We start from the raw sequence: 68766 nt of genomic DNA on the forward strand, positions 1-68766 counted from the left end.
CCGATCACATAATCACCACCTGTCTCCTTTTACTGTTACTGTCGATCACATAATCACCACCTGTCTCCTTTTACTGCCGATCACATAATCACCACCTGTCTCCTTTTACTGTCGATCACATAATCACCACCTGTCTCCTTTTACTGTCGATCACATAATCACCACCTGTCTCCTTTTACTGTCGATCACATAATCACCACCTGTCTCCTTTTACTGTCAATCACATAATCACCACCTGTCTCCTTTTACTGTTACTGTCGATCACATAATCACCACCTGTCTCCTTTTACTGTTACTGTCGATCTCATAATCACCACCTGTCTCCTTTTACTGTTACTGTCGATCACATGATCACCACCTGTCTCCTTTTACTGTTACTGTCGATCACATAATCACCACCTGTCTCCTTTTACTGTTACTGTCGATCACATAATCACCACCTGTCTCCTTTTACTGTCGATCACATAATCACCACCTGTCTCCTTTTACTGTTACTGTCGATCACATAATCACCACCTGTCTCCTTTTACTGTCGATCACATAATCACCACCTGTCTCCTTTTACTGTCGATCACATAATCACCACCTGTCTCCTTTTACTGTCGATCACATAATCACCACCTGTCTCCTTTTACTGTTACTGTCGATCACATAATCACCACCTGTCTCCTTTTACTGTCGATCACATAATCACCACCTGTCTCCTTTTACTGTTACTGTCGATCACATAATCACCACCTGTCTCCTTTTACTGTCGATCACATAATCACCACCTGTCTCCTTTTACTGTTACTGTCGATCACATAATCACCACCTGTCTCCTTTTACTGTCGATCACATAATCACCACCTGTCTCCTTTTACTGTCGATCACATAATCACCACCTGTCTCCTTTTACTGTCAATCACATAACCACCACCTGTCTCCTTTTACTGTCAATCACATAATCACCACCTGTCTCCTTTTACTGTCAATCACATAATCACCACCTGTCTCCTTTTACTGTTACTGCCGATCACATAATCACCACCTGTCTCCTTTTACTGTCGATCACATAATCACCACCTGTCTCCTTTTACTGTCGATCACATAATCACCACCTGTCTCCTTTTACTGTCGATCACATAATCACCACCTGTCTCCTTTTACTGTCGATCACATGATCACCACCTGTCTCCTTTTACTGTTACTGCCGATCACATAATCACCACCTGTCTCCTTTTACTGTTACTGTCGATCACATAATCACCACCTGTCTCCTTTTACTGCCGATCACATAATCACCACCTGTCTCCTTTTACTGTCGATCACATAATCACCACCTGTCTCCTTTTACTGTCGATCACATAATCACCACCTGTCTCCTTTTACTGTTACTGTCGATCACATAATCACCACCTGTCTCCTTTTACTGTCGATCACATAATCACCACCTGTCTCCTTTTACTGTCGATCACATAATCACCACCTGTCTCCTTTTACTGTCAATCACATAACCACCACCTGTCTCCTTTTACTGTTACTGTCGATCACATAATCACCACCTGTCTCCTTTTACTGTCGATCACATAATCACCACCTGTCTCCTTTTACTGTCGATCACATAATCACCACCTGTCTCCTTTTACTGTCAATCACATAATCACCACATGTCTCCTTTTACTGTCGATCACATAATCACCACCTGTCTCCTTTTACTGTCAATCACATAATCACCACCTGTCTCCTTTTACTGTCGATCACATAATCACCACCTGTCTCCTTTTACTGTCAATCACATAATCACCACCTGTCTCCTTTTACTGTCAATCACATGATCACCACCTGTCTCCTTTTACTGTCAATCACATAATCACCACCTGTCTCCTTTTACTGTCAATCACATGATCACCACCTGTCTCCTTTTACTGTCAATCACATAATCACCACCTGTCTCCTTTTACTGTCAATCACATAATCACCACCTGTCTCCTTTTACTGTCAATCACATAATCACCACCTGTCTCCTTTTACTGTCAATCACATGATCACCACCTGTCTCCTTTTACTGTTACTGTCGATCACATAATCACCACCTGTCTCCTTTTACTGTCAATCACATAATCACCACCTGTCTCCTTTTACTGTCAATCACATAATCACCACCTGTCTCCTTTTACTGTCAATCACATGATCACCACCTGTCTCCTTTTACTGTTACTGTCGATCACATAATCACCACCTGTCTCCTTTTACTGTCAATCACATGATCACCACCTGTCTCCTTTTACTGTTACTGTCGATCACATAATCACCACCTGTCTCCTTTTACTGTCGATCACATAATCACCACCTGTCTCCTTTTACTGTCGATCACATAATCACCACCTGTCTCCTTTTACTGTCGATCACATAATCACCACCTGTCTCCTTTTACTGTCGATCACATAATCACCACCTGTCCTTGTACTGTCGATCACATGATCACCACCTGTCTCCTTTTACTGTCAATCACATAATCACCACCTGTCTCCTTTTACTGTCGATCACATAATCACCACCTGTCTCCTTTTACTGTCAATCACATGATCACCACCTGTCTCCTTTTACTGTTACTGTCGATCACATAATCACCACCTGTCTCCTTTTACTGTCAATCACATAATCACCACCTGTCTCCTTTTACTGTCAATCACATGATCACCACCTGTCTCCTTTTACTGTTACTGTCGATCACATAATCACCACCTGTCTCCTTTTACTGTCAATCACATAATCACCACCTGTCTCCTTTTACTGTCAATCACATGATCACCACCTGTCTCCTTTTACTGTTACTGTCGATCACATAATCACCACCTGTCTCCTTTTACTGTCAATCACATGATCACCACCTGTCTCCTTTTACTGTTACTGTCGATCACATAATCACCACCTGTCTCCTTTTACTGTCGATCACATAATCACCACCTGTCTCCTTTTACTGTCGATCACATAATCACCACCTGTCTCCTTTTACTGTCAATCACATAATCACCACCTGTCTCCTTTTACTGTCGATCACATAATCACCACCTGTCTCCTTTTACTGTCGATCACATAATCACCACCTGTCTCCTTTTACTGTCAATCACATAACCACCACCTGTCTCCTTTTACTGTCAATCACATAACCACCACCTGTCTCATTTTACTGTTACTGTCGATCACATAATCACCACCTGTCTCCTTTTACTGTCGATCACATAACCACCACCTGTCTCATTTTACTGTTACTGTCGATCACATAATCACCACCTGTCTCCTTTTACTGTCGATCACATAATCACCACCTGTCTCCTTTTACTGTCGATCACATAATCACCACCTGTCTCCTTTTACTGTCAATCACATAACCACCACCTGTCTCATTTTACTGTTACTGTCGATCACATAATCACCACCTGTCTCCTTTTACTGTCAATCACATAACCACCACCTGTCTCCTTTTACTGTCGATCACATAATCACCACCTGTCTCATTTTACGGTAGCCGGCGAAGACCAGAGTTCTCAACAGGCCTGAAAATTAAGGCCCAGGCCCTCATCAAACCCTGTACACTCAAGACACTGCCCCCGCTGCCACCCTTATATCTCCATATATGGAGCTGACCGGTTCTGAAATTCCATATGTTGATCTGACCTCATCAAACCCTTTACACTCAAGACATGCTCTATATATGGCCAGTACAGAATTCATTCCATGTGTTGATCTGACCCCCCCCCCCCCCCCCCCATGCCAAAGCACCACCGCTCACCCAGCCTGCCGTCATGCCGGATGCGTAGGGCGAGGTCGCTTCTTGCCCTGAGGACGAGGTCGCTTCTCGCCCTGAGGGCGAGGTCGCTTCTCGCCCTGAGGGCGAGGTCGCTTCTCGCCCTCAGGGCGAGGTCGCTTCTGGCCCTCAGGGCGAGGTCGCTTCTCGTCCTCTGGGCGAGGTCGCTTCTCACCCTCAGGGCGTCTTACTATATTATGCTTCATGTTTACTGTAATATTATGTATGTATACTATGAATGGATGTAAAGGATGGATGGATTGTTTTTCATTGATCGATTTTGATTGATATTGATAGATTTTTGATTGTTTTTGGTTGATTATTTACTTTGTGTCCTGCACACAAAGTGCCCAACCCTCATGGGTTTATAAGACACCATTTCACGTTTATGTTAACAGCATGCTAAATACATTATATTCATAATCCATTGTATGGTCGCATGTATTGTATGTATGTACGCATGTATTCATGTACGCATATGCATGTATGCATGTACACAGTGTGTTCTGAGCTGTGTTGTGCTCCCCCCCCCCCCCCCCCCCCCCAACAGGGAACTAGACGTGTTCATAAACAACCACCTGGGGTTCCAGAAAGCCCCCAAAGCTACCTGAATAAGTCAGTTTTTGTCTTTTAAGCAACACCCAATAGAGGAAGTGCAGGCCAAAGTGTCATCGAGGGTCTTGACCAAGCGGCCAGTGAGGCGCTCCAACGTTGAAGCACTGGGCCCTAGTGGTAAGAGGAAGGACTGCAGGCGGACCCGTGGATTCATGACGAGGAAACCCCGTGCAGCTGGGCTTTAACATTGAGCGCTCGGTTGCACTTCCGCATTGGACCACCAAAATGTGGTGGTCCAATGCGGAAGTAGACGTTTTGAGACGGTCCTTCCGGGTGCTTCAAAACGCCACTGAGCAACTTCCACTGACATGAATAGCGGAGGGGGCGGAGCTTCGCGCCAGATCAGTCTCTATCCTTCTTTATACTCTATGGTCTTGACATCTCGCTGGACATCACGTCCTGGGGATGCCTCTGCCAAGTGTGGTGACCGATACACTCAGGAGACACGTTGAGAAGGTGCCAAAGCAGGCAGAAATATTGCAGAATTTGTAATTGTTGAGAAGGTGCCAAAGCTGGCAGAAATATTGCAGACATTTTTAATTGCACAAAGTCAACTTTTTCAGGCGAATGAGGTTCAACGTTAAGCAATATAAAGCATGGGCCAACTTAAAGTTCATTTCAGGGTAAAAGGATAACACTCTTCAGGGGAATTTACTCAGGTAGGTATGTCACTCTGTTTCCATATCCGTGTACTCAGGTAGGTATGTCACTCTGTTTCCATATCCGTGTACTCGGGTAGGTATTTCACTCTGTTTCCATATCCGTGTACTCGGGTAGGTATTTCACTCTGTTTCCATATCCGTGTACTCAGGTAGGTATTTCACTCTGTTTCCATATCCGTGGACTCTGGTAGGTATTTCACTCTGTTTCCATATCCGTGTATTCGGGTAGGTATTTCACTCTGTTTCCATATCCGTGTACTCAGGTAGGTATGTCACTCTGTTTCCATATCCGTGTACTCGGGTAGGTATTTCACTCTATTTCCATATCCGTGTACTCTGGTAGGTATTTCACTCTGTTTCCATATCCGTGTACTCTGGTAGGTATTTACTCTGTTTCCATATCCGTGTACTCGGGTAGGTATTTCACTCTGTTTCCATATCCGTGTACTCGGGTAGGTATTTCACTCTGTTTCCATATCCGTGTACTCGGGTAGGTATTTCACTCTGTTTCCATATCCGTGTACTCTGGTAGGTATTTCACTCTGTTTCCATATCCGTGTACTCTGGTAGGTATTTACTCTGTTTCCATTACCCTGTACTCGGGTAGGTATTTCACTCTGTTTCCATATCCGTGTACTCGGGTAGGTATTTCACTCTGTTTTCATATCCGTGTACTCAGGTAGGTATTTCACGCTGTTTCCATATCCGTGTACTCTGGTAGGTATTTTACTCTGTTTCCATATCCGTGTATTCGGGTAGGTATTTCACTCTGTTTCCATATCCGTGTACTCAGGTAGGTATGTCACTCTGTTTCCATATCCGTGTACTCAGGTAGGTATTTCACTCTGTTTCCATATCCGTGTACTCAGGTAGGTATTTCACTCTATTTCCATATCCATGTACTCAGGTAGGTATTTCACTCCGTTTCCATATCCGTGTACTCGTGTAGGTATTTTACTCTGTTTCCATATCCGTGTACTCTGGTAGGTATTTCACTCTGTTTCCATATCCGTGTACTCGGGTAGGTATTTCACTCTGTTTCCATATCCGTGTACTCTGGTAGGTATTTACTCTGTTTCCATATCCGTGTACTCGGGTAGGCTTTTCACTCCTTTTCCATATTCCACTTTCTTTATTTGTGGATTCATGCACATCACAGGTACGTAATTCAACTCAAATCATCACCGATTGGTTCAGGTTAACTGAACAAGATCCCACAGATAAGTACGGTTTAACTTTCTCTCTCGGGTTTCAGATAAGGCAGTTCAACTCGGATACCATAATCCAACAGTCTATGAAGGTGGATAGGATTTATCCCCGGTAAGTATTTCCACTCAGCCTGTTAGTCGAGTAGAGTATTTTTTTTACTCCTTTTCTGTAGACCGTGTACTCAGGTAGGTTTTTTCACTCAGTTTCCTTATCCCGTATATTACTCCTTTTTATACCGTTTGCCACACCTGGGCGATTCCACACAGGTGCGGCGTGATCAAGCTGATGCAGGAGATGGACAGGTGTGTATCTTCCTTCTAATGACGCGGCCCAGGCTGTTGACGCGGTCTTCTTTCTGTGTCTCATCTGCTCTCTGGGAAGACCCCATGAATTAGTAGGGTCTGTCTGGCAGGCACACAGCGCAGCAGCATGCTCGAGCAGACTGCCGATCACATAATCATCACCCTGGTCCCCTTTTTTATAGACCACCATCGGAGGGCCGGTATAGGCTACCTGAGACGAGGGCGTGGCTGCGCGGCATCGAGCTGGACATCGCATGATGATGATGATACACTAAAGAAGACGTCCAAGTCTCGCTCTCATTTTGTAATTGTGTATTTGTAATATGCGTTTCATGTTGGTTGTAATTAATATTATTATTATTATTATGCTTCATGTTGACTGTAATATTATAATGTGTTTACACCATGTGTTCTGTGCTATGTTCCCCCCCAACCCCTCCCCTCCCCCTGTTTGGGGGGGGGGGGGGGGGTCCCCACTCTCGGCCTGCACCTTGTCGTGGTGAGTGGGCTTTAAACCAAGACAGGCCATTTCTACCCATTTACTGCCGCAACGAATGAATAAATGTGGCCAAATTTGACTGAGGGACTGCCTTTGGATTTTTGTTTTTAATTTGTTTTTCATGTCGTATGAAAGCAGGGGGGGGGGGGGGGTCACTGGAACAACATATTTTCAGATGGGGGTCGGCGGCCAAATGCATATAATTCTGGGGGTCTTTGACATATAATAGTTTGCGTACATGTCAAAGTGTCCTTGGGCAAGACACTGAACCCCAATTTTCTCCCGATGTGCTGCTTGGTACCTTGCATGGCTTCCGCCACAATCGGTGTATGAGTGTGTGTGTGTGAATGGGTGAATGTAATGCACTATGTAAAGCACCTTGGATAAAGGCGCTATATAAATTGACAATTTTACCCCCACTGCCTCCCCAGTGTCTGTGGGAGGTCGGCAAGAGTATGTTTAAAAAATATTTAGCAAATTTGACAATGTTATCTTTGTGATTTATTCTTTTATATACTGTTATTATTGCCTACAATGTAAATTGTGAAATGACTTTACTGTTGAAATGTAATGAATGTGATTTATTTTGAAACCTGTAAATTACAACCAAACAAACTAAGGCACTGGTTGTGGTACTTCTGGTTTACCGGAACGGGGTTCAACTCCCTGTAGTGCCCTTATTTTTTTTTTTTTTTTTTACATTATTTATTTTGATTTTCTGCTCATCGTGTTTCCTTTTCATAGATGATAACCCCCAGGTTCTTTACTGTGTTTGTAGCCCTCTCCCTACAGTTAGTCTATTTGTTTGTTTTTTTGTTTGTTTTTAAACAATATGTTTTTTTCGTTTTTCATACATGTACACAACATGGTGATGCTGAAATATAGGAGCGGAGAGGGTCAATACAGCAGACCAAGAGACAAAGACAAAACAAAACAAAACAAAATGACAAAAACAAAACATTTAGCAGAAGTCAGTATATAAACAGATAAATGAGTATAGTATAAGATCACTACAGTATTATGAGCCATTTCCATTATCATTACGAAGCATAGTCAACACATCAATATTCGTTAAGAGTTGGGTGAAGGGTCCCCAGACTTCATCATACATTACACTTTTTTTCTTGAAAATATAAGTTATCCTTTCCATAGCACAACAGCTGCTCATTTCCCTGAGTTAGATGCAATTGTGTGCTTTGCTTGGAGTAGTGACATATCTATGAGAATGTGTTTATTCCTTGGTCTAACCAGGGTTACCGGGTACAATCCCAATAGCAGAGTTTTGGATCCAATGGTATCCTTACAGTTGGAGGCCATCGATATTGTCCTTTTCTTTTTGCTGAGTTTTGCGTGATCTGCGCAAAAGGACAGTTAACCCATTTTGGGCGGGAACCCCTTTTGGTGTTTTAAACATTATGTTATAATTTAGCTATTGAAAAATAGCAGATCTACTAAAATTGAGGTCAGGCCTAAATGGGTCAAATGATAAGGGACAATATCGGTGGCACCCAACTGTACATCTAGCATTCTATAAAGTATTTGTAAGATCTCGCTCCAAAATGCCACAATCTCTCTGCATTCACACATACAGTGAATCTCTCTGCATTCCCACATACAGTGACAAAGTGTGCCTTTTGACTGCTCACATTTTACACAGGTGTCTGGAATATTTTCATTGAACTGGTGTAATTTAGCTGGTGTTATATAAGTGCGCATCAACCAGTTATATTGTAGCAATCTTAATCTAGTATTTGCAGTTTGTCTGTGTACTTTTGCACATATGGCACCCCAGTCAACCAGGGATATATCCTCTTGTACATCTTCCTTCCAGGCCCTTAGTCTATCGTTAGAGCGTTCAGATGAATTGGAAACCAGCATGTCATATATCACAGAGATACGCCTACTTCTATAAATCCTCAAAAATTATGAAAAACGACATGCTATAGTATGCCGTCCGAGACCATGGGTTATAGTCCATTGTCTCGAGTGATTTTAGTCTTTTTTTCAAATCCTCAAAGATGATGAAAAACGGCGTGCTATAGTATGCCGTCTGAGATGGGCTATAGCCCATGGTCAAAAATGATGAAAAACGAGGATTTGAGAAAAAGACGAAAATCACCCCGAGACCATGGGCTATAGTCCATTGTCTCGAGTGATTTTCGTCTTTTTTCAAATCCTCAAAGATGATGAAAAACGGCGTGCTATAGTATGCCGTCCAAGATGGGCTATAGCCCATGGTCAAAAATGATGAAAAACGAGGATTTGAAAAAAAGACAAATCACCCCGAGACCATGGGCTATAGTCCATTGTCTCGAGTGATTTTCGTCTTTTTTCAAATCCTCAAAGATGATGAAAAACGGCGTGCTATAGTATGCCGTCCAAGATGGGCTATAGCCCATGGTCAAAAATGATGAAAAACGAGGATTTGAAAAAAAGACGAAAATCACTCCGAGACCATGGGCTATAGTCCATGGTCTCGGAGTGATTTTCGTCTTTTTTCAAATCCTCGTTTTTCATTTTTGAGGATTTGAAAGAAAGACGAAAATCACTTCATCATTTATCATCATTTATAATTTATCATCCTTTATCATCATTTATCATTTATCATTTATCATCATTTATCATTTATCATTTATATACGACAACCCTCCCCGTGTTTCTTCACTAGTCCGATCCAGAAGAACACGGCCACTGCGACAGAGCTATGATCATGAGGTTATATCTTCCCTTCTTCTCTGGAATCCTGCCTCAAAGCAGACCAGAAGTAGAAACTGTCGTTCTCTGATGTCCCCGCTATAGGGACACAAGGACCGGGAAGTCTGGCGTGACATTGTGAAATCCATGATCTCGACCGCGGTCGAAAAATGATGAAAGACCAAGGTGGTGGAATACTGGCAGAGCCACTCCTGTCTCCATCCAGAAGAAGATGGAGATGATGGACTGGACACCTTCAAGTTATGGGGAGTGCAAATTAACAACAAACTGGGCTGGACTGATAACACTGAGCATGGCCGGATTAAGACGTTTGCATGCCTCAGGGCTATGGCCAGCCATGCCTCAGGGCTATGGCCAGCCCATAGGCTGAAATAGGCCATTTCAGCACCACGGACAGTGCCTTTAGTTTACCCAGAGATTCCAGACAAATATAAAATCCGTATAGGCCTATTTCCCAATCAAATTCGTTTAAGTCAGCTACATGATTAAAATGTTGCCAATACAAGTTATAATAAAATACAATAATAATACGGTAATTATATCATTATAATACAACAATGAAAAAAGTCAAAGCACAGATCGTAGACATTTCCTAACTTGGCAATGGCAGGCTGTTCACGTGGTTAGACATTTCCAACAAACACATCACACGCACAGCACACCATCAATCAACAATAGTACTGACATTGAATTTGCTGGAGGGGGAAAAGGGTTGCACATGTTTTAATTAACCAATCTGTAGAGCCAGTGTCCCTTTCTTTGCTTTGCGGGTAACTTCAGCTGAGGCGACGCTAACAAACTATATTATCTTAGTTTCTCCCTTTCTTTACCCATATGGGCCGGCTGACAGTAGAGTACTTGTCGCAGAGCTCCAGTTACCATCTGCTTTTTGGCCTGTGTTGCGACTATGCAGCAGTGTTGAGTTATATCTTTGAAAAGAATAATGGTGGCATAGGCGTCCCTGTCAACCCCTTCTTTTGTGTCGGTGACAGGCCAGCCCAGTGAACAGGCCTGCTATACTGCTGCTGAAACCACATTTTATTTGTGCTTGTGTTTTGGCATTTAGCTGACATTCTCATCTGGAGTGATTTTCACTGTGTGAGTCAGTAACTCCTCACTGTCAAGGACACTGTTGACAGGGACACAAACAGCAGGTCAAGCTGATCCACACCTGGCCATAATTGTGAGCAAAGCTTTAACCTTTCAGCGACTCCTGCGGGTCTAGCAGTTTGGATGTTATCAGATGATTTCATCTCCGTCATCAGCCCTTATCAAGGGCTAATTGTCAGCCATTTCCCGACGTGGCATTCGTGGCATTGTCTGACTACTAACCCTATTACTATAGGGTCATACTATTATAGGGTCATACTATAGGATCATACTATTATAGGGTCATACTATTATAGGATCATACTATTATAGGGTCATACTATAGGATCATACTATTATAGGGTCATACTATTATAGGATCATACTATTATAGGGTCATACTATTATAGGATCATACTATTATAGGGTCATACTATAGGATCATACTATTATAGGGTCATACTATTATAGGGTCATACTATAGGATCATACTATTATAGGGTCATACTATTATAGGATCATACTATTATAGGGTCATACTATTATGGGTCATACTATTATAGGGTCGTCATACTATTATAGGATCATACTATTACTATTATAGGGTCATACTATTATAGGGTCATACTATTATAGGATTATACTATTATAGGGTCATGCTATTATAGGGTCGTCATACTATTATAGGATCATACTATTACTATTATAGGGTCATACTATTATAGGATCATACTATAGGATCATACTATTATAGGGTCATACTATTGGGTCATACTATTATAGGATCATACTATAGGGTCATACTATTATAGGATCATACTATTATAGGATCATACTATTATAGGGTCATACTATAGGATCATACTATTATAGGGTCATACTATTATAGGATCATACTATTATAGGGTCATACTATTATGGGTCATACTATTATAGGGTCGTCATACTATTATAGGATCATACTATTACTATTATAGGGTCATACTATTATAGGGTCATACTATTATAGGATTATACTATTATAGGGTCATGCTATTATAGGGTCGTCATACTATTATAGGATCATACTATTACTATTATAGGGTCATACTATTATAGGATCATACTATAGGATCATACTATTATAGGGTCATACTATTGGGTCATACTATTATAGGATCATACTATAGGGTCATACTATTATAGGATCATACTATTATATATAGAGTCATACTATTATAGGGTCATACTATTACTATTATAGGGTCATACTATTATAGGATCATACTATTATAGGATAGGATCATACTATTATAGGGTCATACTATAGGATCATACTATTATAGGATAGGATCATACTATTATAGGGTCATACTATAGGATCATACTATTATAGGATCATACTATTATAGGATAGGATCATACTATTATAGGGTCATACTATAGGATCATACTATTATAGGATCATACTATTATAGGGTCATACTATTATAGGATCATACTATTATAGGGTCATACTATTAGGATCATACTATTATAGAGTCATACTATTATAGAGTCATATTATAGGGTCATACTATTATAGAGTCATACTATTATAGGGTCATACTATTATAGGATCATACTATTATAGAGTCATACTATTATAGGGTCATAGTATTATAGGATCATACTATTACTACAAGTAAGACGCGCAAACGCGGGAAGCGAACGCAGCTCGTAAATTGCAATAACAACAATTAGAATAAATTACGTACTTTTTAAGGTTTTTTTTAAGTTAAGTTTTTTTAAATTAAATGTTTTTTCAAGTTTTTTTTAGTGTGTGTATGTGTGCGTGCGTGCTTTTTTAGTTTTTTTTTTAAAAAGTTTTTTGTTTAAGTTTTTTTTTAAGTTAAGTTTGTTTTTAAGTTAAGTTTTTTGTGTGTGCGTTTTTCCTTTTTAATTTTTTTTTTTAAGTTAAGTTTTTTTTTAAGTTAAGTTTTTTGTGTGTGCGTTTTTCCTTTTTAAGTTTTTTTTTTAAGTTAAGTTTTTTTTTAAGTTAAGTTTTTTTTAAGTTAAGTTTTTTGTGTGCGTTTTTCCTTTTTACGTTTTTTTTTTAAGTTAAGTTTTTTTTTAAGTTAAGTTTTTTTTAAAGTTAAGTGTTTTGTGTGTGTGTGTGTGCGTGCGTGCGTGCGTGCGTGTGTGCGTGCGTGCGTGCGTGCGTGCGTGCGTGTGTGCGTGCGTGCGTGCATGTGTGTGTGTGTGTTTTTGTGTGTGATACAGCTGCGCCCTCTGGTGGTGGGCGGGTGGTGTTACAGCGTGACACACAGACACACACACACACACACACAGACACACAGACGTGATCTGCTGGGTCTCATAGTAAATGCTCACTGCGTTCGCAATTATAGGGTCATACTATTATAGGGTAATAGTATTATAGGATCATACTATTATAGGATAGGATCATACTATTATAGGATAGGATCATACTATTATAGGGTCATACTATAGGATCATACTATTATAGGATCATACTATTATAGGATAGGATCATACTATTATAGGATAGGATCATACTATTATAGGGTCATACTATTATAGGGTCATACTATAGGATCATACTATTATAGGGTCATACTATTTTATAGGGTCATACTAGGGTCATACTATTATAGGATCATACTATTATAGGGTCATACTATTATAGGGTCATACTATAGGATCATACTATTATAGGGTCATACTATTATAGGGTCATACTATAGGGTCATACTATTATAGGGTCATACTATTATAGGGTCATACTAGGGTCATACTATTATAGGGTCATACTATTATAGGGTCATGCTATTATAGGGTCATACTATTATAGGATAGGATCATACTATTATAGGGTCATACTATTATAAGGTCATACTATAGGATCATACTATTATAGGGTCATACTATTATAGGATCATACTATTATAGGGTCATATTATAGGATCATACTATTATAGGATCATAGGGTCATAGGGTCATACTATTATAGGATCATACTATTAGGGTCATACTATTATAGGGTCATACTATTGGGTCATACTATTATAGGATCATACTATTATAGGGTCATAGGGTCATACTATTATAGGATCATACTATTAGGGTCATACTATTATAGGGTCATACTATTGGGTCATACTATTATAGGGTCATACTATTATAGGATCATACTATTATAGGGTCATACTATTATAGGGTCATACTATAGGGTCATACTATTATACGATCATACTATTATAGGATAGGATCATACTATTATAGGGTCATACTATTATAGGGTCATAGGGTCATACTATTATAGGGTCATACTATAGGATCATACTATTATAGGGTCATACTATTATAGGATCATACTATTATAGGGTCATAACCCTAACTCTAACCCTATAACCCTAACCTCAGTCTTAACCCGCCACGTAAGTAAACATAAAGCGAAGTTGTTGTATAGCGGAGTTTCGCTTCGGTGGCAGTAATTTCACTTCCGCGTTTCCTAGTCGCCTACTGGCAGTAGGCAGTATGTAGGACATTGCTCTATTGCATGGTCTGATAAGCAACACATTGCTCTATTGCATGGTCTGATAAGCAACATATTGCTCTATTGCATGGTCTGATAAGCAACATATTGCTCTATTGCATGGTCTGATAAGCAACACATTGCTCTATTGCATGGTCTGATAAGCAACATATTGCTCTATTGCATGGTCTGATAAGCAACACATTGCTCTATTGCATGGTCTGATAAGCAACATATTGCTCTATTGCATGGTCTGCTAAGCAACATATTGCTCTATTGCATGGTCTGATAAGCAACATATTGCTCTATTGCATGGTCTGATAAGCAACATATCGCTCTATTGCATGGTCTGATAAGCACCACATTGCTCTATTGCATGGTCTGATAAGCAACACATTGCTCTATTGCATGGTCTGATAAGCAACACATTGCTCTATTGCATGGTCTGATAAGCAACATATTGCTCTATTGCATGGTCTGATAAGCAACACATTGCTCTATTGCATGGTCTGATAAGCAACATATTGCTCTATTGCATGGTCTGATAAGCAACACATTGCTCTATTGCATGGTCTATTGGGTCATACTATTATAGGATCATACTATTATAGGATCATACTATTATAGAGTCATACTATTATAGGGTCATACTATTATAGGATCATACTATTATAGGATCATACTATTATAGGATAGGATCATACTATTATAGGATAGGATCATACTATTATAGGATAGGATCATACTATTATAGGGTCATACTATTATAGGGTCATACTATTGGGTCATACTATTATAGGATCATACTATTATAGGGTCATACTATTATAGGGTCATACTATTATAGGATCATACTATTATAGGATAGGATCATACTATTATAGGATAGGATCATACTATTATAGGATAGGATCATACTATTATAGGGTCATACTATTATAGGGTCATACTATTATAGGATCATACTATTATAGGATAGGATCATACTATTATAGGATAGGATCATACTATTATAGGATAGGATCATACTATTATAGGGTCATACTATTATAGGGTCATACTATTGGGTCATACTATTATAGGATCATACTATTATAGGGTCATACTATAGGTTCATACTATAGGATCATACTATTATAGGGTCATACTATTATAGGATCATACTATTATAGGATAGGATCATACTATTATAGGGTCATACTATAGGATCATACTATTATAGGGTCATACTATTATAGGGTCATACTATAGGGTCATACTATTATAGGGTCATACTATAGGGTCATACTATTATAGGGTCATACTAGGGTCATACTATTATAGGATCATACTATTACTATTATAGGGTCATACTATTATAGGATCATACTATTATAGGGTCATACTATTATAGGATCATACTATTATAGGGTCATAGGGTCATACTATTATAGGGTCATACTATTATAGGGTCATAGGGTCATACTATTATAGGGTCATACTATAGGATCATACTATTATAGGATCATACTATTATAGGGTCATAGGGTCATACTATTATAGGATCATACTATTATAGGGTCATACTATTATAGGGTCATAGGGTCATACTATTATAGGGTCATACTATAGGATCATACTATTATAGGATCATACTATTATAGGGTCATAACCCTAACTCTAACCCTATAACCCTAACCTCAGTCTTAACCCGCCACGTAAGTAAACATAAAGCGAAGTTGTTGTATAGCGGAGTTTCGCTTCGGTGGCAGTAATTTCACTTCCGCGTTTCCTAGTCGCCTACTGGCAGTAGGCAGTATGTAGGACATTGCTCTATTGCATGGTCTGATAAGCAACATATTGCTCTATTGCATGGTCTGATAAGCAACATATTGCTCTATTGCATGGTCTGATAAGCAACATATTGCTCTATTGCATGGTCTGATAAGCAACACATTGCTCTATTGCATGGTCTGATAAGCAACATATTGCTCTATTGCATGGTCTGATAAGCAACATATTGCTCTATTGCATGGTCTGATAAGCAACACATTGCTCTATTGCATGGTCTGATAAGCAACATATTGCTCTATTGCATGGTCTGATAAGCAACACAATACTCTATTGCATGGTCTGATAAGCAACATATTGCTCTATTGCATGGTCTGATAAGCAACATATTGGTGATTATCGCTTGATAACCTTCGAAGACGGGCCAGTATCTGTGACTCTTTGCTCCATTACATTACACTATTAGGACAAGACAGACATGTTCATGTTGGGTGGAATAGGTGTGATGCATCATGCATGGCGTGAGAGTGGTGGGTTCAAAATGGCAAAAGAAATAGCCAAGGAGAAAATAACGTTTTACCATGTAGCTGAGGAGAGGTTATAAATCTTGTCAAGCCTGCCTTCCTTTTTTTACTTACCTTCATTAAGTCTTCCTGCAGATACTTTCAACGTAATTAAATCAGGGATGTATTAGCAGTCACCTTGTGCCACAACTTCCCCATATTTCACGCGGAGGGCACCCTTTAACACAGCCGACGCGAATCGCGTATCAATACGTTATCAATTAATCAAACGTCGGGTGCGAATCACGTATCAATACGTTTCAATCACTTTTTTATAGCATACTTTCATTCATCTTTTTACCCACCCGGACAATGAAGAACCATCACCCTATCATTGCTGCTTAGTCCCGCTCACGTGATCAGAAAAAACAAAAAACAAAAAAAAAACCCTCCCCTCCTGAAAACAGGAGGTCGGGCCGCTTTACGTGTAGAAGCCAATGTAAAATGGATGCGCCCATGCCGATCTAGCCGGTGTGTGAAAAGAATCAAATTTCACCTAACCTCGCCTCACCAGGCTTTCCTCCACCTATTGGCTTTCACACAACACATAATACTCGATTCCCCCCTCCCCTCCTGTTTCTCCAGAAGGAGGATCTTGCGAGATGGCTCTCGGAAAAAAACATGAACGGAACGCTGCCTATTCCTAAACACATATGCACCGGATCCGATCGGCATTGCATTGCGTCTGCAACACACATGGACAGATGCATGTTTCCTTCTTCATACTGTAGCGACCAAACGATCCCCGAGCCTACAATACTACGAACTAACTACAGTATCGAGGGGCCGCCACGACAACAGACAGTCTACCGTTGGTGGATCACGTATCGCCATGCAGAGCCGTCATAATCGGAGATCACTCGGACGTGTGATTGTAACGCTTTTTTATTCATTATAATTGTAGTGATAAGACCGCAATGAACGCATCGGGGACGTAATCGACCCGGGTGTAATGTATAACGAACTTTTCCGCGTCCTAAACCGTGGTGTTGTGATCCGAAGCTTTTTTTTCTCCATCGCCCCCAACCTGCATGCCCAGGCATGTTCCTTCAGCTGATGATGACAACGCGTCTCACCGTTATACTATAGTTCTGAACCGAACGGTGGAATGGGACTTTTTATAGCCGTACGGATCAAGACCTTTGCTGCCCAATGTGCCCATGAACCCCCCCCCCCCCCCCCCCAATGTTTTGCGATCAAGACAATGAGGCAATCATCATCTAAAGAAAGCAGAGTTATGAAGGTTTATAGTCAACATTGACAGGCAGATATAACAATAAACACAATAAATATGCTATACATCCTATACACCGAATGAAAGCCCTGAATGTGTACTTTTACGAGGAAAAGAGTAAACATTGATCCCATGTACAGTTTGTCATAAATTGGTTACATTGCACATTGCGCCCACCAGATATAACTGCAGAGAAGACATGGACCCGAACTCAATATTCACAAAATAAGGCCTATAGCGACATATAAATACTATATACCGTATGAAACAGAAGACTCTCTGCTTTCATAAGAAAAAAACTTCTACTGTAGTAATAATAAAAATCACACCCATGTGAAGTGAGTGGTGCAACTCTGTCCCATATTCTGTTCTCTGCTTATTCAATACAGCTCGCTATATACGGACTGAGGCAGAAAGTCATGTAAACCTTTTATTTACAGTTTGGTCTGTAAACTTCTACTGTAATAATAAAAATCACACCCCTGTGAAGTGAGCGTTGCAACTGTTCTGTACTTATTCACTACAGCTTGCTATATACGGACTGAGACAGAAAGTCATGTAAACCTTTTATTTACGGTTTGGTCTGTAAACTTCTACTGTAATAATAAAAATCACACCCCTGTGAAGTGAGCGGTGCAACTGTAGAGAACAGTTGCACCGCTCACTTCACAGGGGTGTGATTTTTATTAGCTGTCATGGGGCAGAATATGTCTAGGAATAATACAACATTTATATACAGTAGGCTATAGACTGGGCGTGATACTCAAATTGTCTTGGGGTCACTGCTGGCATTGCTATTTCATAGGAGGGCCACTTCAAGTACTTGTTTTGTTTCATGAGTCAGTATTGTGGGTGTTGCCCCCAGTGTGTCAGGACCTCAAGCCTGAGCAGCTGCATTTATTAAAGTTCATAGTCCAGAAAGGTTTCTCGTAGATGCTTTTGAAAAAGGCACATTGCCTGACTGAACATTTTGGACAGTGTGGAATCGTAAATATAGTCCATATGGCCATAATGCTATATTCTGTCAATAACTACACTACATTTTGGTACTACAGCCATCTGTTGATCTGTATGTTAATTTTAACTCCACCTCTGAATTCAATTCTGTACTATATCATGTCAATTGTCAATGTGAAAATCATTCAGTGTTAGCTGGCTGGCCACGACGGTCAGTCTGCTGGGAGCTCCCGCGAGTCAGGGCCGCGGGACGCTCTCTCCCTTTGTCTTTGGTTTCAATAAATGGTCAACATGGATCTTCAGTTCATCTCTCTGCCTGTGTTTCTCCGATCCGATCTGATGCTTTTTGACGAGGTTTTTCACTACTCTACAAGTTTGCTTTAGCCTAGTTCATCTCTCTAGAGTTTACTACGGTTTAGTGAGTTTTAGGTGTGAAAATACACCACAACAGCTCTGGGAAGTTTAGAGGTAATTCTTTATAGAAAAAATGTCCAGCCATGTACATTATTTTCCATGTCCACCGTAAGATGAACCTAAGTAGGCTAGAATGGGGTTGCTATGTGTAAGTATGTAGGACTAGTAGCATGCCAAAGTTTGTGCTATTGCCCTAGAGAATGCATTGGGCGTTTAAGTTAAATAACTCAGGATCTACAAAACATTTCAAAGTAAAAAGTTCCAGCATGTGTCTCCACAGTAAGGTGAATAATAAAAAGTGTGAATGGAGTTTCTAGGTGAAAGTGCTTTTTTGACGTGCCAATGTCTGCCATTGAGCCCCATTGTAAATTTCTCAAATTTGAAAGCACTATATTTCTAAAACTATGAAACATTTCAAAGATTCCTTTTCAGGCAAACATGTCCACCGTAAGATGAACCTAAGTAGGCTAGTAGCATGCCAAAGTTTGTGCTATTGCCCTAGAGAATGCATTGGGCGTTTAAGTTAAATAACTCAGGAACTACAAAACATTTCAAAGTCAAAAGTTCCAGCATGTGTCTCCACAGTAAGCTGAATAATACAAAGTGTGAATGGAGTTTCTAGGTGAAAGTGATTTTTTGACGTGCCACTATCTGCCATTATACATTTCTCAAATTTGAAAGCAATATATTTCTAATACTATGAAACATTTCAAAGATTCCTTTTCAGGCAAACATGTCCACCGTAAGACGAACCTAAATAGGTTTGAATGGGGTTTCTAGGTGTAAGTATGTAGGACTAGTAGCATGCCAAAGTTATACATTTCTCATATTTGATTTCGGACGCCATTTTCGTTTTTCGTGATTTTGGAGGATTTGAAAAAAAGATGAAAATCACTAAAAAAAGGGCATACTATAGTCTATGGTTTCGGACCGCATGCCGTTTTTCATGATTTTGCAGGATTTGAGAAAAAAAAATGTACCTGTAAACTACAACAAAACAAACTAAGGCACTGGTGTGGTACTTCTGGTTTACCAGAACGGGGTTCAAGTCCCTGGAGTGCTCTGCTCAATTTGTTGTATTTACATGGTTTATTTTAATTTTCTGCTCATTGTGTTGCCTTTTCATAGATAACCCCCAGGTTCCCTACTGTGTTTGTACTCAAGTCTATTTATTACATAATGATTTCTGCCCATGGTCTCGGAGTGATTTTCGTCTTTTTTTCAAATCCTCGTTTTTCATCATTTTTGACCATGGGCTATAGCCCATATCGGACAGAATACTATAGCAGGCCATTTATCTACATTTTTTAGGATTTGAAAAAAAGACGAAAATCACTCGAGACAATGGGCTATAGCCCATGGTCACACTTTTTCGTCACACTTTTTCGTCACACTTTTCCGTCAAAGGTTTTTAAAAAAATGATGAAAATCATGAACAAACAACATACTAAAGTTCATGGTTTAGAAGACATACTATAGTATGTCGTTTTTCTTGATTTTGAAGGATTTTTTAAAAAAATGATGAAAATCATGAAAAAACAACATTTATACATGTGCTCCGAGACCATGGACTATAGCCTGTCGCTTTTCAGTGATTTTGACCTTTTTTTCAAATCCTCCGAAATTGTGAAAAATGCCAACCTATAGCATGTGCTCCGAGACCATGGACTATAGCCTGTCGCTTTTCAGTGATGTTCACCTTTTTTTCAAATCCTCCGAAACCGTGAAAAATTCCACCCTGTAGCATGTGCTCCGAGACCATGGACTATAGCCTGACGCTTTTCAGTGATTTTCACCTTTTTTTCAAATCCTCCGAAACCGTGGAAAATGCCACCCTGTAGCATGTGCTCCTAGACCATGGACTATAGCCTGTCGCTTTTCAGTGATTTTCACCTTTTTTTCAAATCCTCCGAAACCGTGGAAAATGCCACCCTGTAGCATGTGCTCCGAGACCATGGATTATAGCCTGTCGCTTTTCAGTGATTTTCACCTTTTTTTCAAATCCTCCGAAACCGTGAAAAATGCCACCCTGTAGCATGTGCTCCGAGACCATGGACTATAGCCTGTTGCTTTTCAGTGATTTTCACCTTTTATTCAAATCCTCCGAAACGGTGAAAAATGCCACCCTGTAGCATGTGCTCCGAGACCATGGACTATAGCCTGTCGCTTTTCAGTGATTTTCACCTTTTGTTCAAATCCTCCGAAACCGTGAAAAATGCCACCCTATAGCATGTGCTCCGAGACCATGGACTATATAGCCTGTTGCTTTTCAGTGATTTTCCCCTTTTTTTCAAATCCTCCGAAACCGTGAAAAATGCCACCCTGTAGCATGTGCTCCGAGACCATGGACTATAGCCTGTCGCTTTTCAGTGATTTTAACCATTTTTTCAAATCCTCCGAAACCGTGAAAAATGGCACCCTGTAGCATGTTGTCCGAGACCATGGACTATATATAGCCTGTCGCTTTTCAGTGATTTTCACCTTTTTTCAAATCCTCCGAAATTGTGAAAAATGCCACACTATAGCATGTGCTCCGAGACCATGGACTATAGCCTGTCGCTTTTCAGTGATTTTCACCTTTTTTTCAAATCCTCCGAAACCGTGAAAAATGCCACCCTGTAGCATGTGCTCCGAGACCATGGACTATAGCCTGTCGCTTTTCAGTGATTTTCACCTTTTTTTCAAATCCTCCGAAACCGTGAAAAATGGCACCCTGTAGCATGTGCTCCGAGACCATGGACTATAGCCTGTCGCTTTTCAGTGATTTTCACCTTTTTTTCAAAACCTCCGAAACCGTGAAAAATGCCACCCTGTAGCATGTGCTCCGAGACCATGGATTATAGCCTGTCGCTTTTCAGTGATTTTCACCTTTTTTTCAAATCCTCTGAAACCGTGAAAAATGCCACCCTGTAGCATGTGCTCCGAGACCATGGACTATAGCCTGTTGCTTTTCAGTGATTTTCACCTTTTTTTCAAATCCTCCGAAACCGTGAAAAATGCCACCCTGTAGCATGTGCTCCGAGACCATGGACTATAGCCTGTCGCTTTTCAGTGATTTTCACCTTTTGTTCAAATCCTCCGAAACCGTGAAAAATGCCACCCTATAGCATGTGCTCCGAGACTATGGACTATAGCCTGTCGCTTTTCACTGATTTACCTTTTTTTTTAAATCCTCCGAAACCGTGAAAAATTGCACCCTGTAGCATGTGCTCCGAGACCATGGACTATAACCTGTCGCTTTTCAGTGATTGCAGAGACAGTGATGCAGAGAGAGTGACGCAGAGACAGTGACGCAGAGAGAGTGACGCAGAGACAGTGACGCAGAGACAGTGAAGCAGAGACAGTGACGCAGAGACAGTGCATGTGCTCCGAGACCATGGACTATAGCTTGTCGCTTTTCAGTGATTTTGACCTTTTTTTTAAATCCTCCGAAACCGTGAAAAATTCCACCCTGTAGCATGTGCTCCGAGACCATGGACTATAGCCTGACGCTTTTCAGTGATTTTCACCTTTTTTTCAAATCCTCCGAAACCGTGGAAAATGCCACCCTGTAGCATGTGCTCCTAGACCATGGACTATAGCCTGTCGCTTTTCAGTGATTTTCACCTTTTTTTCAAATCCTCCGAAACCGTGGAAAATGCCACCCTGTAGCATGTGCTCCGAGACCATGGATTATAGCCTGTCGCTTTTCAGTGATTTTCACCTTTTTTTCAAATCCTCCGAAACCGTGAAAAATGCCACCCTGTAGCATGTGCTCCGAGACCATGGACTATAGCCTGTTGCTTTTCAGTGATTTTCACCTTTTATTCAAATCCTCCGAAACGGTGAAAAATGCCACCCTGTAGCATGTGCTCCGAGACCATGGACTATAGCCTGTCGCTTTTCAGTGATTTTCACCTTTTGTTCAAATCCTCCGAAACCGTGAAAAATGCCACCCTATAGCATGTGCTCCGAGACCATGGACTATATAGCCTGTTGCTTTTCAGTGATTTTCCCCTTTTTTTCAAATCCTCCGAAACCGTGAAAAATGCCACCCTGTAGCATGTGCTCCGAGACCATGGACTATAGCCTGTCGCTTTTCAGTGATTTTAACCATTTTTTCAAATCCTCCGAAACCGTGAAAAATGGCACCCTGTAGCATGTTGTCCGAGACCATGGACTATATATAGCCTGTCGCTTTTCAGTGATTTTCACCTTTTTTCAAATCCTCCGAAATTGTGAAAAATGCCACACTATAGCATGTGCTCCGAGACCATGGACTATAGCCTGTCGCTTTTCAGTGATTTTCACCTTTTTTTCAAATCCTCCGAAACCGTGAAAAATGCCACCCTGTAGCATGTGCTCCGAGACCATGGACTATAGCCTGTCGCTTTTCAGTGATTTTCACCTTTTTTTCAAATCCTCCGAAACCGTGAAAAATGGCACCCTGTAGCATGTGCTCCGAGACCATGGACTATAGCCTGTCGCTTTTCAGTGATTTTCACCTTTTTTTCAAAACCTCCGAAACCGTGAAAAATGCCACCCTGTAGCATGTGCTCCGAGACCATGGATTATAGCCTGTCGCTTTTCAGTGATTTTCACCTTTTTTTCAAATCCTCTGAAACCGTGAAAAATGCCACCCTGTAGCATGTGCTCCGAGACCATGGACTATAGCCTGTTGCTTTTCAGTGATTTTCACCTTTTTTTCAAATCCTCCGAAACCGTGAAAAATGCCACCCTGTAGCATGTGCTCCGAGACCATGGACTATAGCCTGTCGCTTTTCAGTGATTTTCACCTTTTGTTCAAATCCTCCGAAACCGTGAAAAATGCCACCCTATAGCATGTGCTCCGAGACTATGGACTATAGCCTGTCGCTTTTCAGTGATTTACCTTTTTTTTTAAATCCTCCGAAACCGTGAAAAATTGCACCCTGTAGCATGTGCTCCGAGACCATGGACTATAACCTGTCGCTTTTCAGTGATTGCAGAGACAGTGATGCAGAGAGAGTGACGCAGAGACAGTGACGCAGAGAGAGTGACGCAGAGACAGTGAAGCAGAGACAGTGACGCAGAGACAGTGCATGTGCTCCGAGACCATGGACTATAGCTTGTCGCTTTTCAGTGATTTTGACCTTTTTTTTTAATCCTCCGAAACCGTGAAAAATGCCACCCTGTAGCATGTGCTCCGAGACCATGGACTATAGCCTGTTGCTTTTCAGTGATTTTCACCTTTTTTTCAAATCCTCCGAAACCGTGAAAAATGCCACCCTGTAGCATGTGCTCCGAGACCATGGACTATAGCCTGACGCTTTTCAGTGATTTTTACCTTTTTTTCAAATCCTCCGAAACCGTGGAAAATGCCACCCTGTAGCATGTGCTCCGGGACCATGGACTATAGCCTGTCGCTTTTCAGTGATTTTGACCTTTTTTTCAAATCCTCCGAAATTGTGAAAAATGCCAACCTATAGCATGTGCTCCGAGACCATGGACTATAGCCTGTCGCTTTTCAGTGATGTTCACCTTTTTTTCAAATCCTCCGAAACGGTGAAAAATTCCACCCTGTAGCATGTGCTCCGAGACCATGGACTATAGCCTGTCGCTTTTCAGTGATTTTCACCTTTTGTTCAAATCCTCCGAAACCGTGAAAAATGCCACCCTATAGCATGTGCTCCGAGACCATGGACTATATAGCCTGTTGCTTTTCAGTGATTTTCCCCTTTTTTTCAAATCCTCCGAAACCGTGAAAAATGCCACCCTGTAGCATGTGCTCTGAGACCATGGACTATAGCCTGTCGCTTTTCAGTGATTTTAACCATTTTTTCAAATCCTCCGAAACCGTGAAAAATGGCACCCTGTAGCATGTTGTCCGAGACCATGGACTATATATAGCCTGTCGCTTTTCAGTGATTTTGACCTTTTTTCAAATCCTCCGAAATTGTGAAAAATGCCACACTATAGCATGTGCTCCGAGACCATGGACTATAGCCTGTCGCTTTTCAGTGATTTTCACCTTTTTTTCAAATCCTCCGAAACCGTGAAAAATGCCACCCTGTAGCATGTGCTCCGAGACCATGGACTATAGCCTGTCGCTTTTCAGTGATTTTCACCTTTTTTTCAAAACCTCCGAAACCGTGAAAAATGCCACCCTGTAGCATGTGCTCCGAGACCATGGATTATAGCCTGTCGCTTTTCAGTGATTTTCACCTTTTTTTCAAATCCTCTGAAACCGTGAAAAATGCCACCCTGTAGCATGTGCTCCGAGACCATGGACTATAGCCTGTTGCTTTTCAGTGATTTTCACCTTTTTTTCAAATCCTCCGAAACCGTGAAAAATGCCACCCTGTAGCATGTGCTCCGAGACCATGGACTATAGCCTGTCGCTTTTCAGTGATTTTCACCTTTTGTTCAAATCCTCCGAAACCGTGAAAAATGCCACCCTATAGCATGTGCTCCGAGACTATGGACTATAGCCTGTCGCTTTTCAGTGATTTACCTTTTTTTTTTAAATCCTCCGAAACCGTGAAAAATTGCACCCTGTAGCATGTGCTCCGAGACCATGGACTATAACCTGTCGCTTTTCAGTGATTGCAGAGACAGTGACGCAGAGAGAGTGACGCAGAGACAGTGACGCAGAGAGAGTGACGCAGAGACAGTGACGCAGAGAGAGTGACGCAGAGACAGTGACGCAGAGACAGTGAAGCAGAGACAGTGACGCAGAGACAGTGCATTTGCTCCGAGACCATGGACTATAGCTTGTCGCTTTTCAGTGATTTTGACCTTTTTTTTAAATCCTCCGAAACCGTGAAAAATGCCACCCTGTAGCATGTCCTCCGAGACCATGGACTATAGCCTGTTGCTTTTCAGTGATTTTCACCTTTTTTTCAAATCCTCCGAAACCGTGAAAAATGCCACCCTGTAGCATGTGCTCCGAGACCATGGACTATAGCCTGACGCTTTTCAGTGATTTTTACCTTTTTTTCAAATCCTCCGAAACCGTGGAAAATGCCACCCTGTAGCATGTGCTCCGAGACCATGGACTATAGCCTGTCGCTTTTCAGTGATTTTCACCTTTTGTTCAAATCCTCCGAAACCGTGAAAAATGCCACCCTATAGCATGTGCCCCGAGACCACGGACTATAGCCCATGGTCTCGGAGTGATTTTCATCTTTTTTTCAAAACCTCGTTTTTCATCCTTTTTGACCATGGGCTATAGTCCATGGTCTCGGACGGCATACTATAGCATGCCGTTTTTCATCATTTTTGAGGATTTGAAAAAAAGACGAAAATCACCCGAGACCATGGACTATAGCCCATGGTCTCGGAGTGATTTTCATCTTTTTTTCCAAATCCTTGTTTTTCATCCTTTTTGACCATGGGCTATAGCCCATGGTCTCGGACGGCATACTATAGCATGCCGTTTCAGGTTTTCATCATTTTTGAGGATTTGAAAAAAAAGACGAAAATCACCCCAAGACCATGGACTATAGCCCATGGTCTCGGATTGATTTTCATCTTTTTTTCAAATCCTCGTTTTTCATCCTTTTTGACGGCATACTATAGCATGCCGTTTCAGGTTTTCATCATTTTTGAGGATTTGAAAAAAAGACAAAAATAACTCCGAAACTACAAAACATTTCAAAGTAAAAAGTTCCAGTATGTGTCTCCACAGTAAGCTGAATTATAAAAAGTGTGAATGTAGTTTCTAGGTGAAAGTGCTTTTTTGACATGCCAACATCTGCCATTGAGCCCCATTGTAAATTTCTCAAATTTGAAAGCATTATATTTCTAAAACTATGAAACATTTCAAAGATTCCTTTTCAGGCAAACATGTCCACCGTAAGATGAACCTAAATAGGTTTGAATCGGGTTTCTAGGTGTAAGTATGTAGGACTAGTAGCATGCCAAAGTTTGTGCTATTGCCATTGAGAATGCATTGGGCGTTTAAGTTAAATAACCCAGAAACTACAAAACATTTCAAAGTAAAAAGTTCCAGCATGTGTCTCCACAGTAAGCTGAATTATAAAAAGTGTGAATAGAGTTGAGACACCTGCTCATCTCTCTCTCACCACACCCCTTCCTCTCTCTCCTTGTATTAATATTTCAGACAGATCTGGATTTTAGTTTCATGGCCACCTCATTTTATTGTCCGAAACGCCCGGGGGGCACCACCGCCCACTCCCATATCCTTACTACTGCGCAAGGATCATGGTCAACCGGTGGGATCAGGACATGTTAGTTAGTGGCATTAGGCTTGAACCTGCGAGTGGTTCGCCACACCACAATGCATAAACTTCGAGGTCCTTTTCTTTACCAACTGCACCACCACTACCTTTGCCTGACTGAGTGAGATTTCCGGGCACTTTTATCTTCTTCTTTCTTCAAAGTAAAGTTTCAGAGTAAAGACCAGAGTGGGATTTGAACTCACAACACCTGGATCATGTGGACAGCCACTTAATACACTGAGCTACCAGGCTCTCTGTGTTCTGTCATGTTCTGTCATGTTCTGTCGTGCATTGTTTCTCCTCTATCATCTGATTAACATCAACGATAACCCTTACATGCACTAAAAAACACCTTTGATGCACAGCAAACACCATTCAAATGCCCTGTACATGATCACAAGGCGTCATTTGAAAGGTGACACCAAGAGGAACAATTTAGAACCTAAAATCACAGAGAGTTCTGTGGCACCCTTGTTAAGACGACATCCATGTGAGCCAGAGGTTGTGAGTTCAAATCGTGCTGAGTTCCTCCTACTTTCACTCTGCAGCATGTTTGGGAGAATAACATCCAGAAGAACACTGGAAAGAGATGTAAAGCTGAGGAGATTGGTGGCACTCTGTGATAAGCTGCTGTCTATGTGAGCCACAGGTCGTGGGTTCAAGTTCAGCCCATAGCCCATGGCATCGCGTGCCGTTTTTCATCATTGTTGAGGATTAAAAAGAAGACGAAAATCACCCCGAGACCATGGACTATAGCCCATGGTCTCATAGTGATTTTCATATTTTTTTCAAATCCTCGTTTTTCATCCATTTTGACCATGGGCTATAGCCCATAGTCTCGGACGGCATACTATAGCATGCCGTTTCCGGTTTTCATCATTTTTGAAGATTTAAAAAAAAGACAAAAATAACTCCGAAACTACAAAACATTTCAAAGTAAAAAGTTCCAGTATGTGTCTCCACAGTAAGCTGAATTATAAAAAGTGTGAATGTAGTTTCTAGGTGAAAGTGCTTTTTTGACATGCCAACATCTGCCATTGAGCCCCATTGTACATTTCTCAAATTTGAAAGCATTATATTTCTAAAACTATGAACCATTTCAAAGATTCCTTTTCAGGCAAACATGTCCACCGTAAGATTAACCTAAATAGGTTTGAATCGGGTTTCTAGGTGTAAGTATGTAGGACTAGTAGCATGCCAAAGTTTGTGCTATTGCCATTGAGAATGCATTGGGCGTTTAAGTTAAATAACTCAGAAACTACAAAACATTTCAAAGTAAAAAGTTCCAGCATGTGTCTCCACAGTAAGCTGAATTATAAAAAGTGTGAATAGAGTTGAGACACCCGCTCATCTCTCTCTCACCACACCCCTTCCTCTCTCTCCTTGTATTCATATTTCAGACAGATCTGGATTTTAGTTTCATGGCCACCTCATTTTATTGTCCAAAACGCCCGGGGGGCACCACCGCCCACTCCCATATCCTTACTACTGCGCAAGGATCATGGTCAACCGGTGGGATCAGGACATGTTAGTTAGTGGCATTAGGCTTGAACCTGCGAGTGGTTCGCCACACCACGATGCATAAACTTTGAGGTCCTTTTCTTTACCAACTGCACCATCACTACCTTTGCCTGACTGAGTGAGATTTCCGGGCACTTTTATCTTCTTCTTTCTTCAAAGTAAAGTTTCAGAGTAAAGACCAGAGTGGGATTTGAACCCACAACACCTGGATCATGTGGACAGCCACTTAATACACTGAGCTACCAGGCTCTCTGTGTTCTGTCATGTTCTGTCATGTTCTGTCATGCATGGTTTCTCCTCTATCATCTGATTAACATCAACGATAACCCTTAAATGCACTAAAAAACACCTTTGATGCACAGCAAACACCATTCAAATGCTCTGTACATGATCCCAAGGTGTCATTTGAAAGGTGACACCAAGAGGAACAATTTAGAACCTAAAATCACAGAGAGTTCTGTGGCACCCTTGTTAAGACGACATCCATGTGAGCCAGAGGTTGTGAGTTCAAATCGTGCTGAGTTCCTCCTACTTTCACTCTGCAGTATGTTTGGGAGAATAACATCCAGAAGAACACTGGAAAGAGATGTAAAGCTGAGGAGATTGGTGGCACTCTGTGATAAGCTGCTGTCTATGTGAGCCACAGGTCGTGGGTTCAAGTTCAGCCCATAGCCCATGGCTGTTTTTCATCATTGTTGAGGATTAAAAAGAAGACGAAAATCACCCCGAGACCATGGACTATAGCCCATGGTCTCATAGTGATTTTCATATATTTTTCAAATCCTCGTTTTTCATCCTTTTTGACCATGGGCTATAGCCCATGGTCTCGGACGGCATACTATAGCATGCCGTTTTTCCACATTTTTGAGGATTTGAAAAAAGACGAAAATCACCCCGAGACCATGGACTATAGCCCATGGTCTCGGAGTGATTTTCATATTTTTTTCAAAACCTCGTTTTTCATCCTTTTTGACCATGGGCTATAGTCCATGGTCTCGGACGGCATACTATAGCATGCCGTTTTTCATCATTTTTGAGGATTTGAAAAAAGACGAAAATCACCCCGAGACCATGGACTATAGCCCATGGTCTCGGAGTCATTTTCATCTTTTTTTCAAATCCTTGTTTTTCATCCTTTTTGACCATGGGCTATAGCCCATGGTCTCGGACGGCATACTATAGCATGCCGTTTCAGGTTTTCATCATTTTTGAGGATTTGAAAAAAAGACGAAAATCACCCCAAGACCATGGACTATAGCCCATGGTCTCGGAGTGATTTTCATCTTTTTTTCAAATCCTCGTTTTTCATCCTTTTTGACCATGGGCTATAGCCCATGGTCTCGGACGGCATACTATAGCATGCCGTTTCAGGTTTTCATCATTTTTGAGGATTTGAAAAAAAGACAAAAATAACTCCGAAACTACAAAACATTTCAAAGTAAAAAGTTCCAGTATGTGTCTCCACAGTAAGCTGAATTATAAAAAGTGTAGTTTCTAGGTGAAAGTGCTTTTTTGACATGCCAACATCTGCCATTGAGCCCCATTGTAAATTTCTCCTTTTTTGGAACCTGCATTGGGAAAAAGGTGCGTTGGGGAAAAAGGTGCGTTGGGGGAAAAAGTCCCATTGGGGAAAAAGGTGCGTTGGGGAAAAAGTCCCATTGGGGAAAAAGGTGCGTTGGGGAAAAAGGTGCGTTGGGGAAAAAGGTGCGTTGGGAAAAAAGTGCGTTGGGGAAAAAGGTGCGTTGGGAAAAAGGTGCGTTGGGGAAAAAGTCCCATTGGGGAAAAGGTGCGTTGGGGAAAAAGTCCCATTGGGGAAAAAGGTGCGTTGGGGAAAAAGTCCCATTGGGGAAAAAGGTGCGTTGGGGAAAAAGGTGCGTTGGGGAAAAAGGTGCGTTGGGAAAAAAGTGCGTTGGGGAAAAAGGTGCGTTGGGAAAAAGGTGCGTTGGGGAAAAAGTCCCATTGGGGAAAAGGTGCGTTGGGGAAAAAGGTTCGTTGGGGAAAAAGGTGCGTTGGGGAAAAGGTGCTTTGGGAAAAAAGGTGCGTTGGGAAAAAGGTGCGTTGGGGAAAAAGTCCCATTGGGGAAAAAGGTGCGTTGGGGAAAAAGGTGCGTTGGGGAAAAAGGTGCGTTGGGAAAAAAGTGCGTTGGGGAAAAAGGTGCGTTGGGAAAAAGGTGCGTTGGGGAAAAAGTCCCATTGGGGAAAAGGTGCGTTGGGGAAAAAGTCCCATTGGGGAAAAAGGTGCGTTGGGGAAAAAGTCCCATTGGGGAAAAAGGTGCGTTGGGGAAAAAGGTGCGTTGGGGAAAAAGGTGCGTTGGGAAAAAAGTGCGTTGGGGAAAAAGGTGCGTTGGGAAAAAGGTGCGTTGGGGAAAAAGTCCCATTGGGGAAAAGGTGCGTTGGGGAAAAAGGTTCGTTGGGGAAAAAGGTGCGTTGGGGAAAAGGTGCTTTGGGAAAAAAGGTGCGTTGGGGAAAAAGGTGCTTTTGGGAAAAAGGTGCGTTGGGGAAAAAGGTGCGTTGGGAAAAAAGGTGCGTTGGGAAAAAGGTTCGTTGGGGAAAAAGGTGCGTTGGGGAAAAAGGTTCGTTGGGGAAAAAGGTGCGTTGGGGAAAAAGGTGCTTTGGGAAAAAAGGTGCGTTGGGGAAAAGGTGCGTTGGGAAAAAGGTGCGTTGGGAAAAAAGGTGCGTTGGGAAAAAGGTTCGTTGGGGAAAAAGGTGCGTTGGGGAAAAAGGTTCGTTGGGGAAAAAGGTGCGTTGGGGAAAAAGGTGCTTTGGGAAAAAAGGTGCGTTGGGGAAAAGGTGCGTTGGGAAAAAAGGTGCGTTGGGAAAAAGGTTCGTTGGGGAAAAAGGTGCGTTGGGGAAAAAGGTGCTTTTGGGAAAAAGGTGCGTTGGGAAAAAGGTGCGTTGGGAAAAAAGGTGCGTTGGGAAAAAGGTTCGTTGGGGAAAAAGGTGCGTTGGGGAAAAAGGTTCGTTGGGGAAAAAGGTGCGTTGGGGAAAAAGGTGCTTTGGGAAAAAAGGTGCGTTGGGGAAAAAGGTGCTTTTGGGAAAAAGGTGCGTTGGGGAAAAAGGTGCGTTGGGAAAAAAGGTGCGTTGGGAAAAAGGTGCGTTGGGGAAAAAGGTGCGTTGGGAAAAAGGTGCGTTGGGGAAAAAGGTGCGTTGGGGAAAATGTGCGTTGGGGAAAAAGGTGCGTTGGGGAAAAAGGTGCGTTGGGGAAAAAGGTGCGTTGGGGAAAAAGGTGCGTTGGGAAAAAAGGTGCGTTGGGAAAAAGGTTCGTTGGGAAAAAAGGTGCGTTGGGGAAAAAGGTTCGTTGGGGAAAAAGGTGCGTTGGGGAAAAAGGTGCTTTGGGAAAAAAGGTGCGTTGGGGAAAAAGGTGCTTTTGGGAAAAAGGTGCGTTGGGGAAAAAGGTGCGTTGGGAAAAAAGGTGCGTTGGGAAAAAGGTGCGTTGGGGAAAAAGGTGCGTTGGGAAAAAGGTGCGTTGGGGAAAAAGGTGCGTTGGGGAAAATGTGCGTCGGGGAAAAAGGTGCTTTGGGGAAAAAGGTGCGTTGGGGAAAAAGGTGCGTTGGGAAAAAGGTGCGTTGGGGAAAAAGTCCCATTGGGGAAAAAGGTGCGTTGGGGAAAAATGTGCGTTGGGAAAAAGGTGCGTTGGGAAAAAAGTCCCATTGGGGAAAAAGGTGCGTTGGGTCATAAATATGACAGTGTAAGACCATATGGGCCATAAGAAAGTCTACATTTGTCAACAGAAGTAATAAATATGACAGTGTAAGACTTTTCTCACCAATTTGGGCCATTATTACATTATGAACTTTTATTACATTATGAACTGCCATGTGGTCGTTCATAACGTAACACATTATTACATTATAGAAAAATCTGTTATTACGTTATGCGCTCATATTTTTATTACATTATGAGCTGATTATTACATTGAGTTTTTATTACATTTAAATTATTACATTATGAGCCCTTATTACATTATGAGCAGTTATTACATTATGAGTTGCTACAGGCGGCAATGACACTTACCCTTTGTTTACATCTAGCAATTGTTGGATGCTAGATGCGAAGGTCACTCACACCTTCGCATCTAGCTTGCATCAACTATACAACAATCTGTTGTGACATTGTGAGTGAAGCCTACACCAGGGCTCCACCGGGCGCGTCAGCGTCGCGTCTACTGGCATGGCTTAGGGTCGGCGACAGAGTACAGCATCTTGCAATGGGTCTGGTCCACAAGATTCGATACTCCACCAAGATACCCATGTACCTGTGTAGATACTTCCTTAATGTTAACGAAGTCCACACCCACAACACCAGAGGGAGTGCAACGAATCATGTTCAACCCAGATTCGGCACAAACAAGGGACTAAATTCTTTTCGCTCCTATGCCACCAAAATGTGGAACGCCCTACCAACAGTCATTAAGACATGCGAATCCCTTGACTCCTTCAAAACCGCTCTCAAAGGGCACCTACGGATGGCTGCAATTCGAAACTGGCCCCCGTAAAATCTGAACCCCCCCCCCCCCCCCCCACCGCCCCCCCTTTTTTCCCCTCACTGTATATGTTTCTTTTCCCTTTTTACCTCCATTATGATGAATTCCTGTACTGTTCTTTGTCTATATAGAAGTGTCTATTTGTACGTCTCTAAATGTTTTGATGAATTGAACATGGTGGACCCTGTTGTAAACAAGTGTAATGCTTAATTGGGTCGTCCACTCACAGTTAACAGCCTTTGTATTGAGTTTGTGCTTGAAATGTACCAGGGCTGCCAAGTCTCACGCTTTGAGAGTGAGAGTCACGCAATTTGACCTTTTACCACGCACCACGCCACACCTCTCATTTCTCACGCACGCACAATACGCACCCCGAGGGGGGCATAAAATGTGCCAAAAAAGCCAAGCCGGCTCGCATAATAACAATTTTCTCCGCGGCTCCGCCGCGTAATAACGCGCACCCATGTGTGTGTCCTCACAAACGGCAAAAATAGCCGATCTGCAGGAGATCATGCAGCGCTGTTATATGCAGTAGAAGGGTAACCAGGCAGTGGACCACCAAATCGTCAGCAGGGTCCCTGACTGTGAACGCATGGAAATGAGCCATGCAGAGTTTAACATCGCTTCGAAATATTTTTCATGGAAGACAATATAGCCTCCACAAGTTACAACATTAAGTGAGTAAGTCACAAGTGACTATCTCTCTTCTATACTGGTGTGTGGCGTCTCTTGTGTGATATGAGGAACGGTGCCAGTAGCCTACTCACATTATAGGGACAAAGTCGTGTGTGTGTGTGTGTGTGTGTGTGTGTGTGCGTGTGTGTGTGTGTGTGTGTGTGAAGGGGGAGGGGCCGCATAGCAACTTGTCGTTATAGTTCTGTTCAGAGAGGGAGAGAGAGAGAGAGAGACCACAGATGTGTGGGCATGGGGAAATTAAAAATAAGGCATTTTCCCAAATTCCAGTTTTCTGACTTTTTATTTCACAACATATTCCCCAATTTCCACTGAGATTATGGGGTGAATGAATGTGGCCAGACCCATCTTCTCTTTCTGTCATAGTGACATTGTCCTGCATCAGATCATGTCCAAATCAGGTTCTCCAATCCCCAGTAGCCTCTTCAGTTTTTTGAAGATTTTTTGAGTGGTGCAACCACTCCCTTACGGAGCTATGTGTGAGGCTGGCTGGGTCTGAGCACTGTGTGTGGATTGCTGGCTGGCTGGGTCTGAGCACTATGTGTGTGGCTTGCTGGCTGGCTGGCTGGGTCTGAGCACTATGTGTGTGGCTTGCTGGCTGGCTGGGTCTGAGCACGAAAACAGCGTGGTTGTTTTTCACCACCTGTGCGCAACCAAACACAAACACACATGCACATATTAACTGTATATATGATGATTCCGGGTGTGCGAGTACAGTACAGTACAGTACAGTACAGTACAGTACAGTACAGTACAGTACAGTACAGTACAGTACAGTACAGTACAGTACAGTAGTGGATCCCCCACATGGTAACTCTGTCATTTCTCTACCGTTTCGGACGCGGGACGGCTCGCAGGAACCGGCCCGGCACCCTGGGCTCTATCCTGTGGGTCTGAAACTCCCCCCCCCCCCCCCCCCCCCACACGGAGTTGCACCACTCTAGGGTGGGAGGCCAAATCGACATTAAAAAAGGCCAGTCGAACGCATTAAGACACTAAGGTCTCACTCTTGGCATTTTCTGAAACTTGGCAGCCCTGGTTTTATATTTTGATGCAAGTTAATAAATAGATTCACACACCTCTTATATTGCAACACTTCCAATTCCAGAACAAATATTATGAATAATAATAGCCTAACAATTAATAGTTAATGCAGTGCAGAGGCTAAACACTGTTAACACAATATCCTGTAAAAGTACAATTAATGTAAGTCGCTGTTCTGTTTTCTGTCATTTTATTAAAAACATAATAAGTTGGTACAAGAAATGTACAGCATGAAAATATACATTTAATGTCTTCATACAAATACTGTGGATTAAAAAAAAATATCATATCCGTTGGGAGGGAAGCATTCACACACAATATACACAGAGAGAGAGAGAGAGATAGAGAGAGAGAGAGAGATTGAGATTGAGATTGAGATTGAGATTGAGAGAGAGAGAGAGAGAGAGAGAGAGAGCAAGTAGGACGTGCGACATTGCTTTGGTCTACTCAGTGGCGATGCTTTAACATCTTGTTATACTTCACCATTTATAGATAACGAGGATTTACCACGGTTCATTCAACAGCCGTAGAGGAGGATTTACCACTGTTCATTTCAACAGCCGTAGAGGAGGATTTACCACTGTTCATTCAACAGCCGTAGGAGGGGTTTTAATGTATCTAGTGTGCATTTCTACAGGTGGCAGTGGATCTTTGTCGTTTATGATGCTCATGAATGTTTGATACACAGCCTGTTTCTAGAGAAAATGTTTCCAGTTCAGGTTTAAAAACAAAAAAGAACTTCAGCGGAATAAAAACATGGTAGGCTAGTACAGCAGCTGCAGGTAATCAAATGAATAATAGTCTGTTAGATTAAGGTGTGCCTCTAGTGCAGCGGTCCGGGGAACACATTGGTAGATCTGTTAGATTAAGGTGTGCCTCTAGTGCAGCGGTCCGGGGAACACATTGGTAGATCTGTTAGATTAAGGTGTGCCTCTAGTGCAGCGGTCCGGGGAACACATTGGTAGATCTCGGCTTACACAATGGAATACAAATAAGTGGTCTGGAACAGGTGGGTTACCACTCATCATTCATGGAGTCTCCAGAATGGGAATATTGAGCATCATCGTGTCCACATTCGAAGTCGTAACCATGATACCTCGGCAGCTTGAGAGACACACATCTGATACCGAAGCGAGCAGCCGTTGACTCTCCCGCCTTTTCCCACGTGTCCGTCTCTTCGCAGTAGCACTCGATCATTCTGGCATATCTAGACACGAACAGAGAGAGACCGACGGATGTGAAAGAAATGTCTCGTATGGACCAGAAGACACCATAGCGTAAGCTATGGTACTTTCAACTTCCTGAGCACTTGCCTGTCGACTGCTGCTGACATACAAATGACACTACTAGTCCATTTGTGGGTGACGGACCAATCTTTATGGGTCACGAGTCACGACTGGACAAAGATTCTTTTTTTGAACATGTAAAAATACTTGTATATATAAAAACATCTATGAAATTCCATGAATATAAAATAATTAAGAAATTCCATGAATATAAAATAATTAAGAAGTAGTGAAAATAGCCAATCTACAAGCACGCGTCGCAAGCTTGTAGGATCCCCTATTTTCAGAAGTTTGAGTCCTGGTGCAAACGTCTAATCTCTCTTTTAGGCTAAAACGATTGGGAACCACTGACTTAGGGCTCCATTTTCGTCACCGCTAAACCCCTTATCCCTAAAACTGCTTTGCCCTTTTTTTTCTTTTTACAATTTTGAAAAACATTGTTGAATAGTTCAACTAGCCAATCTACATTGACACGTTGTGAGCTGGTAGACTGGCCATTTTAACTATTCAAAAATGTTTTGCAAAATAGGAAAAAAAGGGGTTTAGCGGTGACGAAAATGGAGCCCTTAGTGTCCAGAAGACACTTTTTCCCCCTCCCAGACATTCATGGAGCCGCTGCAGTGTCTTACCGGAAGTGATCATCGTAATTGCCCTGTATTGCCGTCCCTCCCAGTACGTAGATCTTTCCTTTGTCCACGACGGCGCTGTGCTTGTAGCGTCCTCCAAAGGCAAAGGGGGCACACATGGTCCACCGGTCGGTCTGCGGGTTGTAGCACTCCACCGTTTCTGCTATCACCTTGCCGTACTCCTCGTGTCTACACAGACCACCTATCCACACACAGGGATTGACTGTTAGTGCCTTTCATTATGGGCCCAAACTACAGTCAAGTTTAAAGGACAAACTCCAGACTAAGGGACAGGTCGATATTTAGAAAGAAAAAAAAGTGTAAACCTGGAGGAAAATAGGGGAGGGTTATGCCTTTTTAATCTCAGTCCAAGGGAAGGTCAGCTAATTTTACTTTGAGTCCATGACGATACGCCCGTCATCGTACCAAAACCTAACGTTCTCACGGAAGACTGTTGACTGTTGACCCTTAAATAGGCTACCCGCTGATATATTATTATATATCACTTAAAGAGTTAAGTCTTAAAAAGACAGAAAGAGTGGCAGTTGCATCTGCCGAAACGTTGGTTTCTTAACTCTTTAGATGTTTCTGCCGTGAGCTGGCACCACTACTAAGACTGGTGTGAGCTGCACCACTACTAAGACTGGTGTGAGCTGGCACCACTACTAAGACTGGTGTGAGCTGGCACCACTACTAAGACCGGTGTGAGCTGGCACCACTACTAAGACCGGTGTGAGCTGGCACCACTACTAAGACCGGTGTGAGCTGGCACCACTACTAAGACTGGTGTGAGCTGGCACCACTACTAAGACCGGTGTGAGCTGGCACCACTACTAAGACTGGTGTGAGCTGGCACCACTACTAAGACCGGTGTGAGCTGGCACCACTACTAAGACCGGTGTGAGCTGGCACCACTACTAAGACCGGTGTGAGCTGGCACCACTACTAAGACCGGTGTGAGCTGGCACCACTACTAAGACCGGTGTGAGCTGGCACCACTACTAAGACCGGTGTGAGCTGGCACCACTACTAAGACCGGTGTGAGCTGGCACCACTACTAAGACCGGTGTGAGCTGGCACCACTACTAAGACCGGTGTGAGCTGGCACCACTACTAAGACCGGTGTGAGCTGGCACCACTACTAAGACTGGTGTGAGCTGCACCACTACTAAGACTGGTGTGAGCTGGCACCACTACTAAGACCGGTGTGAGCTGGCACCACTACTAAGACCGGTGTGAGCTGCACCACTACTAAGACTGGTGTGAGCTGGCACCACTACTAAGACTGGTGTGAGCTGGCACCACTACTAAGACCGGTGTGAGCTGGCACCACTACTAAGACTGGTGTGAGCTGGCACCACTACTAAGACTGGTGTGAGCTGCACCACTACTAAGACTGGTGTGAGCTGGCACCACTACTAAGACTGGTGTGAGCTGGCACCACTACTAAGACTGGTGTGAGCTGCACCACTACTAAGACTGGTGTGAGCTGGCACCACTACTAAGACCGGTGTGAGCTGGCACCACTACTAAGACCGGTGTGAGCTGCACCACTACTAAGACTGGTGTGAGCTGCACCACTACTAAGACTGGTGTGAGCTGCACCACTACTAAGACTGGTGTGAGCTGCACCACTACTAAGACTGGTGTGAGCTGCACCACTACTAAGACTGGTGTGAGCTGGCACCACTACTAAGACTGGTGTGAGCTGCACCACTACTAAGACTGGTGTGAGCTGCACCACTACTAAGACTGGTGTGAGCTGCACCACTACTAAGACTGGTGTGAGCTGCACCACTACTAAGACTGGTGTGAGCTGGCACCACTACTAAGACTGGTGTGAGCTGGCACCACTACTAAGACTGGTGTGAGCTGCACCACTACTAAGACTGGTGTGAGCTGCACCACTACTAAGACTGGTGTGAGCTGGCACCACTACTAAGACTGGTGTGCGTTTAGCATCCTCCTGCACAATATTATTATATCACAACATAATGTTATATCGTTGACCTAAATGGCGTTATATCGACAATGATAGTATGATTTAAAAAAAATACTAGGCTTATGTCTTTTTCAGAAATGACTTTGAACATGTGGAAAAGTTTAGTGACTAAAGCACAACCAAAGGCTCCGTGATTAACCACGGTCGGGGCGATCGACCGTAGTGGGCATAAACATGTGACTACTTAAAGGTAAGGAAATAAGGTAAGATACCTGTAACGTAGATCTTTCCATTCAGAACACAAGCGGCTGAGTCTGTACGTGGAATCTGTATAGGAGCGAGTTGTGTCCACACGGAGGTTTTAGGGTTGTACTTGGCCACCTGGCCACCTGGCTTGTCAGGATAAACACCACCTAGTCCAGGATACACACACACACACACACACACACACACACACACACACGTCAAAACGTTATTCACCGTCAACAGGTGAAGCATGAATACGTAATAAAATAATACCAAAGTATATTTGTACGTTTTCAGTAGGGCTGTCCCCGACTAAGGATTTGTATAGTCGAAATTAATATGAATAAATTTGCTGTTAGTCGACTGATAGTCGACTGAACGAATACGAGACATCTCACCCCGGTGAGTTGTCTTCACTTTTTGACATGTCGGGGTGAGTTGTCCGGACAGCTCACATCTCACCCCGGTGAGATGTCTTTACTTTCCGGGGTGAGCTGTCTTCACTTTCTGACATTGCGGGGTGAGTTGTCTGTACTTTCCGTGGCACCCATTACAGTAGGCATAATTCAATTTCGGATCTAACTATCGGTTCCTACAGACGTGCGCAGTCACGGCTAATTATTTATTTATTTAACAGTAAAATCCGGTGAAACACTTGTAAGGAGTAGAGCGTCTCTCTCTCTCTCTCTATGCAGCATTGAGGGGGGGGGGGGGGGGTCGTTTGTGGATAATGTTTGCGCTTCAAAGGCAGAGTCTGACGGCTGTACAAAGTTGCTAATTAGGTCACATTCTCACCTAATACTTCGGTAGACTCAAATGCGTATGGGCGGAGAATTTGGATTCTTGCATATTTAATTTGATGCGGTTTGCCTTCACACTGGCTGTGTCAGGCGCAGCAAGGAAACGTAGCAGGGAATTTTATCAATGTGTTCAGAAGCCGATGTTAAAAAATAGACTTTTCACGTAAAGTGAGAGTAACGGATGCAGTGTGTCGTCGGAGACTTACTGTGTGTGTGTGTGTGTGTGTGTGTGTGTGTGTGTGTGTGTGTGTGTGTGTGTGTGTGTGTGTGTGTGTGTGTGTGTGTGTGTGTGTGTGTGTGTGCGCGCGCCACTGTTCTTTTTTTTGGGCACATGAACGAGGCACAGCGGAGACGGGAGCGCAAAATGATCCGAAGTTTACAATAGTATAGATAGCCTACTCCCAGAGTCCCATTGATGATCCGATCACAATTATTATGCATATTCCATGTTAGCTATACAGTTTATAGATCATGCTGAGCTAAACATGTGTTTTAATTTTGAAGTATTTATATTTAAACAAGATGAAGAAAGTATCCACTCGGATCCCACAGTGACAGACAGACACGCACGACAGACAGACAGAATATTCTGTACACTGCAGTGTTTTTTATGCGTTTCCTTAAGCAATAGATTAATGTGCTCGTCCTCATATTTCGATGAGGGCTTAATTCGGTCTCCTTATTTGACCACGTCACATGATAACGGGACATCTTTGCACTGCGTAAAATGAATATCCCTTCTCCGTCTCCAACTGTGTTTAGCTCCTTATCCGCCACATGATAGTTTGCTTCATTTCCTTTATTTGCTACGGATTGCATTCCCACCTGCACCGAATCGAAATCAAGTGCGCTTGGAAGCGAAGTGAAACCCCCGTTTTTGGGAGTAGAATGCGGTTCTTTGCTGCGCATTAGGATTCGAATGAGCCTTCACACCTGCCAAACGAAGCGAACTTTCGGACAATGCGCAGCTACTGCTAGTTACATTAGCATGTGAGAAAAGTGACAGCCATCTGGAGTAACCAAATTGAGAGGGGTTCAGTTCACATTTCTTCAGAAGTTTGCGCGCACACACACACACACACACACACACACACACACACACACACACACACACACACACACACACACACACACACACACACACACACACACACACACACACACACACACACACACACACACACACACACACACGCCTTGAATTCATGGTGATCTTTTGTTTAAAGACATTTTCAACAATTTAAGATCTCCATTTTGGCAGGAATATGCTTGGAAGATGGAAACAATGTTGCACATTCATCTAATCATATGGGTAGGCTACTGGGTAGCCTACATACAAACAATAATGTTTGTATTTGTAAGGTTTATTATGCATTTGACCTTGACATACTTAAAGGCGAATTCGACATTTTACTGTGTCATAAATATATTTACATCTGTAGCCTGTAGTTTCTATATTTAAATAAACTACATTACATTTGACTCTTGTGTTATATTCTTGTGAAATATTCAGTAAAGTATAGCTCAATCAAAGGCTACATATTCAGTCAGACTTTTGGTGAGTTGTCCTGACAACTCACCCCTAAACGTGAAGACATCTCACCCCGAAAGTGAAGACATCTCACCCCTAAAAAAGCAGGGGTGAGATGTCTTCACGTTTAGGGGTGAGTTGTCTGGACAACTCACCAAAAGTGGCTTTAGGGGTGAGTTGTCTTGCACCCCCCCAAAAAAAAAACAACACATTTGCATTAAGGTTGGGCGATATGCCAATTGTTTTCAATCGCCCATCGTCTGTTTTTGCAGCGCCGTTCGCTACGCGTTGAGAGCTTGTAGATCCGTCTATTTTTGCAGCGCAGCTGCGCAGCCAGGGTAACAAAATAAAAAATAAGTTACAGGTGGAGATGAAGTGAAGTTGGAACGGACAAGCAGCTGCAAGCCACGCTAACATCACAACCACTGGCTGGTGACAGTGTTGTTAGCCGCAGCAACATGTAGCCTGCCCTGGTAACTTCTCCTCCTCCCCGGAGAACTCTTGCCTCCCCGCACCGTCGGGGAGGCTGATCCACAAGCTCTCAAGGCATCGCGTCCTGCCTGTTTTTGCAGCGCCGTTCGCTACGCGTTGAGAGCTTGTAGATCTGTCTATTTTTGCAGCGCTGGTGTCGGGGTTCGTTCACGTTGTCAATAAAAAAATAACCTAGATTACAGGCGGAGATGAAGTTCAATCAGTGGGTTGAATCAGTAGCTACGCGCTAAGCTAACGATCCCCGACCCTACACTAACACTAGCAGCCTGTTTTTTATTTTCCCCCCGACTTCACGGGTGGCGCATTGGGATTGTGATGAGACACGAGACAGCAGTGTGCATTCTGTTGTGACTGTATATTATTAAACTGCATGGGTCTGGACTCCGGAGCATAAACAACATGTAGGCTACAGTACAGTAGCCTCCCTCGGCTCGGTCCCTCCCAGCCTTTACTCTGGCTGCCAGAGTGTTCCCCGATGCTGCGGTGCGGGGACTGGGAGCATACATTATAACGGAGGAGGGGTTTTCCACCCGGCCCAAAAGAAAAAAATCGTCCCGACTGTTTTTTTTTTTTTTTTTTGGTGAACATCGACTGAGAGGTTGTCAGTCGACTGAGACCCGTTCCGATCGATTAGTCGACTATTCGACTAATGGAGGTCAGCCCTAGTTTTCAGTGAACCATTATGCTTGACATACACTAACGCTATGTCAAAGTGTCCTTGGGCAAGACACTGAACCCTACATTGCCTTCAATGGGTCGGTCGGTGTGAGCTCGCCACCATTGGTGTGTGAATGTGGGAAGTGAGGACGCTGGCTTCGACTGTTCGCCGCTTCACCTCCCAATGTATGAATGAATGAACCATTGTAAAGCGCTTTGAGTAGGCACGTAGTTCATAGAAAAGCACTATAAAAATGCAATTCATTATTATTATTACTACATGAAAAACACAACCTCATGAAACCCAGCAGGCTGAACCTGCAGGTCCATGAATCTGTTCCGTACCAATAAAATAGAGATGTCCGTCCAGTGCGACCACGTCACAGCTGCTAACGTCGTAATGCGCTCCCGCTCCGGTATCCTTCGTCGCCCCCCAGGTCTCAGTGGCGCTCGGGTCACAGCTGTCAACACCGTAATGCGCTCCCACTGTGTCCTTCCCCATCACCTCCCAGGTGTCCGTGCTAGGGTCGTACCGTTCTATTGGGCAGTCACCCCCCATCCCCGACCCCCCCACTGCAAACATATATCCATCCAGCATCACCAGGCCTGTGGAAAAAAAGATACAACATAATCGTTAGAAGACCACATGTTCGTGTTGGACATGCATGGTCGTCGAGGCTAGGGTCCATTTATTTCAATGGATAATCCTGCCAGGGGCGTAAATTACGTCCAGTCAGTGTTTCCACTAGAGGGAGGTAATCTATGATCAACCCAGAAACACATGTGACAGCCATGTGCTCGTAAAACTCCTTCTTATTTCCTGGTGGGGACAATGTTCTCTGCCTTGTTTGTGTGTCCTTTCCCCCTGAGAGACCATTCAATCTTGAATGGGCTCCAACTATGGATTACATAGGACGGATTTTCAAACCGTTAAATATTCTTGGCAGGGAAAGGGGGCTAAATTAGAATAGTTTGACAGCTTACTGAAGTGAGCACGTTCCTCCTTCATGGAAGCCATCTTCATCCATTTTTCCTTCTGAGCATCGAAGCGCCACATGTCACTACAGTCACCACCACCCGTCCTGTCCCATCCTCCAGCCAGATACAGAGTAGAGCCTATATGGTGGGAGAGGAGCAGAATTAAAACTATGACGTAAGCTTTCATTGTTAAAAAGAAATGCATCGTTTAATAATATGCATACACAACTTGAAATGTCTTCATATATCGCTGAAGAAATTCACAGAATTTCAACAAAATAGTTCCAGTGTGTGGTGATATAATAGAAGCTGCTGGGCGCTTATATTAAGCCATTTTAGCCGACGAGATCGAAAATCTTAAAACGTTAATAACTCTTGATCTAAATCATTCCGTCCAATTCTAAGAAAAGAAAAAATGATGTGTTACGGCCCACCGCGGTCCCGTAGCTAGTCGCGTTAGAATTAATCATACCTCCCGTTGTTGTCGATCTTCTCGAGTGTGTTTTGGTATATTTGGCTGCTATAAATCGCTTGGCGCTATGATTTAATGTAATTGATTTAATGTAATTGCGGATTAAATAATCCCGGGCGTTCGAGGTGTTAAATACCTGTGGATTGACCCAGTTTTCTATTTATAGCAGCATCACTTTATTTTGAATACTGTACATACTGTACAGAACCCCAAAAAGGGTTCCCACCCAGAATGGGTTAAGTTGTGTACTATTTGTATTTTACATCCATTTAATTACTTTTTCTTTTATGTCTATTTGTTTGTACTGTGTGTATGGACCCGAGTCCGCTAATTTTAATTGAATTTCTCACCTGAGGCGACCATGGCAGGACTGTCCAGTTTCATGGGCAAGTCTTCAACTGTCCTCCACTCTTCTGTCAGGGGATCAAAGCTGTCAAATGCGTTGACGCCTTTCCTTTTGCGCGTTTCTCCCACCACCACGATCACTGCATCCAGGGGGGGAGCAGGAGCAGGTCAGACAGAGTACATTCAAGAGTTTCAGAAAAAAAGAAACTAAGAAGCGCTACGTGGGTCCTTTATATGTAGAGAGAACTGTTGACAGGTGCTCTTTGGAGAGGGTTTCATAGAGCAAAGCACAAGAGTTCTTAAAAAGTTCTATACCTTGAGTCAATGTCACTGTGGAAGGAGATATAAGGTGGCGAACTTAAAAGAGGGTCCAAGGCAGCTCTGTCCAGTAGAAGTAGAAAAATCCTTTATTTCATTGATTAGTTAAATATTAAAAACAAGGGTTTAAAAACACGACCAACGCGTTTCGGCCTTCATCAGGGTCAACATTCAAGAGTTTATTTCATGAAAAGAGACCATATCTCACAGACAGGCATGCTGGCCTTTGGATAGATGTCGACTTTCAGCTCGTCACCTTTTAAAACACCAAGATATTTATTTTTTCCAAAAATAGCACGGCCGCATGCATGCATGTGTTCAACAGGGTACCTACCGGTGGTGCTGCGTGGGCGTGCTGTGTTAGAGTATGGCTGCTCCCCCTTGGCTTCAGAGATGAACCTCTGACAGCCCTGCTGTTCTTTCACCACATCCAGACTCTCAACCACAGTGTGGAGGTAGGAGGGACTGATGAGAGGCAGACGGATGTGCTCCAACACCTTCAAGAACACAGAACAATATTATATACAGCATAATGTGTTTCACCCAATATCCAGTTGGACTAGTAAATAATAAAAAACATGCAGAATACCAGCAAGTTACTTATAACACATTATAGACGTCAAGCAAGCAGTGGGCTCTGTTCTAGAAACTACCTTACATTTAGAAGACCCCTGACGTATCGACAGACAGAGACCTCTGATTGTCTTACAAGGTGAGAGAATAAGAAATGACTGACCTGTCCAAAGCTCTGCTTGCGGGTAGGACTCTTGTCTAACCACAGCATGGCAGCATCAAACACCATGTCCTCCTCTGGAACATTCAGATGGTCACTGGAGAGAACCTCTGTCAGCCTTTCCACGGAGAGAGAGAGAAACTCCTCCTATTGGTAGAAGAGACTACGGTAGATTAGCTGATAGATGAAGACCCTGTTCTCATACTTGGGGCGGCGGTGGCTCAGGGGGTAGAGTGGCCACTAGGGGGCGGCGGTGGCTCAGGGGTAGAGTGGCCACTAGGGGGCGGCGGTGGCTCAGGGGTAGAGTGGTCACTAGGGGGCGGCGGTGGCTCAGGGGTAGGGTGGTCACTAGGGGGCGGCGGTGGCTCAGGGGGTAGAGTGGCTGGATGGTAACCGTAAGGTTGCCAGTTCAAACCCCCGGGCTCCTCCCAGAGTTAGTGTCGATGTGTCCTTGAGCAAGACTTTGAACCCCTGATTGCTCCTGATGTGCTGGTCGGTGCCTTGCATGGTTTCCGCCGCCATCGGTGTATGAATGTGTGTGTGAATGGGGGGATGTAATGCACAATCTCTGTAAAGCGATTTGGATAAAGGCGCTATATAATTGCACCATTTACCATTTTATACTTGAAGTCACATTGTCTCGTATGGAAGGTGTTCACTGGTGATAGATGATTTGTTTAGTGAAATGGACATGTGACTGTCGCTGAAATACATCTAATGTCTGTGACCTACTCAGGTTATAGCGGAAACCAAAAAAAACGTAGTAAGCCTCAAATAACTGACCTGCTGGTATACGACACTGAAGTGTTCCTCCATGTAATGCATGCTTTTTGTCTGCAACCCTTTACAGGAATGGGCCTCGGCGAAGCAGTACAGCTCCACACAGTTATTAATGTCCACAACATGTTGCACCATGTAGTCACAGCACTCCTTTCGAACAACCGCAACGTCAAACATCACTGAGGCTGCTAGCAGGGCCTGGAACAAATTAACAACATGTCTTTGTTAAGCACCGATATGGTAGCCTGGGTTCCAACCTGATTCGCTGCGTTCCGCAGATCTGAAAATGTCACTGCGCTACTCAGTCTGGACAGTCTCCTATTCTCCACACAGGTAGGCGGAACTGTTGGGACATATGAGGGTTGAAATGGAACCGTGGCTTCTGATTGGTCTGTGGTGCGGGTTGAGGAGAAACACCAGTTTGACATTCTATCAATGTGCACTGCGCAGCTACTGCTGTTGTCCTGCAACGTCCCCTTATCGTTCACTAAACTCACCCCACACAGCTACTGCTGTTGTCCTGCAACGTCCCCTTATCGTTCACTAAACTCACCCCACACAGCTACTGCTGTTGTCCTGCGACGTCCCCTTATCATTCACTAAACTCACCCCACACAGCTACTGCTGTTGTCCTGCGACGTCCCCTTATCATTCACTAAACTCACCCCACACAGCTACTGCTGTTGTCCGGCGACGTCCCTTTATCATTCACTAAACTCACCCCACACAGCTACTGCTGTTGTCCTGCGACGTCCCCTTATCATTCACTAAACTCACCCCACACAGCTGCTGCTGTTGTCCTGCGACATCCCCTTATCATTCACTAAACTCACCCCACACAGCTACTGCTGTTGTCCTGCAACGTCCCCTTTATCATTCACTAAACTCACCCCACACAGCTACTGCTGTTGTCCTGCAACGTCCCCTTTATTTTTTTTGTGTTAAGAACCGATAACAATAATGTTGAAAATTAGGTTTATTATGCATTGTACATTACCTGCATATGTGCCTTTGTGGTGCACACCACACCAGTGTAGGCGTAGTTCACCAATACTCCAATGGTGTGAGGTTCTACTCCACTGATGGTCACTCTGTCCTGTGTGGACTCCCTCATACCAGACGTAAACATGGCCTGTGCACGTTGAAAAGAATAAAATAAATAGTCACACTTTGATATCCGCTACATTAATTAAGGTTTCGATGATTGACATGAAAGACGGCCTGCCTGGTACATTTTGACGTGTATTCAGCAATGGGATTATATTTTTGGGGGTTGGTAGGTCTTGTTGAGCTGGTCGTGTTAAAAGTAGTTCAAGTCAAAAATGTCTGGGCATCCCTTATGTCGCGATTACACATTTAAGTTTACAATTAATTGTTACGATTATTTGTATTGCATTGAACATTGGAACGTTACAATTTGTATTTCTGTTTGCCTTTTTTGCTATTATAAAAAAAATGTAATTTTTCAACATGGAAACGATTGACGATCATACAAAAAAAACATCATTGTGATTATCTCCAATAACTGATTAGGTGATTAATATGTAATCACTGTGACATGCCTACCCTGATGTACATTGTGTAAACAATTCATTGACATAATCAGTTCAGATCAGTTCATATAAAAGGCAAGTTAAGAACACTACAGCAGGTCAATAAACGTAAATATATTTACCTCAAAGTAAGGACTGAAGGAGGCCAGGACAGCGCGATGGCAGGGGACCTCCTGTCCCTCACAGCACAGAATCACATCACACAAGAACCTGTTGAGACGCAGCCTGTTGAGACCATCTAACAGCTTGTTGGGATGGTGGGGGTCCCAATAATTCCCAATCTCCGATGGAGGACGCATGAACATGGTACCTAGAGCCGGATGCTCGGGGTCCACATACACGAGACCGGTGGCCTCTCGGCTCTCCTGAAGTGCAAAAAGAAAGCAAGAAAATAAATGTATCTGTAGAGCACCTTTCGCAGACAATCACAAAGTGCCTTAACAACAATAAAAGTAACAAAAATAAGGCAACATTTTTATACAAAATAAAACAATCAACATTTAACCAAGCCGGTGAAATTGAACAAAGGAAAACAGGATTGTGTTACAACACAGCATATTGTAGTCAACTAGGGCTATAAAAGGCAAGTCTGAAAAGGCGAGTTTTTAGCATAGAGTATATAAAGGATAGAGACCGAACTGGAGCGGAGCGTTGGAGCGTTAGGGCCCCCGGAAGACTTCCGGAAGTATAATTATAACTCAATGGCTCGAGCGAGTGGAAGTTTAGCCTAGCCTAGCCTAGCCTAGCCCCGGACCTCAATTTTGAGGTACTTTTCACGTGACGTCATGAACGTCCGTCCACTTCCATTAAGTGCTGCAATACCACATTTCGCCAGTAGGTAGTGGCATCTTCAACGTTGGATAGCCTTACTGGGGGCTTGGTTTTTAGGAGTCCTTTAATAAAAGTGTCCACAGAGACCTCAGTTCTTAGGTGGAAGGGGAGCTCATTCCATAGCCTAACCACAACATCCAGAGGGAGATGCATAATTAGGGGTGCTCCGATCAGGTTTTTGGGGGACCGATCCCGATCACCGATTTTCTTTTCTCACAATCGGCCAATACAGATAACCGATTTTGAGCATAAGGGGCAAATTTGAATATTTCCAAGTATGAATTAGGATGTTCTGTGCTTAACCCATTCTGAGCGGGAACCCCTTTTGGTGTTTTAACTAAGCATTATGTTATACTTTAGCTATTGAAAAATAGCAGATCTACAAGCTCATAGCGCGCCACTCGGTGCATTGCGTCATTTATCAAGTGTCATTTATTATATCTCTGCTGTCAGGAGGAAACCTCATAACTCCAAAATGTTCGTTTTTCAGGAAATTAATAAAACCATTTAAACCATTTTTTAAACGATGCAATACTGCCCCATCAAAGTTGGTGTTGTGTCTTTAGATATTGTCAATTACTTGCCTGAGAAGGAGAGCGGTGGTGGAGTTAGTTGTTTTAGCAGACAGTTTGAGGGTCCAATGGAGTTAAGAGGTGTTGTTTTTTACTACTTTCCATTGGTTCAATATTTTCGAAACAACACACAGACATGAAGGGTGTTCAATAGCACTGATTTATGGAATAAAATCAAAAACCTCAAAAATGGAGTTATGAGGGGTGCGGTACTTAGTTTAGACAGTTTTTGGTTTAGACTAGTCATTAGTCCTACAACTACAACCTATCTTAAACCCTCACCCTCAACCTAACCTCCCACGGGGCAGCACACCTAAACCTATCCTCTGAACAGCAATGCCATCCATCTTCGCCTCCCAAAAAGCACCAATACGCCCCAAACCCTCTCAATATGAAAAGCAACAAATCCCTACCCAACGTTTGATGTCCTTCATGTAGTCACAGCAGGCCTTTCGAACAGCCGCGATTTCCAACAAGTCTGACGCCGCCAGCAGGGCCTATAGAACAAATGAAGAAAACAATGAATGTAAGCACTGATGCTATGTAGGACAAACATGGAGACAATGACTGAGGTTTATGATGACGGTAACTAGGCATGTAATGATATATCGTATATCGATATATATTGATATTAATCCCGACGATATATATGATCGATTTAATAAATATAAAAATAGATTAAAAAATAATAATTATTAGGGGGGCTGCTTTTGGAGAGAAATGAGACTCCATGCAGTCACTATGGGTGCGTTCGGAAATGCGCCCTGAACGCACTGGTGTGCTCTCGTCGTTCGTTTATTCAGTGCACTCGGTGCGTTGTCGTTCGAAAATCCAGTGCGCTGCGCACCGGGTGTGCCGAGTGCCCGCACTGAGCGACCCTACCCTGAAGCTGGGGTTGTCCGGTGTGATTGCGTCACAGCTGTGGTCGTTCGTAAATAAGGCACACTGTGACGTCACCGCCCACCACACTCAACAAACTGACCACATTCCCGGTGCGCATTTCCGAACGCACCCATTCAGTTGTAGAAGCTTGCAGAGGGGAGCTGTGTGTCTGACTGTGCCCAGGTGATGGTCATTGATGCTCTTTAATACATCAAGGAAGGCAATTATGTTTCTGCACTGTCAAATAGGTCTACATCTATTCTCAGCATGGCTGAGGGAAGTAGGGGTGCTGGGGGGGCTGTAGCACCCCCTCCCCCCAGGCACAGCCCCCCCTCGAACAGGAGAGAAAGGGAAAAAAAAGAGATTTAAATATGCTGTATCACAGTATTGGCACCTTATCCTGGTTAATTGCCTGTGTCAGTTCGTTCATATATAACTTGCGTGTGGAGAGGGAAAGTAAAGGCCACGTTTGCGCGTGAAAATGCGCGTGCATGATGCGCGTGCACGCGCATTTTTGCGGCGCGCGCTATGCGCGCGCACCCCCAGGTACACGTTCAGCCCCTGCTAGTGTAAAGTACTTCCCGCGGGCCTGTCTCAGATGTCATCAAAGAAAGCTTTTTCTTTTACATGTTAACTCGAGCTACTGTAGGTTCTAAACAAGAAAGCATGTTTACAGTTGTTGCACAGAAATTAAGTAATTTTACATGAAAAGTAATAATGCTACTTTAGCAATGTAGTTAAATACAAACTGGGGAGGGGGGGGGGGTCAATAATAAAAAGGATTTTTCGGTCATTTGTCTGGAATTTTTTGTGTTTAAAATATCGTGAAAAATCATATCGTGAACCTCATATCGTGATACGTATCGTATCGTGAGTTGAGTGTATCGTATGCTTAATGGCAACACATTACCTGTGCATTATCAGCGCAGAAGGACACCTCATATGTGTAGGCGTAGTTCACCAGCAATGCAATCATCTGGGGTTCCTCTCTGATGGTCACTCTGTCCTGTGTGGACTCCTCCGTGCCAGATGTAAACATGGCCTGTTGGAAAGCAGAACGTTTGGCTTCAAATGTCCACAGTTTAGGTCTTACTTAATGTATGCCCCAGACCAGACGGCCCGATTACTTGAATTGAACTTGGATTAATTTACCTCAAAGTAAGGGCTGAAGGAGGCCAGAACAGCACGGTGGCAGGGTAACTCCTGTCCCTCACAGCACAGAATCACATCACACAAAGTACGCTCGAGACGCAGCCTGTTGAGAGCATCAAAGATCTTGTCCCGTTCGCCGCCCCAAGGAGTCATACGCACACTGCGGTCCTCCTCCTGGAGTGCAACGTCAGCACCACCCAGAGGGCAGGGGGGTGAACTGCAGGCATCCTGTGCTGCTGGACCAGCCTGTATGACAGTGAGAGTCGACTCATGACGAGACCAGCATCAGAAAATATTCTTCTTAATTAAGTTAATGTGTGATTAACAGTTATACAATTATAGTTTACTCAATTATAAATAGTAGCAGGAAACATTTTGTAAATCTTCTCAAGGAATGTCTTGAATTAAAAAAGTGTATGAGGACGTTCAGGTAAACCTGTTGTCATGCAAATGATCTGGGGGTACTTGGCACGTCGCGAATGAAGGGGGAGGGGCGTGGCGTTCCGCTCACCGCCAGTAAACCTGTTTACTGGATTTTGGTGCTTGGTGCCTCTTGCTGCATATTCTAGGGCAGGGGTTCTCAACCTATGGGGGGGGGGGACCCCATGTGGGGGACCCCCCCACATGGTTTTGGGGGGTCCCCAGAAGTGATAATTGAAGTGATAATTTAAGGCTAATTTAAGGCTTTTAAAAGTCCAGTTTTGGGTGAAGAGGTGACCACCGAAAACACCGCTCACACAAAACACACCTCTCTGTTTTTACTAACCACCGTTTTGGTGGTCACCTATTCACCGAAAACTGGACTATGAATAGGACTTAAGACCATTATGCATGTTGCGGTCTTGCATAGTAACGCCATTGATTTAGCACAGCTGTGAGACAGACAGACTTGGGGGTAGGGGAGTGTGAACGACTTCTCTACATCATTGTTAAAGGAGGCTAGTGAAGTCTGTCTTGTCTGGACATGTCCTTATTAGTTTACAAAGGAGTGATCAATGCTACATAGCTGTGGGTTTGAGAGGCAGGGGGTGCTATTGTGCTATGGGAAACGGGAATGAAGCAAAATAAAATCTCAACACTGAAGATCTGAAAATGTAACATGTTTTAGGTATGTGGACATTCTAAACCTACTGTTGATGCCCTTCTAACAGCCGACCGGCTGCCGAAATCACAGATTTGAGGCGTTATAAGCTCGTTATAAGCTCTGATACCAATCATGTTCCTGGAAGATGCTTCTAAACTTGTATTCTATTACTAGTTTGATCACTTAGTTCAAATACGTTTTCATAAAATAAATAATGACCGAAAATAGCCAATCTAAAATGGTAAATGGTGCATTTATATAGCACACACTCACATGGTCAGTGTCCACTCTCACATGGTCAGTGTCCAGTCTCACATGGTCAGTGTCCAGTCTCATCCTCTTGGCAACATTTGGTGATTCTCTCTGGCAGGCAGCATCCAGGTCCAGGATGTTGTCAGCCATGGCTGAGGTGCAGCGTGGTGGAGAGAGGATATACGTATATGTTCTCATGTCGAGAAAGCCTTTTGAATTTAATTGAGAGAACACACAACATTACTATTTACATGTGGTTTAACCATTTAACTCATGGCTGAGGTGAGGTGGAGAGAGAACACACTACATTACTGTTACATGTGGTTTAACTCATGGCTGAGGTGAGGTGGAGAGAGAACACACTACATTACTGTTACATGTGGTTTAACTCATGGCTGAGGTGAGGTGGAGAGAGAACACACTACATTACTGTTACATGTGGTTTAACTCATGGCTGAGGTGAGGTGGAGAGAGAACACACTACATTACTGTTACATGTGGTTTAACTCATGGCTGAGGTGAGGTGGAGAGAGAACACACTACATTACTGTTACATGTGGTTTAACTCATGGCTGAGGTGAGGTGGAGAGAGAACACACTACATTACTGTTACATGTGGTTTAACTCATGGCTGAGGTGAGGTGGAGAGACAACACACTACATTACTATTTACATGTGGTTTAACTCAGGGGTTCTCAACAGTTTGGGCTGGGGGGACCTCCGGAAATTGAAATGCTTTGGCCATGTCTCGCGATAATGAATGAGAGGGAAATGGATTCAAGGCTCGAATCCTTGAAATTAGTTCAAACAAGACGTTCAGTCTTAGGTTTAATTTAGGTTTGTCTCTGTTCCACCAGTTCCTGGTTATTTTTTACACTCACTGCTTATTCATTTACTAAGTTTACTCAAGTATTGTACTTACTGTACCCGATTGAGATATTATTATTTTTTACTTTACGGGAGTATTTCCTGTCCAGTTTCAGTACTTGTATTACTTCTACTCCACTAGGAGGCAGATACTTTTACTCCGCTACAATTAATTGAAGATTATAGTCATTATAACAAAAACGTACATTAACCACTTCAGCCCTAGCTCTGGTCCAAAGCTCTAATGCGTTGCAGTGCTATGGACCAGAGCTACTTCAGCCCTATTATATATTACATATATAATATTATATATACAATGAGACACATTGGGAGCTTGTAGATTTGTAGCCATGGTTCACATGACGCTCGTACTTCAGTCATGTTTCAGGGCAAGTAGATTTTTAATGATTTGCTATTTTCAAAAGATTCTCTTTTTAATACATTGATTGTATTATAGGCTACATTTGAAAACGTGCGTGTTTGTGAGTACTTCAAGGCAGCGGTGGCCGAACGGATAGCGGCGCGGTCTAGATACCGGAAGGTTCCCAGTTCGAACCAGCCGTCCGACACGTTAAAATTACCACCGCTGAAATGCCCTTGAACAAGGCATCAACCACTACGATGAAATGTGTTCTATGAGCAGGGCCTGGCTGGAAACAAGTTCTTGAGCTTAGCCCAGATACCCTGGGTAAATATAGATTTCATTTCATTTCATTTCAGATACTTTTACTAACAACACACATGATAGAAACGGGAACAAACGTAAACTAAAATTAAAACACGTAAAACAATCCTCGTTCTGCTTACAAATCTACAGGATGAATGAGTTCCAAGTCCAACCGAGTGTCCTCAACACACACACAGCAAGGGGATGAAATAAACAATGTAATATACTCACTTTTAGAAGGTTTTAGAGTCAAGCACTGTTCTTTTGGCAAATCTAAGTGAGCAAATATAAGACTTCCGGGGGACGATCTCTTCAAAATAAGAGTACCCTCTAGAGTATTGAAAAAAAGATTAATTTGCACATTAAAACTATAAATTAAGCATTTAAACGATGCTATAGGACACACATTATGTTTCTGTGTAAAAATAAGTAATAAGTAATGTTTCTGTGTAAAGATAAGTAATTAAAAAGTTATCTAAATGGATAAATGCTATTCACTGGAGAGCATGGACTTTATAAAGTGGACGCTGGACAAAAATCCCTGCTATGTTTCGACTAGTGTGACATATTCACGCGTCCGGGGAGACCTCCTCTACAACACCACACTGTCCGCTAAGCAGCAGAGGTGTAAAACAAAAATTGGCACCAGGTCAGATGTAAAAAATCTTAAAAAAACTTCCCATTTCCAGACTACAGTGGACTAAAGTGGACGCTGGACAAAAATCCCTGCTATGTTTCGACTAGTGTGACATATGCACGCGTCCGGGGAGACCTCCTCTACAACACCACACTGTCCGCTAAGCAGCAGAGGTGTAAAACAAAAATTGGCACCAGGTCACAGGTCAAAAAACATAAAAAAAACTTCCCATTTCCAGACTACAGTGGACTAAAGTGGACGCTGGACAAAAATCCCTGCTATGTTTCGACTAGTGTGACATGCACGCGTCCGGGGAGACCTCCTCTACAACACCACACTGTCCGCTAAGCAGCAGAGGTGTAAAACAAAAATTGGCACCAGGTCAGATGTAAAAAAACTTAAAAAAACGTCCCATTTCCAGACTACAGTGGATTAAAGTGGACGCTGCACAAAAATCCCTGCTATGTTTCGACTAGTGTGACATATGCACGCGTCCGGGGAGACCTCCTCTACAACACCACACTGTCCGCTAAGCAGCAGAGGTGTAAAACAAAAATTGGCACCAGGTCACAGGTAAAAAAACATAAAAAAACTTCACATGTCCAGACTACAGTGGACTAAAGTGGACACTGGACAAAAATCCCTGCTATGTTTCGACTAGTGTGACATATGCACGCGTCCGGGGAGACCTCCTCTACAACACCACACTGTCCGCTAAGCAGCAGAGGTGTAAAACAAAAATTGGCACCAGGTCACAGGTAAAAAAACATAAAAAAACTTCCCATGTCCAGACTACAGTGGACTAAAGTGGACACTGGACAAAAATCCCTGCTATGTTTCGACTAGTGTGACATATGCACGCGTCCGGGGAGACCTCCTCTACAACACCACACTGTCCGCTAAGCAGCAGAGGTGTAAAACAAAAATTGGCACCAGGTCACAGGTCAAAAAATATAAAAAACTTCCCATTTCCAGACTACAGTGGACTAAAGTGGACGCTGGACAAAAATCCCTGCTATGTTTCGACTAGTGTGACATATGCACGCGTCCGGGGAGACCTCCTCTACAACACCACACTGTCCGCTAAGCAGCAGAGGTGTAAAACAAAAATTGGCACCAGGTCAGATGTAAAAAAACTTAAAAAAACGTCCCATTTCCAGACTACAGTGGATTAAAGTGGACGCTGGACAAAAATCCCTGCTATGTTTCGACTAGTGTGACATATGCACGCGTCCGGGGAGACCTCCTCTACAACACCACACTGTCCGCTAAGCAGCAGAGGTGTAAAACAAAAATTGGCACCAGGTCACAGGTCAAAAAATATAAAAAAAACTTCCCATTTCCAGACTACAGTGGACTAAAGTGGACGCTGGACAAAAATCCCTGCTATGTTTCGACTAGTGTGACATGCACGCGTCCGGGGAGACCTCCTCTACAACACCACACTGTCCGCTAAGCAGCAGAGGTGTAAAACAAAAATTGGCACCAGGTCACAGGTAAAAAAACATAAAAAAACTTCCCATGTCCAGACTACAGTGGACTAAAGTGGACACTGGACAAAAATCCCTGCTATGTTTCGACTAGTGTGACATATGCACGCGTCCGGGGAGACCTCCTCTACAACACCACACTGTCCGCTAAGCAGCAGAGGTGTAAAACAAAAATTGGCACCAGGTCACAGGTAAAAAAACATAAAAAAACTTCCCATGTCCAGACTACAGTGGACTAAAGTGGACACTGGACAAAAATCCCTGCTATGTTTCGACTAGTGTGACATATGCACGCGTCCGGGGAGACCTCCTCTACAACACCACACTGTCCGCTAAGCAGCAGAGGTGTAAAACAAAAATTGGCACCAGGTCACAGGTCAAAAAATATAAAAAAACTTCCCATTTCCAGACTACAGTGGACTAAAGTGGACGCTGGACAAAAATCCCTGCTATGTTTCGACTAGTGTGACATATGCACGCGTCCGGGGAGACCTCCTCTACAACACCACACTGTCCGCTAAGCAGCAGAGGTGTAAAACAAAAATTGGCACCAGGTCAGATGTAAAAAAACTTAAAAAAACGTCCCATTTCCAGACTACAGTGGATTAAAGTGGACGCTGGACAAGAATCCCTGCTATGTTTCGACTAGTGTGACATATGCACGCGTCCGGGGAGACCTCCTCTACAACACCACACTGTCCGCTAAGCAGCAGAGGTGTAAAACAAAAATTGGCACCAGGTCACAGGTAAAAAAACATAAAAAAAACTTCCCATGTCCAGACTACAGTGGACTAAAGTGGACACTGGACAAAAATCCCTGCTATGTTTCGACTAGTGTGACATATGCACGCGTCCGGGGAGACCTCCTCTACAACACCACACTGTCCGCTAAGCAGCAGAGGTGTAAAACAAAAATTGGCACCAGGTCACAGGTCAAAAAACTTAAAAAAACTTCCCATTTCCAGACTACAGTGGACTAAAGTGGACGCTGGACAAAAATCCCTGCTATGTTTCGACTAGTGTGACATATGCACGCGTCCGGGGAGACCTCTTCTACAACACCACACTGTCCGCTAAGCAGCAGAGGTGTAAAACAAAAATTGGCACCAGGTCAGATGTAAAAAAACGTCCCATTTCCAGACTACAGTGGATTAAAGTGGACGCTGGACAAAAATCCCTGCTATGTTTCGACTAGTGTGACATATGCACGCGTCCGGGGAGACCTCCTCTACAACACCACACTGTCCGCTAAGCAGCAGAGGTGTAAAACAAAAATTGGCACCAGGTCACAGGTAAAAAAACATAAAAAAAACTTCCCATGTCCAGACTACAGTGGACTAAAGTGGACACTGGACAAAAATCCCTGCTATGTTTCGACTAGTGTGACATATGCACGCGTCCGGGGAGACCTCCTCTACAACACCACACTGTCCGCTAAGCAGCAGAGGTGTAAAACAAAAATTGGCACCAGGTCACAGGTCAAAAAACATAAAAAAACTTCCCATTTCCAGACTACAGTGGACTACAGTGGACTAAAGTGGACGCTGGACAAAAATCCCTGCTATGTTTCGACTAGTGTGACATATGCACGCGTCCGGGGAGACCTCTTCTACAACACCACACTGTCCGCTAAGCAGCAGAGGTGTAAAACAAAAATTGGCACCAGGTCACAGGTAAAAAAACATAAAAAAACGTCCCATGTCCAGACTACAGTGGACTAAAGTGGACACTGGACAAAAATCCCTGCTATGTTTCGACTAGTGTGACATATGCACGCGTCCGGGGAGACCTCCTCTACAACACCACACTGTCCGCTAAGCAGCATAGGTGTAAAACAAAAATTGGCACCAGGTCACAGGTCAAAAAATATAAAAAAACTTCCCATTTCCAGACTACAGTGGACTAAAGTGGACGCTGGACAAAAATCCCTGCTATGTTTCGACTAGTGTGACATATGCACGCGTCCGGGGAGACCTCCTCTACAACACCACACTGTCCGCTAAGCAGCAGAGGTGTAAAACAAAAATTGGCACCAGGTCAGATGTAAAAAAACTTAAAAAAACGTCCCATTTCCAGACTACAGTGGATTAAAGTGGACGCTGGACAAAAATCCCTGCTATGTTTCGACTAGTGTGACATATGCACGCGTCCGGGGAGACCTCCTCTACAACACCACACTGTCCGCTAAGCAGCAGAGGTGTAAAACAAAAATTGGCACCAGGTCCAGTGTCCACTTTAGTCCACTGTAGTCTGGAAATGGGAAGTTTTTTTAAGTTTTTTTACATCTGACCTGGTGCCAATTTTTGTTTTACACCTCTGCTGCTTAGCGGACAGTGTGGTGTTGTAGAGGAGGTCTCCCCGGACGCCTGCATATGTCACACTAGTCGAAACATAGCAGGGATTTTTGTCCAGCGTCCACTTTAGTCCACTGTAGTCTGGAAATGGGAAGTTTTTTTATGTTTTTTTACCTGTGACCTGGTGCCAATTTTTGTTTTACACCTCTGCTGCTTAGCGGACAGTGTGGTGTTGTAGAGGAGGTCTCCCCGGACGCGTGCATATGTCACACTAGTCGAAACATAGCAGGGATTTTTGTCCAGTGTCCACTTTAGTCCACTGTAGTCTGGAAATGGGAAGTTTTTTTAAGATTTTTTACATCTGACCTGGTGCCAATTTTTGTTTTACACCTCTGCTGCTTAGCGGACAGTGTGGTGTTGTAGAGGAGGTCTCCCCGGATGCGTGCATATGTCACACTAGTCGAAACATAGCAGGGATTTTTGTCCAGCGTCCACTTTAGTCTGGAAATGGGAAGTTTTTTTAAGTTTTTTTACCTGTGACCTGGTGCCAATTTTTGTTTTACACCTCTGCTGCTTAGCGGACAGTGTGGTGTTGTAGAGGAGGTCTCCCCGGACGCCTGCATATGTCACACTAGTCGAAACATAGCAGGGATTTTTGTCCAGCGTCCACTTTAGTCCACTGTAGTCTGGAAATGGGAAGTTTTTTGATGTTTTTTTACCTGTGACCTGGTGCCAATTTTTGTTTTACACCTCTGCTGCTTAGCGGACAGTGTGGTGTTGTAGAGGAGGTCTCCCCGGACGCGTGCATATGTCACACTAGTCGAAACATAGCAGGGATTTTTGTCCAGCGTCCACTTTAGTCCACTGTAGTCTGGAAATGGGACTTTTTTTAAGTTTTTTTACATCTGACCTGGTGCCAATTTTTGTTTTACACCTCTGCTGCTTAGCGGACAGTGTGGTGTTGTAGAGGAGGTCTCCCCGGACGCGTGCGTATGTCACACTAGTCGAAACATAGCAGGGATTTTTGTCCAGCGTCCACTTTAGTCCACTGTAGTCTGGAAATGGGAAGTTTTTTTATGTTTTTTTACCTGTGACCTGGTGCCAATTTTTGTTTTACACCTCTGCTGCTTAGCGGACAGTGTGGTGTTGTAGAGGAGGTCTCCCCGGACGCCTGCATATGTCACACTAGTCGAAACATAGCAGGGATTTTTGTCCAGTGTCCACTTTAGTCCACTGTAGTCTGGAAATGGGAAGTTTTTTAAAGTTTTTTTACATCTGACCTGGTGCCAATTTTTGTTTTACACCTCTGCTGCTTAGCGGACAGTGTGGTGTTGTAGAGGAGGTCTCCCCGGACGCGTGCATATGTCACACTAGTCGAAACATAGCAGGGATTTTGTCCAGCATCCACTTTATTAAGTCCATGCAATCCAGTGAATGGACTTGGGCACTCCAGTGCATGGACTTGGGCATTTATCCATTTAGATAACTTTTTTACGTTATTTAATTACTTATTTTTACACAGAAACATAATGTGTGTCTTCACAATAACTGTAATGTAATAACAATACTAATAATGTAATGTAATAATTATGTAATTAACCACGCTTTTATTCTGAAAGCAACCGGATGTCTTAAATTTGCTAGCTCTCTGGCAGGAAGTTCTAGATTTGCCAAAAGAACGGAGCCTTAGAGTCAAACAGCTGCTCAGTGCTTCCTTCGACGCGTCTCTACTGTTCAAAGCAGTGGTGCAACCACTAAATGTGTTCTCCTGGAAACACAACACACACTACACCGTTCCTTCCAGACACGCACAAACGTCCTGGTGGTGACGCCCCGCCTGCCTCTGATTGGCCCACCGACACTGCGTGTTAAAGTATTAATTTAAGTACTGCACTTAATTACTAGCCTGGCGTTGGCCAGACAGATGTCAGATCATAACATGAATTCACTGACATAGTGAATAGTGAATATACGTTAATTGTCTCTCTGGCCAACTCCAGACTAGTACGTTTTTATTTGTATTTTCCATTTTTATCTCCTCTATGATGACTTCCTGTTCTTGGCTATATAGAAGTGTATATTTGTAACATATTTGTAAATGTTATGATGAATTGAACATGCTGGACCCTATTGTAAACAAGTGTAATGCTTTATGGTTTCGTCCACAGTTAACAGTTTTGTATTGAGTTGTGCAACTTGTGCTTGAAATGTACTGTAATTATCCAATCTGTAAATACATTCTTCAATCAATCAATCAGTTTTGGTTAAAACATAACGTTTTTTTGTTAAGAGGTTAAATCACCATGTAAGGGATAATGTCTGGTAAAATATAGAGTTGCAAATTGCGGCTAGCTAGGTGGTCATTATCCTATAGTCTTAAAGAATAGATTCTTCCCTCATGGATGGTGAAAACAAAACATGATTATAAAGATATAAATTAAAATTAAAATAAAACCAAAACGTATCATGCCAGTTAAATCACCTACACACACTGGCATCAAAATAGGAAGGAGCTGTGGACAATAAATGCAGAAACATACACATTAATGAATTCATGGCTATAAAACGTGTAGGAATAGAATAGTAGACTATATGGCAAGTGATTGGATTAGTTAAAAATATAAAAACAAAGTAAATCAAATGACAGTCAATAAATGTAGCCTATTGTCAATTAAAACTTGGAATTCATTGGCTTTGTTATTGATGAACAACTGGTGCTTTTTTAACTCTTGTACATGTATGACTGACTTCTCTTCGCTCAACCAGTACAGCTACAAATCCTTTGATGAGCTAACTTGCCCACTAGATGGCACTGCTGTCCTTTCATCTGCTCTCATATTCTATCATCTGAAAGGAGGGGAGACATTAGTTTTATAAGCCAGACACATTCCTGCTGGTTATTTTTAAGACGTACAGTACAGTACAGTACAGTACAGTACAGTACAGTCTTTGTATTGAGTTTGTGCTTGAAATGTACTGTAATTCTGCAAACTGTTAATACATATTTCAATCAATCAAACAGTACATCCGGTTGCCATTGGAGAGAAGTTTAGGAATAAGGCTATAGTTTTAGACATAGTTAAGTTTAGGAATAAGGTTAGTTTTGTACTGTAATTCTGCAAACTGTTAATAAAATTTTCAATCAATCAATCAAAGTCTCCGTCACCGTCAGGGAATGTTCCCTTTTTAATCAATGAAGGGTGGCTCCACTGCCCGCGTTGCGTTGCGTTGACGGAGACGCGACGCGTGCATTAAAATTGAACCGGTGCGTTTTGACGTGGGTTTTTCAGAATATATATAAATAACTGATTCGTGGATAGTGGATCCGTTGCTGGGGGCGTGGTTACGTGTAGGGGTTTTTCGACACACACAGATTCTGCGCCGCTCAGTACAGAGTACAGACTACAGACTAGAGAGAGCACGGTGCTGCTGACAGAGAGAGAGAGAGACAGAGGTCAGAGAGCCTAAATACGTTCATATTTCCCCCTACCCAGGCCAGAACAGTGACAGTCACTGCAGTCAGAGGGTTTCTTTTAAATTAGCTTAGAGCAGTGATACTGTGGAGGATTTATTTTCAACGCAAATGTGTATTGCCTCGTTGGTATAACAAGCAGCACTCTCTAGCTGACTAGCCTAGTAGCCGTTAGCTGCTAGCTACTAGCCTAGTAGCCGTTAGCTGCTAGCTGCGTCAGCGTGCATCGGTGCTTGTCCTCCTGTCTATGCCAGCCTGTACATTCTCCTGCTCAACTCTACTGAATACTGATGTTATAATATAGAATGGAACTTTCAGGGAATAAACTACACAATGGTTCTTGTATTTATGGGTAGGGGCTGGATTGCTTAGAACAGACAGAGGCTAATGAATTTAGGCACAATGATAATTATGTACCATGCACATTCATTTTCAATATAATAACACTTTGGACAAAATAGCCAAAGTGCCCAGATGTCCAGACGTTGCTGGAAACTATATAGTGCCCACTGCCCACCTATCACTGTATCCCATTTTAGTTGCCAAACCAATGGGTTATTTGTAATTGACTTTTGTTCTCATTTGCAACCTTATAATGCAAGGTGCATAATGGACTACTGAAGGCTACATGCCTATAAGTGTCTTCCTCTGGGTTTTTTTTACTTTAACACACTGTTGCTATGCACCATGTGGCTGTAAAGTCAAGCCCTACAGTAATTTCAGTTACTTATTGATTGGCCAGACTAGCAATATAATACAACATAACTTCAAAAGCTGCTTCTATAAAATGAAGCATCATGGATTGACACACATTTGGTAAAGGCAATTTTGGGAAAACATAATTTTACAATCCCAAAATTTGGTGTGCGCTACGCAACATGTTTTTAATTTATGATTTATTTTTATTTTACACTTTTATCGCTGTCTAGGACAGTGGTAGATCGATGCAAATTTGGGGGGTTCGCCACATCGTTTGAAAATTGGTCTGAGGATTTTTTGTTTTGTTGCTTTAACCCCTGCAGTCCATTGCAGTGCTCGATTGTAGGGTGGAGCCATGGATGATTAGTGGAAGGGGAGACAACTGGCCATAGTCTCTCTCCAAACACTATAAAAGAGACCTGCTCTCACAATGCTTCAGATCGATGAGGGGATCTCGGGGGAAGATGGCGGAGAACGCCGGTGGGAGCAGTGAGAGCGAGATTCAAATGGATGAAGATACAAGGGGAAATGAAAACAAAAGGAAAAGGTCTAAGGGAAATGGAAACAGCGTGACAAGTGACGGAAATCTGGAAGAAACACACGTATTTGGAATGAAAACGGTATCAAAAGTGGATGGGATATTCAAGGACCAACACAGTGTGGGAAAGTTTATTGGAAAAGTGGTCGGAGAAGTGAAGTCCATTAGGGTTGCTAGAAGCGGCATTGTGATCGTCGAATGTTTCTCAGAAAGGCAAATGGTGACAGCTATGTTGAACATTCAGAAGTTCGATGGGCACAGGGTGACATGTTTTGATATGACAGGAGGATCAAAGCGAGTGGGAGTCATAAGTGGGGTACCGTTGGCAATGAGCCTAGATCCATTTATAGATGATATCAGAGTTGACAAAGCTCGAAGAATGCAGCGTTTCAGAGACGGGAAAAAGGAGCCCACCCAGTCAGTTTGTATAACCTTTTTTGACGAACTTCCTGAAAGAGTTTATGTGGAATACGTCACATACAAGGTCAGGCCATATGAGAGGGGACCCCTAAGATGCTTTTGCTGCCAAGAATATGGTCATGCTGCGGCAGTCTGTAGAGGTGTTAAGAAGTGTGGGAGATGTGGTGAGGTGAGCTGTACTGGGTCCTGTAGCTCACAAGAGCCAGAGTGCATGCACTGCAAAGGGAACCACTATGCAGGGGCATCAAAGTGTCCGAGAAGGATAAAGGAAGGAAATGCAAAGAGGAGCAGGGAGAATAAGGGAATATCATATGCACAAGCAGTGAAAGGAATGGAGGGAAATGATACAAGGGCAACAAAACACACAATGGAAGAGGAAACAAACAGACATGGGCAAGACATGATATGTATGGACAAAAGAAAGTTTCTCGCGTTTATCGCAATGGTAATCAACTGCGCGGTGGAGATGCAGGGTAAATCCGAAAGAATAAAAATGGTACTGGACGCGGCCGGGAGATTTTTGGACATAAGTTTGATTTCACACTGAGAGAAGGATTTGCACCCACTCAGACCACTGGGTCTGGCTAGAATGGAATATAGCATGAGAAAGGGATCACTCTGGGTGTTTTTTTGTTGTTGTAAATATTAGCTGATTTTTTGTGTTATAAAGTAGTGTATGGAGTCCCGCTATATACTCCGATACAGTAGGTGGCGGTATACACCTGAAAGACATGGTTGCAACCCGCCAACAAAACCCCCAAAGAAGAAGAAGAAGAATGCTTCAGATCTTTGTTTGTCCACAGGCTGCAGGGGTGGCTGCGGAGGAGAACTCAAATTTCAGTTGAAAACTTTAACTTAATTGCTCAGAGCCAGCCATAACAATATTTACTAGTAGCGACCCATAAAAACTGGGAACCCATTGTTTGGGAAGCCCTGATCTAAGGGCGTATCCAGGCACTCACATTGAGGGAGATCAAATCAAACCATTTATAAAGCACATTTAAAAACGACTCACCAAAGTGCTATACAGGTCAAAATTAGGCAAGGGCAAGGCAAATCAATAAAATGCAGTACAATCAATGCAATCAATTAAATCAAGTATAACAGGTGAGGTTAAATACAAAATTAAACTTGGCTAAAAGCCACATCGAAAAAAATAGGTCTTATAAGCAAAGACTTAAAAACCTGGTTTTGAGTTGGGCAACTTGTGGAGTCAGTAGGGAAAGGTGAGCTGACCTCAGGGGTCCAGACGGTTTATGGGGATCAATGAGTTCGGCTAGGTAGAGGGGGGGCCAGCCCATGAAGTGATTTAAAAGCAGTTATCAGTATTTTAAAATCAATCCTAAATTTAACTGACATTTTTCATGAAGCCCATGATTCATTAAAAAGGATTGCAGCTGGGTGTAAACAACCTTCTCTAAAATCTTGGACAGCTGAGAGATGGGCCTATAATTTGAAGAAATGGATGGATCAAGATTTTTTCTTTTTAATTAAAGCATGCACCACAGCATGCTTGAAGCCAGCGGGGATGCAACCTGAAACGAGGGATGTGTTGATGAGTGTTAATATACTGGGGCCGATAGAACTGAAAACTTCAGACAGGAGGGAATACAATCTGTGGGGCAGTTTGTGGGCCGGAGATGGCTGACCACAGGAAAAAATTGTTGGAACTGATTGAAGACAGCTGGGCATGGAGAGGAGGGGCTATCAGGGACAATAAATGTTGAACTGAGGTCTGCAATTTTGTCAATGAAAAACTTCTGAAAGTGCTTTAGTGCGCTGGAGTCAAGAATAAAAGTGCATGATGATTTAAATTGCGAGGAGAGTGCCTCGACATTAAGGGGGCCGTTTTCGCCTAAGGCATTGGCTGTGGAGTCACTGAACAAGTGTGAAAAATGTGTGGCAGAAATCTCTTAGTGTTTTTGAGTGGTGTAAACCACTCCTACAACTGGCTTTTGTGTGCAGAAAAAAATGAGCATGGTTGCTATGTTCAAAATAATTTCTGACGTAATTAAATCACACCCGGGTGAACTGGATGACCGTAGCAACCGTGGTCATTTTCTCTGCACAAAAAAAGCCAGTTGTGAAATCACATCCAGGTGTGATTTCATTACGTCAGATCAGAGCTGATCAGGCTATATAATACCTTACCTTATATAATACCTCACATCGGACAAAAACTCCAGCTGAATCAACTTCATGGTCACAAATCATCACATCAGAAGACGAGTCTACCTAGCCAAAGATCTTTAACGTCAGACATTACGTCAGACCACAGCTGATCATGCTATATAAAACCTTACACCACTCAGTTCACACGGGTGTGATTTTTTCTCCTATATCCAGGTAGTTTTGTCCTAACATTAAATGCCATTGACAAGTCATGTGTCTGAGCAAATCGGCAAAGATTAAATTCCCATTGACTGAAATGGAGAATGTACGTCATGTGTCTGCAGCAAATCGACATTGACAAGGCTGTCATCTTTGATTCCATATTGACAAGCCAGTTACACCCTGTATAATCTTGTAGTCATCATCTACAACTTAGTTGTCCTTTACTATGCCCATAAACATCTGTAGTATCTGAGAACCCCAATACACATATATCACGTAGCCTACTAGAATTTCGCCGCCCTTCGGGCGGCTCATCCTAGTTCCGTTGCAGCGCAATGGGAAGAAGGAAATTGCGAGATTTGACAGACTCCACTTCATGTTTCAGCTGTGTTTTTAAACCCAGTATTGTGCCCTTCACATGTAGTAACGGATGGGTATTATTATTATTTGTTGTATTTTATTTTCACATCAAAGCAAATTAAATTAAATTAAAATAAGCACACATGAAACTGCTTTTTACTGTTTTTGTTTACTTACAATAAGTTACTGTTTTTGGAAACCAAAAGATGTTGAGAATGGAGCAGAACATACTGTAGTATATTTTTGTGGGGACCTTGACTGCATTATAGTAGGCCTACAATCTTTTGGATTGCAGTGACCCCACATTGTTTCTTCGGGAACAATATTTGTAGTTACAATGAGGGCTACATGAGCCGAAGGGAGAGAAACACGTCGCCTCTCTCCAGTCCGTGCGTATGGTGCTGCTGGTGGCTGAATAACAACGGATCGCATCGCTGACTGACATAAACGCACAGTTACAATTCAGAGGCACTTCAATAAGAAAACTCAACTAATAACGCTTGTGTGTGTTAATCTGCCCGATGCTGACGTTAGTATATAATGTTTAGATTGTTTTCCTCTTGTACATGCGTTTGTGGGCACAGTGGCAGGGGGTGAAAAGCCGATTTGTCCCATGGTGTGCACTGCGCAACTGTGCAGTGTAAAACATGCTGAAATCAAACTACACACACACACACACACACACACACACAGTCACTCAGTCACAAATCCTCCACAGTGTGATTACGTGTCTGCAGTAACACTGATGCGAGGTTACAATGAGTCCGTGGTGTGGTGAGACTGGGAAAGGAATAATGCGCGGAAGAGCTTGGCATCCGACTGCGCGCGTTGTGGCGATGAGATGGGCGCGTTCGGAAATACCGCACCGAAGCACACTCGCCTATTAGTTTGCATTGCATTTGCACAGTGCGCTCAGTGCGATATTTCCGAACGTGGCCGTTGTGTGTGTGTGGGTGTGTGTGTGTGGCTGGCTGGCGTGTGTTTTGCTGCGTGGGGATCGCCATGTGAGGGGGCTAGCCAATAAGGGCCCTGTGTTGCATGTGGAGAATTGTGCAGGTTAGTGTGTGTGGTGTAGCCGAACGGGGTGGTGAGAACATGAGGGGGATGTAGCACAGCAATCGGTGACCCCTACATTAAGCTGTGTTGCTCCCAACATGCAGTGCAAATGCGTGTTGTAGCAACCGTAGCCAATGGGAAAACAGGATGCAGTGTTGCCAGGTCCGCGAATTGTAAGCGAGTTGTAAGTAGCGTGTTGAATGGCATTTTTTCTGGGCTTGTTTTCATAGACCTGGCAACAAATTAGGCGGGGGTGTCGGTGCTTGTGGCGTGTTTGTGTTTGTTATTGATATTGATATTGATATTGTTTGTGAGTCTGGACGGGAGGCGGCTTTAGTGGCAGTGCAATGACAATTTTTACGCGGGTGGTGTTGAGTGTGGGCGTGCTGCGCGACATGAGGAGATAGCCGTGGATCGACGCGGAGGGTAAGTCTGTGACGTGTTAGTGTGTTTAGTGGGTTGTTGCAGTGTGTGTTGCAGTGTGTCAGTGGCGTAGTAGCTGGTGCCTTTTGTTCCTGGGTTGCGCACAGCTTTTTGGGCACACCTTTTCAATTGTATAATAGATATCACATGGAACCGGTACGAGATACACAACGGTTATAGAGCACCGAAGTCTGACGTCACTTTCAGTAGAGGGCACCAACACACAGGTTTATAGGTTTTTTATTTGTATTGAAATCTCCATAGGGCGATTTTATGTCGCTTCATATGAGAACTGTGTTTGAAAAATAAACCGACCACCCCGGCGTTTCTGTCAGGGGAGTGGCTGTGCGTCGTTAATGATGTCCATTCATATTTGATACAGCCAGTTTCTAGAGAAAATGGAATTAATGTGACCGCAAAAGCCTTGAAACTACATATGAATGCAATGTCGCTGAGCATATACGTCACGCCCAGCTGTCAACATATTGCGTTCCTGAGATTCCTCGTTGACGTAAGCTCAGCTGGTGGTGACTCGACTCGTACTAACCACGATACATTATATATCAATAAAATAAAAAGAAAAAGAAACGTAATTAACGTTCAGTTTCTGTTGTGCGACGGGCTGCGGGCAGAAGCAGCCTACCCGGAAATGTAGTCTCTGGGTTGTTTGGCTCGTTTCTAACGCTTATTTTGTTACTCT

The 68766-nt window shown here is 43.0% G+C and overlaps 1 protein-coding gene across 1 annotated transcript; it reads right to left on the reverse strand.

The window, feature by feature from the left end:
* Window positions 1-35450: 35450 nt before the first annotated feature.
* Window positions 35451-54525, reverse strand: LOC306936287 (kelch-like protein 24). Its single transcript, XM_079519776.1, has 16 exons — window positions 54484-54525; window positions 52831-53018; window positions 51474-51719; window positions 51232-51363; window positions 49853-49936; window positions 48159-48401; window positions 47481-47615; window positions 46487-46681; window positions 45707-45850; window positions 45305-45467; window positions 44658-44792; window positions 43842-43973; window positions 43203-43463; window positions 39404-39544; window positions 37193-37391; window positions 35451-36484 (listed from the first exon to the last, which is right to left on the reverse strand). Exons 2-16 carry the CDS (start codon window positions 53005-53007, stop codon window positions 36292-36294), a joined length of 2580 nt encoding a protein of 859 aa, XP_079375902.1. The 5' UTR covers window positions 53008-53018; window positions 54484-54525; the 3' UTR covers window positions 35451-36291.
* Window positions 54526-68766: the final 14241 nt, after the last annotated feature.

This window comes from Electrona antarctica, assembly GCF_951216825.1.
Source record: "Electrona antarctica genome assembly, chromosome: 14".
Taxonomy (NCBI): Eukaryota; Metazoa; Chordata; class Actinopteri; order Myctophiformes; family Myctophidae; genus Electrona; species Electrona antarctica.

Coding starts and splice junctions, on each gene's coding strand:
- LOC306936287 (XM_079519776.1), bottom strand. CDS start 53,007: ATGAGAACATATACGTATATCCTCTCTCCACCACGCTGCACCTCAGCC. Junction 48,402..49,852: donor TGAAGGACATCAAACGTTGG/GTAGGGATTTGT, acceptor TTTGCACTTCAG/GAGAGCCGAGAGGCCACCGG. Junction 47,616..48,158: donor CCTTCAGTCCTTACTTTGAG/GTAAATATATTT, acceptor CAACGTGCACAG/GCCATGTTTACGTCTGGTAT.